The sequence below is a fragment of the Nothobranchius furzeri genome, chromosome 4 (assembly GCF_043380555.1).
Source record: "Nothobranchius furzeri strain GRZ-AD chromosome 4, NfurGRZ-RIMD1, whole genome shotgun sequence".
NCBI classification, from domain to species: Eukaryota; Metazoa; Chordata; class Actinopteri; order Cyprinodontiformes; family Nothobranchiidae; genus Nothobranchius; species Nothobranchius furzeri.
Window position 1 is genome coordinate 12,125,464 of NC_091744.1, and position 71,927 is coordinate 12,197,390.

Sequence of the window (71,927 nt, forward strand, 5' to 3'; positions counted from 1 at the left end):
ATGCAGACACACATCTCTTGTATTGTAAACAAGTCATTGTAGCTTTTTCATAACTGTTTTATGACACAAGTGGATTTAATGTGTCTTGTTTTGTCCTCACAGGCATCTTCATCGTGGAGCGTCCCGTGACTGCAGGGGTCCCTGAGGACGTCATCCGGATTCTCGATGAAGATGAAGGTAGGTACCCAGCCCTTCACATTCCTGATGATGACGTGGTGTTTGTGGATCTTAGACAGGCTCCTTCACAAGTGGTAGAGTTTGTTATTGAGGGTCTGAGTAGTGATGAGGAGTTGGAGGTAGAGTTTGCTTTTTTTGAGGGTCTGCGTAGAGATGAGGAGTTGGAGGAGACTGACAGTAGCTCAGATTGGTCAGCTTTAGAAGATTTTATGGCTTCTAGTGTGGACTCTGGTTATGGTAGCTCAGTTCTGGATAGCGATGAAGACCAGCAGTTTCCACCACCAGAAGACTTCTGGCTGGCGGTAGCTCCTCCGGCCCCGCCGGAAGAGCTTCCAGAAGATCCCAGGCCTGCCCACGGGAGCGCTGAAGAGGTCCAGGATGTAGAAGAACCCACTCCTTCTACCTCGGTCCTTGGATCCATCCAGAAGAGGACTGGAGAGCGCTTCCCGTACATCCCACCGAAGAGACCAAGATGGGACGACTCTGACTCGGACTAGAGATATTTTTTTGTTCCAGTGCAGCACCACTGAAGATCATTTATTTCTTTCTTTCTTTCTTGAACTGGTCGACTGGAAAGGTTTGTCTCAGGTAGCTTGTTGCACCAGGACTGTTTTTTACCAGGTCACCAGATGTTTGTTTTAGTCACCAAGTGTTTTATCAAGTCAGCTGAACTGGTGATGTCTTAGGTAGCGTCTGGCACCAGGACGTCTTCATTCGTTGGCTGAGTTTAGTGTTTTATTATTTAAGAAGTGTGTTTTTAGAGCTGGTAGAACTGGAGATGCTGATGTGGACGGTTTCACCTGGGCTTCTGTGTCTGGTTGCTAAATCTTCTATTTTATTTGGGTCCTGAGAGGATTTCCTTTTCATCTGATGGAGCAGGCAGTCTGGTTTAGCATCATACACACACACACACACACACACACACACACACACACACACATGCATATATATTAGTACATGATATTCTAACGTTCACTAAAAGATGTAAGCCTGGAACACAAGAGGCCATTGGAGCAAACAAGATCCCACCTGAGATGGATGGTGAGAGGTGGTAGAAGATAAACAAGAGACCAAGGAGGGCAGGAAGATGGAGGCAAAACTACAACTACAGTGATGCTCCTGATAATCTGGTAGAGCAGATAGAGCAGGTCTTAGTGAGAAATGGGACGTCTACTTGGTGACATGAGCATAAGCTGGGGTGATCTTTGATCCGTATGAAAGACAAGGACGATAACATCATCTTCATCAGGTCCTTTCTGTTTCACTAACTGTTCTGTCACAAGAAACTGTTCTAAATAATCTGTAGAAAAGTTTGATTCCAGGTTTAGGAGGAGCTCTCCATGTCTGTTTGTGTCCTCACGTCCTGCTGGACTGAGCTTCTCTGGGCTTTGTGGTCCTGCAGGAACCAGGAAGGAGCTGAACAGCAGAGCTCTGACACAGACGGAGCAAACAAAGGTTTTAGTGTTTAAATGTGCACGCGTTTAAAAATAGCTCTTTACAAAAGTTAAACAATAAATACTAAAATATTAAAGGCTAATAAAATATAGTCTAAACATGTAAATGATTAACTCATTCACTGCCAGCCGTTTCCTGATCACTAACGGCCTTCGCTGCCAGCGTTTCTCACCGTTTTTACTGTTTTTTTTAAGAGTCACAGAACGTTGCGCGCTAGCATGATGTCGACGCCAAAAACACCAAAACAAAGAGGAGACTCACCTCTTACATCAGGAAGAAGCTGCGTGTTTCGAGCGTTATCCGTTCTTTCATAATCCGTTGTCAAATTGTGATCGGCAGACGCTTTTGCGGTTCGCGCCTCACTTTTTTTACAGGAACGGCCCAAAACGATCTCCAAACACATGGATGTGTTGCTTCCTGATCATGTGATCTGTGACATATGCGGATGAAGATCGACTTCAGGGCTGAGATGTTTGTTCTCTCAGCGCGGCGACTCGTTCCGATGCTCAAACAGTAAAAAAAAAATGCAAATGACAACTTTAGTCGTCATTGGCAGTGAATGAATTAAAGCAATGAAGACTCAGATTATTTACATTCAACATAACTTTAAGATTCACCGCAGAACAATAATACGATGCTTTTGACCGTGGCTAAAAAACGGATAAACATCGTAAAAGAACGAGAAGTAAACGAAAAGCATAAAAGTCAAAGGAGGCTCTAAATCTGTAAAACGTTTATAAAATACTCAAATGAATTTAATTAGAAATAATTTTTTAGTCTGACGGTTTCTTTTTTCCTGCTTCAAGACAGAATTTATGTTCCAACATTAAATGCTTTGTTGATGCAGGTTTTGCTTTACCGTCTCCGGTCGCCCAAAGCAAAAGGCTCTGGTAACGGAACTCTCAGTAATGAGACGGGGTTCGATTCCCTGCAGGGCCCTGCTGCTTATGCCGACTGAGACTAACGCTGTTTCACTACACTTTACCATCTACATAAAGATAAACTAGGTTCAGTTATTCATTTTAAGGAATTTTGTCATAAATCATCATAAAAATCTAAATTCTTCTAAACAGTGAAGAGCTGTTTGTCATACATCACTAAAAAGATGTCTTACAGGGCAGCTCATGCCGCTAGTACGTCGTGATTAGCTGTATTTTAATCAACTTCATATTCAATAATTACAGAAAATTGTGTTTACAGTTGCAGCAAAACGTCTGAACCCTATGTCGGAGTCCTACACACATTTTAAAGCCATGATATGAAATTTTTATATTTTAAAATTTTCTTGAGCCAGTGTGTGCTAAAATGGCCGTTAACAGCAGTGGTATGAAGTTCCCAGCCTGGAGGGCCGGTATCAAGCACGTTTTAGTTTTAACTCCGTTTCGACACACCTGATTTCAACCAGCAGGCGATTAACTCCTTAGCATTCCAGCGTCCCGCCCGAGGGACAAAACCCCATTGCGCTGGAAATTTACGGGGTTAAGCTTCTGCAGAGCCTGAACTGCTGCACAGGTGATTAAACCACTGAATCAAGCATATTGGAGCAGAGAAACCACTAAAACCTGCTGGATACCGGCCCTCCAGGACCGGAATCAAATACTCCTGTTTTAGAGGGTTAATGAACAGCCACCCAGCACACATCGCACCCCTTTGGCCAGAATGTTCTACTTTCAACTCCAGACTGGCAGTTGGCTCTGTTGGGACTTAAACAAATATTGAGCTGACATACCTGGAGCTGCAGTCTGCTTCCAGCACATCTCCTGCATGTTTTAAATCATGAACGCAGCTGATTTATAATATGTTTATTGCCAGACTTAAAGTCCATTTTAAAAGAAACATACAGATAAAAGAAAAAGATACAAGAAAAACACAAGAAAAGAAAGGATACCAATTAACATTGATACCAATAAAAGCCTATATAAAATCACAGGATATAACTGCAGTGGAGGTAAGGGACAACAAAACTAACTAGTTGAGATAAATCCACCCAAACATTTTAACCAGTGCATTCTCAGCCTAGACATATAACGAGAGCAGCTCACAGTGGGATTTGAGAGTGCGACTATAATACTATTGGAAGACTCTTGCAGCCGTCTCATAAACTTGAACATTAAATTTCTTAGAAGTGCCTTAAATGTGCACACGCTCACAGAAACAAACGTTTGACTAGCACTGCCTCCCCGAAGAGTTTTGAGGAGGATTCTCGTTGCATCATTGTATGCCACTTGTAACCTGTGCAAGCTAGACTTTTTATAGAATGACCACAGATGTGCAGTATGCTTTAAATAATGCCACTTTAACAGGTGTGGAACAACAGCTGAATGTGCGTGCAATGGTGTTTGCTTGCACATATAGCTTGCAGCACTGCCTGTAAATATCATCATCGTCGCTCATATTGGCTGTGATAAAGTGTCCAAGATATTTTATCTGTTCACAGACTGCAAGACTGTTGCTGGACAACTTAAACACAGGAAAATTAAGCCTTTTATCCTGGGTGGTTCTGTAGGTTAGAACAACACTTTTGCTCGAGTTATATTTTAAATTATATTCCATTCCATACCCAGTAGTAACATCTAGGAGCTGCTGCTGCTGATTTGTTCAATTTAGTGATGAATCACTCATGTAGACACTGAGGGTGGTTTCCCAGGAGCACTACTCAGCCTAAAACAGCTCTGTACAGCGTGGTTTGAGTCAGCCCATCTGAAAGCAGTTTTGTTCCCACGCCAGCTCCATGAAGCCCCTAGCCAATCAGCGGCCAGAATCACGATACCGGCCCAACTCAGCCTTGCCAGGTACCTCAATGGAGCAGGGACTAAAAATAGGGGAGAAAATACCAAAGCGTGCCCTTGGAAACCGTGGTCGGGCTGAACTGCATCGGTCCGAGTTGCCCTGAGTAGTGTTCCTGGAAAAGCACCTTAAGGCTGCAGAACCAGGCATATCAGCTCTACTAACTCCAACAGACCTGACCGGCAATCTGAAGTTGCAAGTGTGGTATTCTGGCCACAGAGCGGTGAGGGTCTGAGTGACATTTCATTCACCATGTAAAGGGTCATTTTGGCACATGCTGGCTCAAGAAAATGAGTTCAAAATACGAAAAAGTTGTAAAGTATCACTTTAAGTTATCTTGGTGTCATGGTCTGGGGTGAGTCCTCCTCTCTTTGCTAAACCTTCTCTGAACTTCTCCTGCAGGTGGGCGTGTCAAGGAGTGGACCAGCTGCAGCCCATCTGCTCATCAGTTGGCCAGGGACATATAAGCTGCTGGGAGACATCTTTATTCGCTGGATGATTAACTCAACTTCGGTATCTATGACTCCCGAGCCTGATTACTGAGTAATCCGAATAGATATCGTCCAAGTCGTACTTCTAGCCAGATTGCTGGTTCCTGTGTGTTTTTCCAAGCTTGCCTGATTTTTGTAAGCTGCCTCTTCTCCAGATTTCTACCACCACCTTTCACACCGTCCTGCAACCTACCGGACCAGTCCCGCTGTCTCCCAGCCGCTCCCTGGCTGTCCGCTCCATACTGACCTTACCTTACCGGATCCTGCTCCCTATTCCGTGCTCAGCTCCTCCAGTCCTCCAGCAACCTGGAAACCCAGTCTCCTGTGATCCAGCATGTGTCTCTGTCTCCCACTCCTCACGGACTACCCCCCCAGAACAACTCTTCTCTGGTTTCCCCTGGATCACAAACTGTAAGTCTCGACCTGTACCTCATTTGTCCGGATCCTCAACATCCACTAACTCTTGGTTGTGATGTAGACATTTACAACTACATTCTTAATTTTTTTTTGTTAGATTCTTCCTGACACTGTATAAGTTACCAAAAAAAAAAATCTGTGTCTAAAATGTTCATCTTAAAACAAAGTTTTAGTATATGAAATGTTGAGGTTCTTCATGTGTTAGAGGAATACAAAACAATACGCTTAAAATTAAGATTTGTTAAGAAAGTCGTTGATCTGTGCGATGTTTGGAAAAATTTTTGACATTTGAAAAGAAATTTCAAATAAAGGTTGTTTATTACACCCTGTGCCTAATTTCTTTTATTATAAATTCTTTGTCTTGATTTAAAACAAAACCTATTAATGATTCTTGATTGCAGAAGATTAATCTTGTACAGTTGCTTGTTCCAAGATTGTTCATCTCAACATGAGAGGGATAAAAAACTGAAAAAAGCACCAACAGGCTAGTTTTGAGTTAATTTTATTTAATTTTGCACTTGAAATTAGTGTTTCACTACTTGTATTAAGAAATCTGTCACTTGTCTAAAGTGTAGATATTTTTTCTTATTTCAAGAAGTCTTACCAAGTGCAATTATCTTGCTGCACTGGCAGATTATTTCACTTAATTTAAGGTCATTTAGACTAAATTCAACTATTTTTTAGCTTATTTTAAGATGGCTAATTTTTGCAGTGAAACCTTCAACTTGCGTTTTGGAACCAATCCCAACCAAATTATTTAAAGAAGCATTTCCTTTGGTTACTGCCCCCATTCTACATATAATAAATCTATCCTTAGTAAATGGATATGTACCACAAGATTTTAAGGTTGCTGTAATCAAACCTTCACTTAAGAAGCCTTCTCTGGATCCAGATGACCCAATGAATTATAGATCAATATCTAACCTTCCATTTTTATCCATAGTCCTGGACAAAATAGTGGCCATCCAAGTAAGTGAGCATTTAAACACTAATGCTCTGTTTGAGGAATTTCAGTCTGGTTTTAGAGAGTATCACAGCACTGAAACTGCGTTAGTGAGAGTTACAAATGATATTCTCATGGCCTCGGATAAGAATCTTGTGTCTGTTCTAGTCTTGTTAGATCTCAGTGCTACCTTTGACACAGTTGATCACAATGTTCTTTTAGAAAGACTTGAACATGTTGTAGGGATCAAAGGAACAGCGCTAGGCTGGTTTAAATCCTACCTGTCTGACAGATTTCATTTTGTAAATGTACATGACAAATCGTCTTCATACTCCAGGGTTACTTGTGGAGTACCACAGGGTTCAGTGCATGGACCAATTCTTTTTACTATATATATGCTCCCAATTGGTAAAATCATTAGACAGCATGGGATAAACGTCCACTGTTATGCTGACGATACTCCGTTATATTTATCCATTAACCCTGATGAACCTAATCGGTTGGGTAGATTACAGGCTTGTCTTGAGGACATAAAAAATTGGATGACTCTAAACTTTTTGCTTTTAAATCAAGACAAGACGGAAGTTCTCATCTTTGGACCATAAATCCAGAAAAGGAAATTGCTTAGCCAATCACCTGACCTGAATGGCATTACATTAATCTCCGAGAACAAAGTAAGGAACCTTGGTGTTATCTTTGACCATGACATTCAAATCCCAGGTTAAACAGGTTTGTAGGATTTCCTTTTTCCATGCACCTTCGGAATATTGCTAAGATTAGAAGCATCCTTTCCAGGAGTGATGCTGAAAAACTAGTTCATGCATTTATTACATCAAGACTGGATTACTGTAATTCATTACTCTCAGGAAGTCCACAGAATGTAGTTAAAAGTCTTCAGCTTGTCCAAAATGCTGCAGCTAGAGTTCTGATGAGAATTAAAAAGAGAGATTATATCTCTCCTGTCTTAGCTTCCCTACATTGGCTACCTGTTAAATTCAGAATAGATTTTAAGATCCTTCTTCTCACATAAAAAGCTCTTAATAATCAAGCTCCATCATACATCAGTGATCTGATTGTTCCATACGTTCCTAACCGAGCATTTCGCTCTCAGACTGCAGGTCTACTGGTGGTTCCCAGAATATCTAAAATTAGGATGGGAGGCAGATCTTTTAGTTATCAGGCTCCTCTCCTGTGGAACCAGCTCCCAGCCTTAGTGCATGAGGCAGACACTTTGTCTACTTTTAAGAATAGGCTTAAAACATTTTTATTTGATAAGGCCTATGGTTAAAATCTGATGTTAGCCTAAATCTGGACAAGTGGGGGAGTAGAGGGAGGTGGAGTGTACAGTCGGTAAAGACGGCTCTCCCTTGTCCTGACTCCAACATGCCTCCATCTAAATAGGATAGATTATCATGAGTTATCTCTGTAGTTATGCTGCTATAGGCTTAAGCCTGATTTATGCTTCTCCGTCTGCGTCAGTGCGGAGACACGCAACGCCATTATCTGTCCTTGCGTAGGGCTTCGGCAGGCACGCAAGTACGTACGGAGTCGAGCCCACTTTTTTAAACATCCGTCGAACGAGACGGATTACGCAAGCTTGTGATTGGTCAGGACGCAGCTGTTGTTTACAGCGCCGCCATTGCAAAGAGAGCCGAGTTTAACTAGCAGCAGACATGGAGAAGCTTGAAGAATACCTCGCGAAAAAACTCTAAAAATATGAACGTTTAAATCCCGTGACTGGAGGAGTGAAAAGATGCGCAGCAAGCGTTTTATTTGTGGACGGAAATGACAGGAAACGTGGGTTTAGAGGTGGGGAGCGCATGAAGAGGTGGGAGAATGAGAGACAAATATGTCCGTGTTAAAAGTCTCTTATCTACCCAAAAACACAATATAAACACACGATCTTGGACCGATACATGACAGGATACCACAGAACAGCGCTGCACCCTCTGTTGTCCTGCCCGGCAATTGCTTTGCAACACTCTCCAGGAGACAGAGAAGCACAAGCGCAAAACGCTTCCGTCAATCCGTGCGTATCTGTCCCTTGCGGAGCTGACGGAGAAGCATAAACCAGGCTTTAGACTGCTGGAAGATACACTGACCACTTTTCACATTCTACTGCTTTCTTCCACAATCTGCTCTTTAACTGTATTATTTTCTGCAATTTCAGCTGTTAACTTTATTTTCTCTCTGTTTTTCTCCCCAGAAGAAGCTACAACAATGTTCTGCTGAGCTGTGGTGGCCTCATGGAGGGGGCTATTGTCTAGCACACTGCTGCTAACCACTTAAACTTTCTCCCTCTCCTGATAATAACTTTTTGCTTTCCTTGACAGTGGATGTGCTACTACTAGTTTATCTGTTTAATTATAGATCCACTAGGATAAATATAATAAAGTTTATCTCTCACCAAATAGAATATTTACTAAGAAATCACAATATAACTATAGACACATTACTTTGTCTTTGTGTGTGTGTGTGTGTGTGTGTGTGTGTGTGTGTGTGTGTGTGTGTGTGTGTGTGTGTGTGTGTGTGTGTGTTCTCGATCCCCAGTGAGTCGTGGAGGATGGCTGCTTATACTGAGCCAGGATTCTCTGGAGGTTTCTTCCTGTTAAAAGGGAGTTTTCCTCTCCACTGTCGCTTTATGCTTGCTTAGTATGAGGATTGCTGTAAAGTCATTGACACTAGTCAGTGACTTGATGCAATTTGCTGGGTTCCTTATATAGGAAACATTTTTTCTGATTGGCTCAATGAACTGACCTGAATTGGAATATTTATTACGTGAAATGCCTTGAGGCGACTCTTGTCGTGATTTGGCGCTATATAAATAAACTTGAATTGAATAGAAGAAAACTCCCCAGTCACCACTAACTATCCTGTTTATTTATTGCAGATGGCTGCACTGATTATTTTTACATGATTTGTTCTGTAAAAGTTGGCATTTTTGGTAGTCTACAGTTTTTTTTGTCAGTTTAAATTACAATTACAGAGGTAATTCTAAAATATTATGGATCATGATAAAGATCTATTGGAGAGGGGGGGGGGGGTTCAAAGGGGGCCTCGCCCTGGGAGTAATTCCATGTAGAACCGCCACTGGTTGTACCTCACGTGTGTTGGTCTCTTATTATTATTATCAAGCATAAAACCTTCATGTGTAGAGATGAACACCGGCGATCTGATTTATGTGCAAGTGTCTTAAGAATTCATAGCTGGTCTGATCCTTAGCGTAACTACGTACTGTACGAGCAGGAGGACACTGACATGAGCAAAAAGCAGGGACTATGCACACGCTCGAAACAACACCAACAATAACAGCAAGAGCACCAACAACAACGTGAGAAGAGACGACATGCGGGTCAGGAAGTCCAGCGAACCACTGGCCTCCACTCATACAGAGGAGAAACGGAGGCTACGACGCATCTGGAAAAATGAATCCTTTTGATATTTTAGAGGAGAGACGGACGCAAAGAGAGCGGTCTGTGTTTCAGTGTGCTTTTAAAAATCCTCATCAGAGCGTGTCGTGTTTGTTCATCTCTCCGTCTACTTGCCTTTGAGACAATTAGTGTGCTTAGTTTCTTCGTAAGACTGCACCCGAAAGTTTGTCTAAGCCAGCCTTTTTTGTGTTGAGATGAATTATTGTGCTTCTCGGTCCACGCAGCAGTCTGAGGCTGGGTGGAGGTAACGCGCTGGGCTGCAGAGGTCAGAGGTTGTGTGGGAGCAGCTTCCTCGCATCAGGAGAAGGAGCCAGAGCTACTGCACCAGATAAAGAGGACTCCCTCTTCAAGGCTACTCAGGAAGCACTTAACATGGGAGGGCCAGACGCTCAAACACGAGCTCCCCAAAGCGCCAGCATTTAGTCTTGGGAGCGCCGTCTTCTCACACACCTACATGTCATGAGGGATGGGTCAGGGGGAGGGGGGCTGGAGATCAGTCGAGCATTGCATCCAGTTGGTCTGCCAAGTCGTCAAACATGCTGCCGATGTCATCCAGGATAGAGACGGTTCCTTTTTGGCTGGAAAATTTTGAAAAAGAAAAATGGAATAATTAGCTTTTATTGAGACTTCGATAAACATGCTGACAGAATCAATGAGTCAAGTGTGGAGGTGAGTTCCTCCACTGATGGAAAGCAGCTTTAAGATTCAGTTTATGGGTGACATTCACTATTTTCACACACACACACACACCTGACAAACTCAGAAACATACAATAGAGTCGACTAATTGTAAAGATCAACAAAAAGTAATGATAAATCCCATAATAATAATATAAATCATGATTTTTGTTTATTGTTTATACTTAAAAAACTCATGTTTTACAATTGTTTTCATTTTATAGGAGAATGACGTTTTACAAAGACCAGTAAAGTACATGAGAAATCATGTTTTTATTAGGTGTCATGGCTGCCATGGAGCTTCATAAAGAAAGTAAAAATCGATTAGACTATCTGGACAATGACTGTTTTCTTCATTTGAGTTTTTTAGTTTTAGGTAATGTAAAGGGGGAAATCTGGAAGTAAAGATGATTTTCTAGATTTTTGCCCCTCATCCAGACCTAATTTCTGAAATTTCATATTAGACTTGTTTATTTCAGAAAACAAAAAGATAATGTGATGTGTTTTATTTACCCGGACATCCTATGTAGAGGATTCTATTTGATTCTACTCTCTAGCATGACTTCATACTCACTCATTTGGCTTGTCCTCCTCCTTTATTTTTTTGCTCTACAGCCTGCAGAGCTGCAGCCAAGGAGGCGCTGGTCTCCTCCAAATGATTCTGAGTCTCTCCCTCTTTCTCCCCTTCCTCCACGTGACCCACCATCTCCTCCTTCGCTCCATCCCTCCTTAAAGGCTTCCTCGGGTTCTGCCTCCTTCTCTCTCCTCCCCTCCTCCTCTTCCTCCTCCACCTCCCTTCCTCCCAGGAGGTCAATAGTGAGGCCAGCGATGGAGGAGCGAGGAGGTTTGACGGGGTGAGGCGACGGAGTGGAGGGACTCTGAGCTGGAGACGGGGAAGTAGGAGGGAGTCCCGGAGACAGACAGGGGCCGGAGGGGGTGTCAAGAGCTGGAAGAGGGGCTACAGAGGAAGGCTTAGGGGCCGAGGTGGGACTGGCTGCAGCCGGGCTCATGGTAACTGGAGACGCTACAGCTTTGCCAGGTTTGGGAGCTGTCGGAGGCCCGCGAGGCTTCGGTGATACTGGAGGAGGAACGCGCTTTGGCTCTAGACAGAGAAAATGGCAGAAAATATTTTGAATTGAATTAAAACAAAACCAACTGGGTTATAGGTAGGGCCAGATTAACACTTTGTTGTACCCTGGGCAACAATATTAAAGGGCCCCATCATCACGACCCAAGGATCACCATAATATGGTCACATACAGAATATTTTACTGTAATATACAGTAAATATACTCAATACTTGAATGCCTGACATCACGTAACCCGCTCAGGGTATGTTTATGTTTAAGCTTATTTACTTAGCAGATGCTTTTATCCAAAGCGACTTACAATTTATAACCTATAGGGCATGTTGTGATCTGTGGGACCGGAATACCCGGAGGAAACCCACGCATGCATGGGGAGAACACGCAACTCCACGCAGAAAGGCCACAGCCGAGTTTCGAACCTGCGACCTCCGTGCTGCAAGGCAACAGTGCTAACAACTGCGCCACCATGCAGCCCAACCTTTGACCCACCTCGTGTGGATTGACCAATGAGGAGAGGTTCTTAACTTGAGGCCCTCTCTTCATTGGTCAGTCTGCATGAGATTGACTCTCAACCGCTCTCAACTGACGTTCAAAGTCGTAGGCAGCGAAGCGTCTCTGTGCAGTGCAAAAGCTCGGGTGGACAGTTTGTTTATTATAGGGTGACCATATTTCCATTTCCAAAAAAGAGGACAGGGGATCTGTGCCTATGACGTCACACTATGGCAACGCCACACAAACCATGTTGGGACCCATTTTTTGTAAGAACTAAATTAATATCAGATTCTGCCAATAAAAGGGCTCTAAAACAATTCATGTGTAAATATTTAGCATATTTATTACAAAATGTCATTTTCTGCTTTAGTGCTGCAAAAAGGTTTTATTAATAAGAAATTATTATACCTTTTGTTTTACTACAGCATCGGTAAGCTTCCTGTGCACAGATTGTTAAGGATGCTTGTTTCAGCTGTGAGATTAGACGATAGGATCAATGAAGAAATAAGTTGTCACACACTCCATGGAAACTTTCAGAGAATCCACAAATAATGGCTTTCAAATGGTTTTGTTACTTTTTGCAAGTTTAGAAAAGCAGCAGATGAGACATCATGTCTGATAATTTAGTTCTATTTCGTCTAGTCTTAGCCCTTAAGCGAGCTGCTATTGGAAGGGTGATCTCAGCATCAGCCAATCATGAAGAGCTTAAATGTACGCCCACCACGTGGGCACCCCTTGTGGGTTTTATAAGTGGAACGACCCCACTGTTCGCCTCCGTTTTCTCTTCACGCCAAGCTTAAGAGCTTCCTTTAAGAGCAATTATACAAGAAAAATCTACTCACCGACCATGTCCAGCGACGCCAGGATCTGCCCGGCCTGCCAGACGGGCTCCATCTCCAGCTGCGACCTGCACGCCAAGTGTAAGGTCTGTCTCGGGGCTCACCACGTTGGCCTGGCCTTGACCCCCAGGCCTCGTGCCCGTTTTGTACCGCTCTGCCCGTGGCTGAAAAGGTCCGCCGGGTCGAGTACTTCACCCCCACCACCGACGAGGAAATTCCGGTGGCTGGCATGTACTCGCTGGACAAAGCGTTACAGTTCTTCAACGTCGGCCAGGAGCCGGCTGGCTCCTACCGACTGGACAATGTCCTCGACAGCAAGGAGTATGACGAAGCTGGCTGCCATAGCCCTTTTTCCCTCCGGTACAACACGGAGGTCGACCGCGAGGCTGGCTGCCATAGCCCTTCTTCCCTCCTGTACAACACGGAGGTCGACCACGAGGCTGGCTGCCATAGCCCTTCTTCCCTCCTGTACAACATGGAGGTCGACCACAAGGCTGGCTGCCATAGCCCTTCTTCCTTCCTGTACAACACGGAGGTCGACGAGCCTCGTGAGGAGTACGACGAGGCTGGCTGCCGCAGCCATTATTCCCTCCTGTACAACAAGGAGGTCGACGAGCCTCGTGAGGAGCACGACGAGCTTGGCTGCCGTAGCCCCTTTTCCCTCCTGTACAACACGGAGGTCGACAAGCCTTGCTCAGCGGGTCCTTCTGCCCCAGTGGCTTCTCGCTCCTCCCTGCCAGCAGTTAGAGCACTGCTCCAGGAGCTGCCCACCATCATCTCCGCGGCTGCGGCCCGCAAGGGGCTAGCCGTTCCAGAACCGGCTCCGCCTGAGGCAGATGAATTGACGGGAATTTTTGGGGCGACGCAGACGCGCTGTCCAGACCCCGTCTGGCCACGCTTCCCCGCTGCCATGAGCTGCTGGTCCGCCGCCTTCTCCGAGCCTGCCGGGTTCAAGGCGCCAATTTCCACATATGTGCCCATTACCAAGGTCGAGGGCTTCTCCGACCTGGGCTGGCCATCCGTTCCCTCACTGGAGCCGGACTTGGCTTCGCTGTGTGGCGTCGAGGCCAAGAACCACCTCGTTGGACCGCGAGCAGTTCCCTCTTCTAAGCATGACCAGCTGCTGAGGCAGCTCGCCGATTGCACACACCAGTGCGCCTTCCAGACCGGCGCTGCAGGAAATAACATCGCCTTCTCGCCTTTGGCGTTCCCAAAATGGTGGAGGAGGTTGACGCTCCTGTCGAGTCAGAAACCATCATTACTAAAACTGCTGATGCCATCCTCAATCTGTGAGTGGCTGTACTCACCGGTTCTGCTCGCATTGCTGCCTGGCAGACCCTTATCCAGCGGGCCTTGTGGCTCAAGGCCCTGCCCTCCATTCCTGAACACCTGCACAGGGAGATGCTGGAAGGCCCCATCACCTCTGACGTTCTGTTTGGTCCCCATCTTACGAGCGTCATCGAGAGGGCTCAGACGGCGGCTGATTTTTCAGCCACGGTGCGAGACCTGGTCCACTCTCGGTCAGCCTCGCACTCCGGCCGTTCCCCCAGAGGATGGGACGAACGGCGAGGAAACTCCAGGCGCCCAGCTGCATGGCCAGCCCCGCAGAGCCGGCCTCCCACTGAGGCGGGACCAGGGAGTTGGCGGCCAATGGTTCCGAATGAGCCAGCAGACACAGCCTTGGCAGTCTCAGTCACAGGAATCTCGCCGAAAACAACCACGAAAACGACTCGTTGGGGGAATGTGTGTGCTTATGACTAATGTTAACTCTGTGAATGATTTTGGTTTTGAAATAAAACCCAAAAAACGTCACATCGAGAGCACAGTCCTACAGTCCTCTGCAGAACCCTCTGCCGAATCCTCACACATGATGTTCCCCGCACCAAGCACTGCAGCACATCTGCATGTTCACACAGTCTGACTCGGTCATGTTACACGGCTTGCTGTAAGGGTGCGCTCCATTTGCGCAACGGCCCCAGCCTACGGCCAGGCCCGACTCATCCCGCTTCCCCCACAGCGTTGGGTGGGACGGGATGTCATGGTGCTGTCGCGACCACGCGCAAAGCGCGCACGTTGCGCCGGTCCATCCGCTGGCACTTTGTCGTTCCCATGCACGGGCCCGGCTCCCACTCGTCCTTCATCCTTGGACTCCACGCTCTGTGGTGCGGATCAGCCTCTTCCAGCTGTTTCACACTCGCCCTTTCGAGCACAGCCCTCCATGGGTCGCTCACAGTTCTCTGGTACAAGTGACGGCGGTAAGGGCGCGAACCCAATCCTCACGTGACCTCGAGCACACGTCCGCTGTCGAAACGCGCGCACGAATGCCTCCCTTTCGGCTACTCGCTAGCCCAGCGCACTTTCTCCAAATGTCTGGAGACCGCGCTGCAGCCACTGCGCACGGCGGGAATGAGGGTTTTATTTTACCGGGACGATCTGCTCCGATGCCCCTGGTCCGAGGACGAGGCGTCAGAGCAAACCAGGAAATTAACAGAGCATCTGTCAACCCTGAGGTTTTCTATAAACTGGGGGAAGAACTCCATCCTTCCATCCCAGTCGATTGTGTTTCTCGGGGTGGAGCTGAACGCCTCCCTAATGAGAGCACGTTTGTCGCCCGTGAGAGCGGCAGATCTCACCACGGTGATCTCCCGCGTGCAACCCCGCAAGATCGTGAGAGCCCTGTTAGTCATGAGACTTCTGGGCATGATGGCTGCAGCCCACTCGGCGGTGCTACTAGGGTTGTTGCGCTCGAGGCGCCTGCAACGCTCATCCGCCTCCGGGTACACCCGATACGTCAGAAGAGACGTATGTTGAGGGTTCCCCCCTCACTGGGCGGGGGCCTCGCTCACTGGGGGAACCCCTGCATCCTCTCACACGGGTTCCCATCGGAAGTCCTACGTCACACGTATCTGTGTTTACGGATGCGTCACTGTCTGGGGTGGGGGGCATGTGCTTGTCCCATACGGCGGCAGATCGCTGGCCCTCCCACACGCACGAGCACATAAATGTGTTGGAGCTTATGACAGTGAGGAATGCGCTCAGACACTTTGCTGCCCTTCTCGATGGCCGTCATGTCGAAGTTCACACAGACAGCCAGGTGGCGACAGCCTACATAAATCGCCAAAGGGGAGTTCGATCCCTCCCACTATTGCGCGTAGCCACAGGTTTACTGTGTTGGGCACATGTCCACCTGCTGTGCCACCTACATTCTGGGGATCCTGAATGTAGCGACAGACATCCTGTCGAGAGGGGTCCCCGCGACTCCGACTGGCGTCTGCATTCCGCACATCTGGATGAAGTTCGGGGAACTGTCTGTGGAGCTGTTCACGGCTCGCGAAAACGCTCAGTGTCGCCTGTGGTTTTCCCTGAGTCCCCGGGACCAACCCCCGTTTGGGGCGGACGCCTTCTCACACCAGCCCTGGCCTCGAACGCTCCTGTATGCGTTTCCACCAGTTCCTCTGATTCCCCGTCTCCTGGACCGAGTTTGGTCAGAACAGCTCTCGGTAATTCTGGTGGCTCCCAGACGCCTGTCCGCGTCATGGTTTCCGGACCTGCAAGCGCTACTGTCCGGCTCCCCGTGGAGACTCCCACGAAGGGAGGACGCCCCTCCCCAGGCGGATGGGATAATCAAACATCCTCCACAAATAGGCCAACGGCTGTAAGTCTGGCCGCTGAGCGGTCACGCTTAGGGGTTTGTTTCTGGGCTGCCGCATGATGTGGTCACCACGATTCAGAGTGCGCGAGTGCACCATCACATCTTATGCTGCTAAATGGGCAGCTTTCCAGAAATGGTGCACAGAGCGGAATTTTCAAGCGCTCTCCTACCAGCTGGCGGATGTCCTATCGTTTCTACAGATACTGATGGACAGGGGCCTCGCATTCAGCACTATTAAAACATGCTGCAGCTATCTCATCCTGTCACCAGGATTTTGGTGATGGGTCTGTTTTCAGTCATCCCCTCACAACATTTTCTAAAAGGTGTCAGAAGGAACAGGCCTGTGTCCCGCCCGCTAGTTCCCCAGTGGGATCTAACGGTGGTTCTGCGTGGCTTATTTGAAGCCCCATTTGAACCCTTGGACCAGGTCTCACTCAAGTTCCTGTCACAACTGCCTTGCTGCTGGCACTGGCATCAGTCAAGAGAGCAAGCGACCTAACTCGCCCTCTCAGTGGCTCCCGCATGCCTCAGGATCCGGGAAGATGGAGGGTCTGCTGTTTTATGCCCCAGCCTTTGTGCCCAAAAACATTAATACTTCCTTCAATTCCAGGTCAATTTTCATTGGCTGAACTTTTTCCTCCTCCCCATAATTCTGATGAGGAGGCAACTTCCCATCTTCTCTGCCCGGTGCGCGCGCTCGCACGATATGTGTCACGCACTTCAGGGATTCGCCGCTCACAAAGCATGTTTGTGCACTACAGGGAGTCTTCCCTTGGGCACGCGCTGTTGGCCCAGCGCCTTTGACTCTGGCTATGTGACGCCATTTCACGCTTACACATCAGCAGGGCGGGATCCCCCTGAGACACTCAGGGCTCACTCAGCCAGAGGGATTTCCTCTTCTATGGCGCCCCACAGTGGTGTGTCAATGGAAGTCATTTGTCAGGCTGCTTCATGGGCTTCACCCTGTTCCTTTACTCGTTATTATTTACGAGATGTGTCTTCAGGATCCATCACTCGTTCAGTGCTTGGACCTCAGCAGGCTGAGTGAATGCATTATGGCACCACATCAGCCTTACTTGAATGAATTTCATCCTCTTGTGGATGATATTATTTAGTGGGGGCCTCACTCTTATCTCTGGCTGCGTCAGCCTTTTAAGCCCTGGGCTGAGGCTGAGCGACCCTCACTAAAAGGAGACTTGTTGGGTGTGTCCATTGGTTGAGCTAACCAGTGTGGCGTAAACCCATCCAGCTGCGCATTATTCCAATAGCAGCTCGCTTAAGGGCTAAGACTAGACGAAATAGAACATTGGTTACGTATTGTAACCCCAGATTCTATGAGTCTAGTTGCAGCCCTTAAGCCACTGGCCCCACTGGTTCTGTTAGGACTAAGAGCCATCGGAGGCAAACAGTGGGGTCGTTCCACTTATATAACCCACAAGGGGTGCCCACGTGGTGGGCGTACATTTAAGCTCTTCATGATTGGCTGATGCTGAGATCACCCTTCCAATAGCAGCTCGCTTAAGGGCTGCGACTAGACTCATAGAATCTGGGGTTACAATACGTAACCAACGTTTTTCATCTGATGATATTAGAACATGTCAGTGATGTCTGAGGAGCTTTTACAAACACTGTATAACTAATACTCCTGGAGAGGGTATGAATTACAGAGGCTTCTGGGGAGCCCAGTTATTGGGGGGGGGGGGGGGGGGGGGTCATTTTGCCTTGGCCCCCAAAATGTCTTGAAACAGCCCTGGGTGTGTGACTGAGTTTTGAAGGTGATCTGAGCTGTATCAGATGTATAAATATGACATGTGTATAACTTATTGCTTTATACAGGTAAAAACGTGTAGTGGAGATAAATCTACCTACATTTTACTTTTTGTTTTGTTTTCTTGTTTTTATTGAACTATTTTCCTGTCCTGTCTGTCTCTCATCTTCCTGCATCTCCTCTAAACTCTCCAGAAAAACTGCTGCCTGGATTCTTACTTTTTCACCTTACTTTTGAGCAGATCAAAGGGATCTCCTGACCGCAAAGCAGAGTGCGCCTTTCGATGCTGCGTCAGTGAAGTGAAATAACTGCAGCACAGGTGATGAGCTCCGCAGTAGCAGAGCGCTTCAGGCTCAAATAAGACAGAAAGTAGAGAACATGTGCGGACATGAACGATGGCATGCTAATTATAGTTTTTTGGTTGCGCCACTTTGAGAATGGACCGTGCGCTGGAAGCAGCAGCCTGGAGCGCTGCGCAACAACGCGCTGTGCCGCTCTCTGTGCTCTCTGCTCAAAAGAGTCCATAAATGATGTAATATAGGTAGAAAACTTTTTTCTGGCTCCCATGGATGTGTAGGATATACAGCTCCCCCATAATTCGATCCCTGCTCCTGATGAAAAGCCGGACATTTTCATCAATACAAGAACCCCCAGTCCGGACGCCCCGGACAGAGAGTGAAAAGTGAACATGTCCGGGGAAAACAGGACGTACGGCCACCATAGTCCTCATAAAGCAGGAAATTACAGATACAGAATTTTGCTCGTGCCCTTGCTGCCCTGGGCCCTTTAGAGTTTGTGGGCCCTGGGCAATTGCCCAGTTGCCCATATCGTTAATCCGGCCTTGCTCTCTGTTGAGGGTAACTCTGAAGTGCCTTTTTATCCCCTCCCCCTGACTCTAGCCTCTTACGGTATTACGGTAGCGCGACTCGGGTTGCGAATGACCACAGTCACCAATTCTTGTCATGTGTCTACAGGGGTGGACCGTTAAAGCACCCGAGCGCCAATGGCGCTAAATTTTCTCGTTGGGCGGTAAATACTTGACGACTTACCGCCCGGGTGGCGCCCAAGCCTTGTTTGTCATTTACACACCGGCTTTCACCCACATCATGGCCCCGCCCTGTAGGAAGCCGCCGTTTTCGTTTTGCGCGCGTGAACCTGCGCGCCTCTAGCCACGTACTGCACTTGTACGATTCGTGCACGTACTGCACGATTCTAGTTATAGTCACGTGAACTATTAAAGACGAAGTGGAACCACGCTAGAAACACACAAGCACGCAGGAAGATCGCGCCGCCACAGGGTTTGGATTTCTTGATGAAATCTCCGGCAAAACGCTTTAAAACTGGTGAGGAGAAGCGAGACCGTTCGAAACGGTATGAAGCAGAGAAGCGTGTGCGTAGGTGGAATGATTCTTGGCGGTTTAAAGAAGACGGGAGGCGCAGAGAATGGCCGTGTTCGAGTTGAGCAGCGCCTCGCCTGGAAAACAGACGAGAGCAGATGGAAGCAGCAGGGGGAGTGGCTGAAAGTCAGCGTTTGAGTCGGACAGATTTCCCTGCATGTGTAGCTCGGGGGTGACGATGGCTGAAGATATCGCGTTAGCATTCACACTTGTTCAATTTTCAATTTTAATTCTGGTGCCTGTTAGGGCTGTAGCGAAGCCTGGACGACGTCGACGGCTCGATTCTAAAAATTTGTCGACGTCAGATCCGGAAGTCGACGCACCGCGCCCACTTGTTGCATCCCCAGGAGTTTGTAAATAGAAAAGGAATCTGCATGTTTTTCCTCTAGTTCGCCCTCTTCTCCGCCTTCACTAACATCTCCGCCAAATACCGAAGACCCGGAATAATGTCCGTCCGCTACTAGATTCCTTTCCTGTTTTGCCCGCCTTCGTCTCCCGGCAACGGACAACAACTTCCGGGGTCAGATGTGCTGCTTCGTCTCTACCGCAGATGTAGAACATCACCGGGAGCGTTTCTCCCTTCATAAAGGAGCTTCTTTCAGACATTAGGAGAGCTGATTTAGTGGTAGCAGTCTCTCCTCCGTGCTGGTCTGTTTGCTGCTGGGTGTTTTTGGTTTATTTAAACTTGGTAACTTGAACTTAACGTTGGTAAAGCTACTGTTAGCATCTTCGCTAACAGCTTCTTGCATTGGGATAAGCTGTTACGTTTTGGTTTAGAGTTCATCTTTTTTGTGGTGTAGATCTCCCTTTTATTACATTTAGAGTGTTGTGGGTTTTCGGTTTAGTGTATAATATCACCTTGAGTTTGGTTTAACCCGTAACACCACTCGCCTCACGCACATAAGTGACCAAAACAAAGCAGCATGGAGACACTCCATCTTCTACCACCTCTCAGGCAGCAGCCTGCACTCCCAAGATCTACACGTCACCAGAACATAACCAACCGCAACACAATAAAAGCAGTGTTATACAAAATGGAAGGCCTGTGGTGTTTATTCTCTTACAGTAAGAATTTATCAATTTTTTTGAGGAATTTATTTGAGATTTTCTGGTTTTTGTTAATTGTGCAATAGAAAAATAATCATTAGATTAATTTTCTAAATAGTCATTAGAATAGTCGACTATTCGATAAAATAATCGTCAGAATAATCGTTTTAAAAATAATTGTTTACCCCAGCCCTAGTGCCTGTTAGCAGTTGAAACACATCCTCACGTAATTGTGGATATCATATATTGTATATGGAGACATGACTGTAATAATAAGTAAAGGTTACCAGCTGTAGGTTTAGTGTGTTCATAGGAAACGTGACAAAAGAACACAAAACACATTTCTCTTTATGGCCTACATAGTTGTCATCATCAACATAACGTGATTTACAGAATACATGTGACCAACTAACATTTCATGTTCTACCACCCGATGTTTGGATCAAAATATGAACCAATCAGATCTTAGATCAGGTGAGAGCCAGGCGTTTCCCGTCATCCCCTAGGTTTTGCAGCCGGTAGAGAGCAACTGCAGCGCCTTGCTCCAAAATCTGCGGCCGCCTTGATCTCACGAGGTTATCGTTGCCTACGTATGCATGACGTCAGAGCAAGTCGTCGTCAAGTCGGACACAAATCTAACCGGCATGCACTGCTAGCCGATCACCGCTGGTCTACTCTGCGCAGAATTGGCTCATCTCGAACATAGCCAAAGGCTCGAGTACAGCAAAGCGGAGGAGGTGATGTACTGCGTTGTATGCCATAAGTATGTGACGACAAAATCGAGTTGTTGAGGGAACAAACAAATTCAAACTTGAATATGTTATTATGTTTGTGAATGTGTACAAAATAAAGGTTTATTACATTTAAAATGGTTGTTATTTTGACTCGTTTTGGCAGCTGACCAGCGGGGCCAGTAAATTTTCAGAGTTACCAGCCCGGCTGGCCGGTTGGTTTTGAAGTTAAAGTCCACCCTTGGTCTATGTCTGTATGTCTGATCTCAGAATTGTGTGTACTGAAACTCTAATTTCCCTCTGGGATTAATAAAGTATCTTTGAACTTGAAATTTGAATTTATATATATATAGCGCCTCTCAAGATAAAAATCACGAGGCGCTTCACAAAAACAAAAAAAATGTAAAAATATAAAAAAGCATTTAGAAAATGTTTAGAAATACATTTAAAATGTGCAAAAATAGACAATTATGATTAAAAAATAAATCTTAAGAAAGAGAGAGAGAATAGGAAAGAGGGAAATCAGTGGATCCTGAGGAAGGTGGAATAGGTGGGGAGAGCAGAATAAAGAGAGAGTAGTGAAGAAGGTCATACAAAAGCCAGCCTGAACAAGTGAGTCTTCAGCTGCTTTTTGAAGGAGACCACTGAGTCCACTGATCTCAGGCTCAGGGGGAGAGAGTTCCAGAGTCTGGGGGCCACAGCAGCAAATGATCTGTCACCTTTGACCTTTAGCCTGGTGCTGCACAACCAGTAGGCTTTGATCACTGGACCTCAGGGACCTGCTGGGGGTGTAGGGACTAAGAAGATCACCAATGTTAGATGGTGCTTGTCCATGTAAGGCCCTATAGACCGGAACCAGGATCTTGAAATGAACCCTGAAGTTGACTGGTTTAGTTGAATTGTGTGAAAGGTGTTAAAAACTGATGTGTCTCATTAGTCTGGCTTAGTAACATAATTGAGAAATGGTTTGGGGTTTTTTGACTGATTTATAGGAGCAATTGAAAAAAAAATCGCTTAATTTTGGAATAAAATTCTAATAAAAAAGATCAAATTGTATGAAAGTTGTTAAAACGGCTGTGTCTCATTGGTGTGGCTTAGTAACACAATTGAGAAATGATTTTGGTTATTTTGACTAATTTACCTATGCAATTGAAAAAAATCCCTTTATTTTTTTGTAAAAATTCTAATAAAATGATCAGATCGCATGAAAGGTAAAAACTGTTGTGTCTCATTGATCTAGCTTAGTAACACAACTGAGAAATGGTTTTGTGTATTTAGACCGATTTACCGAGGAGCTATTGAAAAAAATCCCTTAATTTTTGATAAAAATTCTAATAAAAAGATCAGATTGTGTGAAAGTTGTTATAAACGGCTGTATCTAATTGATCTAGCTTAGTAACAACATTGAGAAAAGGTTTTGGGTATTTTGACTAATTTAGCTAGGATCTATTGAAAAAAAATCCCTTAATTTTGGAATAAAATTCTAATAAAAAAGATCAAATTATATGAAAGTTGTTAAAAACGGCTGTGTCTCATTGGTCTGGCTTAGTAACACAATTGAGAAATGGTTTGGGTTTTTTTGACTGATTTATAGGAGCTATTGAAAAAAATCACTTAATTTTAGATAAAAATTCCAATAAAAAAAGATCAGATTGTATGAAAGGTGTTATAAACGGCTGTGTCTCATTGGTGTGGCTTAGTAACACAATTGAGAAATGGTTTTGGGTATTTTGAATAATTTAACTAGGATCTACTGAAAAAAATCCCTTAATTTTTGATAAAAATCCTAATAAAAAAGATCCGATCATATTAAAGTTGTTAAAAATTGCTGTGTCTCATTGGTCTGGCTTAGTAACAACATTGAGAAATGGTTTTGTGTATTTAGACTGATTTACCTAGGAGCTATTGAAAAAAATCCCTTAATTTTGGAATAAAATCCTAATAAAAGAAGACCAGATTGTGTAAAGCGTGTCAAAACTGTTGTGTCTTGTAAATGTAATTTTGAGTCATTTAGGAAATAATTCTGGAAGTTTTTTATTTTTATTTTTTGTACTCGTTTACAAAGGACTACAAATTCGTTGATAGTCCCTAAGCGAACCACCGTTCCCAAAGCGAGTCCTCGGAACTCCATGAACCTCCCAGAGTGCACCAGTTTACTTTTGGTTATTTTCCCACACAATGCAAAACAAATGTTCTCAAAAATTTGTAAAGCTGAAGATGATTTAAATAAAATACTGTCACGATCTGCCCCTGCCTTCCTGACTGTGTTCCTCTCCTGCCCTGATTAGCCCTTATTGTTCTCACCTGCCCCTTGTTAACCTGCCCATGTTTTCCTAATTAGCCTTGTGTATTTATACCACCTGTTTTGCACCTGTCCTTTGTCGGATCATTGTATGTGCATGTCTCGTTTTGTCCTGTCGCGCCCGTTGCTATTAAATCCATTTTATTTCATCCGTGCCTGCTCTTCTGCCTCCTGAACCCCCCACCACACATGGTCCGCCATCCCCACCCTCACATCATGACAAAGGCTGTGTCCGAATCCACGGATAGGATGCTTGTGAGTGCGCATTTTGAGGTCGATGACGTCAAAGCGCAGCGACGAGTACTGTCCGAATTCCAAGAATCCTCATTCTCGCATCCTCAAACGCGTCCTCGCTCTACCCACATTTCGAGGATGGGTCTGACGGATCCTCACAGGAGCAAGGGTATCCCAGCATGCTTTGCACGCCGGCCGCTGGACTCGACACTCGCAACAACGGCGGACGGAGCGGGACAGCAGTACAGCTTAAAATGTAAGTTAGTTAAAAAAAATAGCGGTCAAAAAAATAAAATACGTGTTTGGGCACTTTTGGTTTGTGTTTTATATAAGATCTAATACCGCAAATTGTTTTTTTTTTCATGTAATTTAAGGCTAAAACATGCCCCACCGAAAACCAGCTTGAATGTTTAATAGGAAAAAACCCACCGTAAACTAGCTTGATCCCAGCAGGCTTTTCAAAAGAAAATAGCGGTAGAAAACTAAGCTGAAAGCGGTTCTGTTTATAGACATTTGTCGTTTGTATAAGTACATTTTAAGCAGAAATCAGCGAGAACGAGCTTGTATGGTGGTCCCGTCATAATTCCCGTGTGTGTGTTTGTTTAGCGAATAAAGCTTCTCATCATTTGTTTTAAGGTTAACACCCCACCGTAAACTTGCTTGAAAGTCTAATAGGAAAAAACTCACCGTAAAAGAGCTTGCATCTTATGTATGTCATGATTCTAGGAGACTCTGGAGCGAACACACCCGGACACAGGAGAAAGTTTAACAGTTTTATTGAAAAGTTCAGCGGGTTCTCAAAATGGTGGAGGAACTCTGGACGGGTTTGCAGAGGCGGTTCTGAAGGGGAAACAGAAGGTGAGTCGAGGAGCAAGGAGACTGTTCCGATAAAAGAATTGAAGGGGGTGAGCTTACTGGTCTGCGTGGCGAGGAGTGTTTGGAGAGGAGGTGAGGTCCAGTGTGGGAGTGTGGCAGGCTGAGGTTGAGATTTTGCTGGAGGCTCGAGGGTGGACAGGCAGGTGGAGAAGAGGAGGATCCAACAGGGCGTGGATGAAAAGGCTGAAGCACCGCAGCCAGGAGGAGCACTGGGTGAAGCAGACACCACGGTTCAGGGAAGACGCTGGGAGATCCTGGGAACTCAGAAGGTCGGGACTACAAGCTGTGTGGCTTAATCATCTGGCATCTGCTTTCCTCCTCCGGCCAGCTTTAAGTGCTCCACCTTAATTGCCTCTGATCAATGGCACCTGGTGCGGCCTGCCTGTCACACCTGAGGAGAAGAGGTGAGGAACCACACACACACACACACACACACACACACACACACACACACACACACACAGAACCTCACAGTACCCCCCCCCTCAACGGACGCCACCCGGCGGCCGACCCCGAGAGGTCGAGGCAACAGACCGCTCAAAGCCACGGATGAGGTACGGATCCAGGATAGCAGAACGAGGAACCCAGGAGCGTTCCTCAGGACCATAACCCAGCCAGTCGACCAAGTATTGGCGACCACGTCCCCGAGGTCGGACGTCCAGGATCCGGGACACAGAGAAGGCGGGATGGCCATCAACAACCCGGGCGGGCGGAGGGGGATCGGCAGGAGGGAACAGGGGGCTCGAGGATACCGGTCTGATCTGGGAAACATGAAAAACTGGGTGAACAGGAAGGTGGCTAGGGAGTCTCAGACGGACAGCTGAAGGACTGATGATAGCAGCAATAGGGAAAGGGCCCAGAAACCGGGGAGACAATTTCCTGGGAGCGCCCTTGAGCGGGAAATGCTGGGATGACAGCCAGACCTCCTGACCAACGGAGTATGCGGGGGCTGAAATGCGACGCCGGTCAGCATACCTCTTGTTTTGGGCTGAGGTGCGCTGCAGGGCGGACCGAGTATGGTTCCAAACTCGTTTGCAGGCCATCATGTGAGAACGGACAGAGGGAGTGATGGAATCGGGGAAGGTGCCAGGAAGGAGAGGTGGTTGATACCCGAGTGAGGCCTCAAATGGAGACAGACCTGAGGCGGCAGAGACGTGAGTATTGTGAGAGTACTCAACCCAAGGAAGGTGGAGGCTCCATGATGTAGGGTTATCGGCACAGAGGCAACGGAGGGTGTCCTCGACTTCCTGGTTGAGCCTCTCACATTGGCCGTTTGTCTGGGGATGAAAGCCAGAAGACAAACAGGGTTCAGCCCCAATGGAGCGACAGAAGTCCTTCCACACTTTGGCGATGAATTGGGGTCCGCGGTCTGAAAGGATCTCAGATGGGATGCCATGTAGTCGGACCACGTGGAGAAACAAAAGTCGAGCGGTAGTAGCAGCTGAGGGTAGTTTGGACAGCGGGACCAGGTGACATGCCTTAGAAAAACGATCTACTATAGTGAGGACGACTGACTTGCCTTTGGAGATGGGGAGACCTGTTACAAAATCCAGCGCGATGTGGGACCATGGTCGGGCTGGAACTGGAAGAGGCTGCAGGAGCCCAGCAGGTGGACGGTGAGAGTTCTTACTACGAATGCAAGTAGTGCAGGCAGTAACATAGCTCGTGACATCCTTATTCAGGCCAGGCCACCAGAAGTAACGGCGAACAAAGGCTATGGTACGACTCACCCCTGGGTGGCAGGAGAACCTGGAGCAGTGCGACCACCGGATGACCTGGGACCGGACACTTGCGGGGACATAGAGTCGGTTAGGGGGACCCCCACCCGGGTCTGGTTCAGTCTCCTGGGCCTTGTGGATCTGTCTCTCAATGTCCCAGGTGAGACTGCCCACCAAACATGTGGCCGGTAAGATGGGTTCTGGGGCTTCAGAGGGATCGTCGGGTGAAAACTGGCGTGAAAGAGCGTCTGGCTTGACATTTCGGGTGCCTGGCCTGTAAGTGATAACAAAATTAAAACGGGAGAAGAACAGTGACCAACGAAACTGTCGGGGATTTAGACGCTTGGCCGATTGTAGATATGACAAATTTTTGTGGTCAGTCCAAACGATTACTGGTAACTCGGTACCTTCGAGCCAATGCCTCCACTCCTCAAAGGAAAGCTTGATGGCCAGAAGCTCTCGATCCCCTATGTCATACCGGCCTTCAGTGGGGGTGAAACGCTTGGAGTAGAAGGCACAGGGGTGGAGCTTCTGATCAGCAGATGAACGTTGAGACAAGACTGCCCCCACGCCAGTGTTGGAGGCATCTACTTCCAGAATGAACTGGGCCTTGCTGTCAGGTGTAACCAGAATGGGAGCATCAACAAATCTCTGCTTAAGGGACAGAAAAGCCTGGTCTGCGTCTTTGGTCCAACGGAAAATCTGCTTAGTGGAGGTGAGAGCAGTTAATGGGGCTGCCAGAATGCTGAAATTGCGAATGAACCGCCTATAAAAATTAGCAAAACCCAAAAATCGCTGCAGTTGTTTTCTCGACTCTGGAATGGGCCAATCCTTTACTGCCTTGATCTTTTTTGGATCTGTCTTCACCTGCCCACCCCCGAGGACGTAACCAAGGAAAGTGATGGAACGTGTGTGAAACTCACATTTCTCAGCTTTCACAAAGAGGTTGTTTTCCAGGAGGCGTTGTAGGACTCGGCGGACGTGGACCTGGTGGTCTGAGAATGATTTGGAGAAGATTAGAATGTCGTCCAGATAGACAAAAACAAAGACATTCAAAAAATCCCGGAGTAGATCATTTATCAGATTTTGGAATATTGCTGGGGCGTTGCAAAGGCCGAAGGGCATGACCAGGTACTCAAAATGTCCAATGTGTGTTTTAAACGCTGTTTTCCACTCATCCCCTTCCTTGATCCGGACCAAATGGTAAGCGTTCCTGAGATCAAGCTTGGTAAAAAATAGAGCTTCCTGGACAGGCTCGAAAGCAGAAGCAATTAAAGGGAGGGAGTACCTGTTCTTTATGGTGATGTTGTTCAGGGCACGATAGTCAATGCAGGGCCTCAGGGTTCCATCTTTTTTCCCCACGAAGAAAAAGCCTGCTCCCATGGGGGAAGTGGAGTGTCGGATGATACCTGCTTTTAATGAATCGTTAATGTATTCCTCCATAGTCTCACGTTCTTGTTTTGAGAGGCTAAACAGACGACCGGAGGGAAGAGGGGCCCCTGGGAGAAGGTCTATGGAACAGTCATAGGGCCGATGAGGCGGAAGGGAGAGGGCACGCTCTTTACTAAAAACCCTGTGAAGATCATGGTATTCTGTGGGGACGTTAGTGAGATCAGTGGGCTCAGAATGTTCTGGGACGGAGGAAACCTGAATGGGAACGGCAGAATGGAGGCATTCGCGAATGCAGGTAGGGCTCCAAGATTCCACACGGGCCTGGGACCAATTGATGGAGGGATTGTGCTGGGACAACCAGGGGTAACCTAAAACTACAGGTGAATCATTGACTGGGAAAACCAAAAATGTAATTTTTTCACAGTGGTTACCAGAAACCACTAGGTTAACCGTTTCAGTCTGATGGGTGATTGTAGTAAGAGAACAACCATCTAATGCAGAAACCTGCACTGGATGATCGAGCTCTAGGATGGGAATGCAATGTTGTTGAACAAAACCAGCACTAATTAAATTTTGCTCTGAACCAGAATCTATGAGGGCACTAGTTTGGACCTGAAGACAATTAATTTGGATGGTGGCGGAAAGCGTGAGGCGAAGATTACTTTTATTTAGGTTGCCCGTCAGTACCCCCACTTTTACTGACGAGCAAACTCTTTTGGGCGGAGCTGGCAGGCTGCAATGAAATGGTCAGGGGAACCGCAGTATAGGCAGCAATGAGCTTCCATACGACGCTGTCTCTCCGCCGGAGAAAGCCGAGCACGGCCGATCTGCATGGGCTCAGAGGGAGGCAAGTTTGGCAGTGCGCTGGACACAAGGGGAGGAGCCGAAACCCCGAGAGGAGACGGCGATGCAGTTAGTTCAGCCCGACGCGGAGCAGGGAATCGGGGACCCGGACCTCTAAGTTTTGCTCGCTCTCTAAGACGGTTGTCGATCCTTATAGCGAGATTGATTAATTCATCCAAGGTGTCGGGCTCGTCTCTGCTGGCCAACTCGTCTTTCAGATTCTCATTAAGCGCTTGTTGAAACGCCCCTTTCAGCGCGGGACCGTTCCAACCTGATTCCGCAGCCAAAATGCGGAAATCGACTGTCATCTCAGCTACTGATCTACTACCCTGTCTTAGATTCCATAATCTCTTGGTGGCTTGTTCCTCGCTAATTTTTGGGCAGAAAGTCTGCTTAAATTGTTCGAGAAAATAGTCAAATGAGTGATCTGAAAGACTGTCGGAGCCAAGAGTAGCCTGGGCCCAAAGCAGAGCCTTGTCATTAAGGAGGGAGATGACATATGAAATTTTACTCTCATCTGTCTGAAAAGAGTGGGGACTGCGGTCAAAAGCTAAGGAACATTGCAATAGAAAGCACTTTGCCTTACCTAACTCGCCAGAGAACGGATTAGGAGTCGGAGAAACCGCATCACGGAAACCGGACGATGCTGAAGGATCACGGCGGACCGGGACTGGTGCCGACGGTTGTGGATCAGATGAGGGGAGCCTAGAACTCAGATCATGAAAGAGTTTAGTGAGATGATTCATTCCTTGGAGTAACGTATCCTGTTGCTGAGACATGTTCTGGAGAGCCGTTTCGTGTCGGCCCAACAGGATGCCTTGTTCGGACAGAGCAGTGCGCAGGTGTGCCGCAGAGTCTGAATGGTGGCCAGATGATTCTGTCATGATTCTAGGAGACTCTGGAGCGAACACACCCGGACACAGGAGAAAGTTTAACAGTTTTATTGAAAAGTTCAGCGGGTTCTCAAAATGGTGGAGGAACTCTGGACGGGTTTGCAGAGGCGGTTCTGAAGGGGAAACAGAAGGTGAGTCGAGGAGCAAGGAGACTGTTCCGATAAAAGAATTGAAGGGGGTGAGCTTACTGGTCTGCGTGGCGAGGAGTGTTTGGAGAGGAGGTGAGGTCCAGTGTGGGAGTGTGGCAGGCTGAGGTTGAGATTTTGCTGGAGGCTCGAGGGTGGACAGGCAGGTGGAGAAGAGGAGGATCCAACAGGGCGTGGATGAAAAGGCTGAAGCACCGCAGCCAGGAGGAGCACTGGGTGAAGCAGACACCACGGTTCAGGGAAGACGCTGGGAGATCCTGGGAACTCAGAAGGTCGGGACTACAAGCTGTGTGGCTTAATCATCTGGCATCTGCTTTCCTCCTCCGGCCAGCTTTAAGTGCTCCACCTTAATTGCCTCTGATCAATGGCACCTGGTGCGGCCTGCCTGTCACACCTGAGGAGAAGAGGTGAGGAACCACACACACACACACACACACACACACACACACACACACACACACACACACACACACACACACACACACACACACACACACACAGAACCTCACAATGTAATCATGTAACGAACGCCAAAAATAACGAATACTAAGTTTAATGTTTATTTAAGTTAATTTTTAAGAAACCACATTACTGATTGAATGTTTTTAATTTGATTTTAGGCGGAAAAAAACACAGAACACAATTTTCATCTCCCATGTTGATAAATTAAAATATTGTTTATTGCATGTTTTATCAACTATGATTTATAATCTGACTTTGTTCTTCTATTCCTCTCTATTCTCATCCAGAACCAGTACCTTTAAGGAGCATCTGTAATTTCATTATGCCCACAGTGTTCTCTGTTGTTAAATGACAATAAAGCCTTGTAATTCTAATTCCCTTTGTCTGTAGGACTGCAAGTATACAGGGTCAGGAGAGGGAGTCAGCGGAAAGCCCACTGCTGAATCCTGGCCCTGGTTTGTCCCCATGGACGAGGTGTTGGGACAGAGGCCTTCCACTATGCCTCCTGTCCTTATTGCTTCCATTCCCGAGGACACTCCAGGGCCAAGTGCAGCAGTGGGTGAGACAGAGGACAGGGAGAGTGGTGGAAGGAAGCCGGACTCCTCATCAGGGAGAAAAAGGAGAAGGGCTGATGAGCTCCTTGACCTGATCAGGGAGGACATGAGACAACAGAGGGAAGCGGAGGAGAGGAGAGAAAGAAGGATGGACAGATTTTTAGCATTGATGGAAAGGATGGCAGAGAAATGGAGTTTTTTTCTTTTAGTTTCTTCTGGTTCAGGTTCTATATATGTGTTTGAATGTTTTTGTTATTTGTTTAAATGTAATACAATTTCTATTAATTGATAACTTGTTTTTGATCATTAACAGTTTTATTATTCAGTTTTTAACAAGTAACAACATAGTAAATAAATTGTAAGGGAACACTGTAAGGAATAAAAGTAAAGATAAAAGTAAAATATATACAGTAAACTTGGAAAGCAGGGAGTCTTTGGTGGTGTTGCTAAATCTACTAAACATGGATCATCGAGGTGGATGGAGTGCAGGAACCGAGATCCGTGGCTGAACGTTTCTGGTTGGCAAGTGGAACATCAGACAGAGTGGTCTGCAGAGGGTGCTTCTGGATGCGTCATCTCACTGTCCACTGCATCGTCCATCAAAAGGGTTTGCTGGGCTGGCTCAATTGACGGCTGTCACATCACTAACATTCAGATATATGCAAAAAAGGAGATCATGAGTATAATACTTGTAACTAGCAGATAACAGGACTAAATGATTTTTAAACTAGAGATTCCTACGTAAATTACTTGCCTGTTAACAGTAATTGTGATCTGGTGGTACTTCCTCCAGAGCAGACACCTCAGCAGAAAGTTGGTCCCGCCAGAGGGCACCACTGACTGCCTCCAAACCAGCCTCCCCCTCATCTTCTGGAGCATCATCCTCCAGTTCATTGTCCTGCACCACAATGTCACCAGCACTGAGGCAGATGTTGTGCAGGATGGTGCATGCTATGATGACCTGTAATAGAGATAAAATTTTAATTTATATTTCATTCCCAAACAAAGATTACACCCAAAGTTTATTTCCAATTTGTGTTAACTTACATGAGGTACAAAGGTGTGGTGGACCTCCATCGCTTTCAGGAAGATGGTCCTGAACCTGGTCTTCATCATTCCAAAACCATGCTCGATGATGCAGCGTGCCCTGGCTGTTGAAGCGCTGGGCTCCCACACCTTGAACCACCCGTTTGTAGGGGGTGATGAGGGGGAGTGGATGTTGGAGGCATGGGTACCCTCCATCCGCGAGGATGAAGTGCCCTGGAGGAGGATAGGCTGACTGCCTGTACAGTGGGCTGTGCCGGAGGACCCTGGAGTCGTGGACCGACCCAGGCCAGCCCACATAGGTGTCGATAAAGCGGCCCTGATGGTCACAAACTGCCTGCAGGATGATAGATGGGAACAGTTTCCTGTTTCTGTAGCACTGACCATCAGGACCGCTCGGAGCCTTGATCCGAATGTGACAGCCGTCGATCGCACCTGCTGCTTTCATGAAAGCTCTGTGTCGAGCCAGCCCAGCAAACCCACGAGACACAACCTCCATCTCCTCTGGGGTTTTGGGGAGGTGAATGACCTGGTGGAGGATTGCGACCACATCCTCCGTGACTCTATGGACGATGTCGTGGACAGTTGAGCGAGGCATCCCAAATACTCTTGAGACCACCCTGTAGGATGTTCCACTTGCCAACCAGAACAGAAACACCAGGGTCTCGATTGTGGCACCCCAACCATGTCGCCGATCTTGGTTCAGGAGATTTAGCAACACCACAAAAGACTCCCTGCTCAGACGAAAATCTGGCCTGGGATCTTCCTGGTTAAAAAAAACGGTCCAGGACTGGCACACTCATGTTTATCCTACAGTACAGGGGCCTGTTCTGTTAAAAGAAAAGTAGAGAACAATAAAACAATTTAAAAAAACCTGTATAAATGCTTGAGATTTTTAGAAGAGAGCTAGGCATTATTAGGCATAAGTTGAAAAGGACAATACACATTAAACACATTGTAATGCTACTTTTACTATGAAATTTATGCACAGAACCAAGCATTATGATCAAATACAAACTTCTAAAATGTCATTACATTAATTATTTTAGATGAATATAGGTTAAATTAACTATATGCATGTTAGTCTACTCTATACTAATGTGTATATTCAGCCACATGTCTTTCTGTTGCTTAAAATATAAATGAAACTATAGCACTAAAGTTAACATGTAATGCCTGAAAGCTGGTTCACTAAACAAAAAATAATTTTACCTGGATATGGCTGCTTCTCAGCCTTAAATACAAAGGCCGGTGACATTTACTAAGCAGTCGCAGCTCCTCAAAAACCAAAAATAAAAGGGAATACTGCTGTGGATCAATTTTCACCTCTGACTAGCTTGTTAGCTTGTTAGCCTGTTTGACACCGTCACGGTAGCTAAGCAACTGGACCTGGGGGCGGGAATAAAAACGAGGCTAGTACTGTCCGAATTCAGAGCCGCTGACTTCCGGTTTTAGCGGTCTAGCAAGGACCCGGTCTTGCTAGACTGGCGAGGACCCGTACTCACAAGCATCCTACCTCTGGATTCGGACACAGCCAAATACACGCTAAATGTCATGAAAACTATGGGGTGCCATTTGTAAAGTCAAACAGTCATAATCTAACAGCAATATTTTTGGTTATTTAGCATATCATTAATTCACTAACTAAATATTTAATTTACTAATTAAATATTTATTTTGGAACTAAATATTTAATTTGTAAATTAAATAATTATTTTCCGAAATAAATATTTAGATCCCAGCTAAATATTTATTTTGGAGCTAAACATTTAGTTTGCAAAATCAGTATTTGGGAAATAAATATTTAAGTCTGACCCAAAAATATAAACCATAGTGTGGAGCTAAATAACATCATGGAAAATAAATATTTAGCTGGGATCTAAATATTTCTTTGGAAAATATTTAATTTACAAATTAAATATTTAATTTAAATTTTAAATATTTATTTCCAAAATAAATATTTAATTAGTAAATTAAATATTTAGTTAGTGAATTAAATATTTATTTTACAAACTAAGTATTTAGATCAGACCTAAATATTTAGTTTGCAACATAAATATTTAACTATAAATTAAATATTTAGCGTGCTAACTAAATATTTATTTGGAAACTTTAACATTTATAAATGTATGAATAACATGGTGAAAATACTACTTTGAAAAAGTGAACTCTCAATTTTTTCTCTTATGATATGCTAAATAACCAAAAATATTGCTGTTAGATTATGACTGTTTGACTTTACAAATGGCACCCCATAGCAAAACACTATAGTTTGAAATGAAGTAAGAATGTAATTTAATTCAAGAAAAGATGCGTTTTTGTGAAAACATGACAGGGGAACTAAAGAAAACAGACGAGAAATTATTAAAGGTAGATGAAAAAATGGCTGAACTCAGGCACATCAGAAGGCTGCAGTAAAGTGAAGATGATTTGAAACAAGAAAGGGAAGAAGCTTTTGTGTTAAGATCTTTTAATCCAGAGACGAGAAGAATAATGAATTTATTTCCCAGGGAGGTACCGATCTCTCAACCAAAAGAGGCTGATGTAAAGAAAAAAGTTAGAGATCCAATGAGTTGGTTACGGGAATAAGAGGGTTAATCCCACAGTGGGGGTGTCATTTTTAAACACAGATGAGGGGAAAGTGTCGAAGGGGCATGCTAGCTCAGGCAAATAAACACGAGCTAAACTTTCTAGGGTCATGGGTCGGGTTGGGGTTGGGAGAGATAAGGCTGAAAGAGAGATGCTAGATCTTACCTTACTGACTTTGTCTCTGCGACACCAGGTTGGAGTAATAGACAACCCTCGCATCTCTGACTACAGAGTTAACGGATGTCAGAAGGTGGACGGGGAGACGTGTTTTCATACACAGGCTGCAAATGCTGTAATTGAGCCTGGGAGTTTACTGCAGGAACTGATCTGGTTCTGAAAGGACAGATGTTTTCCAGAGTGGAGAGGCAATACTCGTTAACCTGAGAGGTTAATGATGATAAAAGATAAATGACCCGCTCTTTCTAACACCAGCTGAAAGCTCATTCACGCAGAGTCTGCCTCTCAGGGGCCACGCCCACAGGGCCAGCCTTTCTGGATGTGGGTGGTGTGTCTCCCCATGAGCCTGGGACAACAGGTCCTTGCAAAGCGGCAGTTGCCATGGGGAACCTCACAGGAGTTGGGAGATTTCCACCAATCAAATTTTCCCCGGCCACTGTGGGATAGTGACATGGCTAGTTAGTTAGTTAGTTAGTTAGTTAGTCAGTTAGTCACTTAGTCAGTTAGTTAGTTAGTTAGTTAGTTAGTTAGTTAGTTAGTTAGTTAGTTAGTAATGTGGCTCAAAAAGCTGAGTGCACCCACACAAATGTCATCAAAATGACTGACTCAGACAATATCAGCCTCAACCCAAGATGTAGTTAGCTAGTATCTCAGTTAGTTAGGAAGCAGGTGTATGGAGTGAGGCTGGAGGAAGGCAGGTGACAACAATTATCTGGATGGGGAAGAGAACCAGAGGAGGGCAGATAAACCTAACACTATATAAAACACAAAACTAAACCTAAAGACTAAGGGAAGGACTCACACAAACACAAACACATACTGACACTCACAAACTCATACACATACAAGAGGCTGTGGCTACAACTTAAGACACACAACAGAGATGCAGACAAAGGACACATGAGGGCGCTAAGAGAACACAAAAGGAGAACCTGGAGTGGGAACTGGAGGAGCTGGGGAACAAAGGGACACAGAACATGACACTTCTATCTCTAATAACCTAGTGAATAACTTCCCTCAGTCCGTTTCTAATTATTCAATCAACTTGCAAAAGCAAAACTTCATGAAGTTATTTAATTTTTTATCTTATTGTTAAAAATCAAATGTTATTGTCCTAAAAATCTTGTCATCTTTCGACTGTAGCATTAAATATTCTTAATAACTAGAAATGTAACATCTATAAAGCATCAAATCAAATAAATCTGACAAATAAGGGAAAAATGTCTGTGTTTATGTCCCCATCTTCACAGATTTAACAATTAGTCTTAGATACATTCAATTGTGGTGAACTGTTTATTTGCGTTTTATACAAACAATTGTCTGACATGTAAAATAGTAACATTTAAAGTTTGGATGTAAGAGGTGAAAATAAAGATTTTAAAAGTTCCAAATCTCCCAGTTGCCCCTCCACCTTCTACAGGTAAAAATTACATCTAGTTATACATTTATAAGTTGGATTTGACTGAAGATTTGTGTTTTTTTATCTGAGATTATTGTTTTTATACTTTTATTAACTGATTCAATTATGTCCTCCCACTAAAACTGACACAACCATTTCTTCAGGTCAAACACCTCCAGATCTTTTTCTGAAGACAGTAGGATAAAGACCAGTGCTGACCACTGAGCAGGAGACAGTGTCTGTAGAGAGACGTCCTGAACTCAGAGACTGTTGGATCTCCTCCACCAGACAAAGATGATTCAGTTCATTCAGACAGTAGAGCAGGTTGATGCTTGTCTCCGCAGACAGACTCTCATTGAGCTTCTTGTTGATGTGATCAACTGTTTCCTGATTGGATCTGCTTCCTGTCTTCCCCAGCAGGTCTTTTAGGAGAGTCTGATTGGCCGGCCGGGACAGACCAAGGAGAAAGCGTCCAGGTGTCCATTTGGACTCTCAAAGGCCTTGTTCACAGCACTCTGATAGAGATCATTTAGATTTGGACCGCTGAAAAGTTTAGACCACAGAGAATGTTGCTGTTTGTCTTCCATTAGATTGACACCAGAACTGATGAAGGTCATATCGACATGCAGAGCAGCCAGAAACTCCTGAACACTCAGGTGGATGAAGCAGAAGACCTTTACCTGGTACAGTCCTGTCTCTTCTACAAAGATCTGTGTGAACACTCCTGAGTACACTGAGGCTGCTCTGATATCGATGCCACACTCTGTCAGGTCTGATTCATAGAAGATCGGGTTTCCTTTCTGCAGCTGATCAAAAGCCAGTTTTCCCAGAGACTCAATCATCTTCCTGCTCTCTGGACTCCAGTGTGGATCTGCCTCAGCTCCTCCATCATACTTGACCTTCACTTTGGCCTGAACAACCAGGAAGTGAATGTACATCTGAGTCAGGGTCTTGGGCAGCTTTCCCCCATCTTTGTTTTTAAACACCTCCTCCAGAACTGTAGCAGTGATCCAGCAGAAGACTGGGATGTGACACATGATGTGAAGGCTTCGTGATGTCTTGATGTGGAGGATAATCCTGATGGCCTGCTCCGCATCTCTGAATCTCTTCCTGAAGTACTCCTCCTTCTGTGGGTCAGTGAACCCTCTGACCTCTGTTACAATGCCAACACACTCAGAGGGGATCTGATTGGCTGCTGCGGGTCTTGTGGTTATCCAGAGGCGAGCAGAAGGAAGCAGGTTCCCCCTGATGAGGTCTGTCAGTAGAACTTCCAATGAGGAGGACTCTGTGACATCAGTCAGGATCTTACTGTGGTGGAAGTCCAGAGGAAGTCGACACTCATCCAGACCATCTGAGATGAACACGACCTGGAACTCTTCAAAGCTCCTGTTATTTTTGGTTTCAGTGAAGAAGTGATGAACAAGTTCCACCAAACTAAACTTCTTTTCTTTTAGCACTTTCAGTTCTCTGAAGGAGAACGGAAACATGAAGTGGATGTTCTGGTAGGCGTTGTCTTCAGCCCGGTCCAGAGTGAACTTCTGAGTTAAGACCGTTTTGCCAATACTAGCCACTCCCTTTGAGATCACTGTTCTAACAAGTTCGTCTCTCCCAGGTGGGAGTTTGAAGAGGTCTCGTCTGATTGACGTTTCTAGTTTTTTTAGTTTCCTGGACGCCACTTCAATCTCTCTGATCTCATGTTCATTGTTGACCTCTCCAGTCCCTCCCTCTGTGATGTAGAGCTCAGTGTAGATCTCATTCAGATGTGTTGGGTTTCCTGCTTTAGCAATCCCCTCAAACACACACTGGAACCTCTTCTTCAGGCCAGATTTAAGTTTACGTTGACTAAATGCAACACAACATAAAGTATGTCAGGGTGTATTTTGTGTAAGTACACGGGAAACTTGATACTTCTGCAAATAACTTGTTTGATTAATCTTTGTACCTGTTTGCAGATGGTCAGCCAGCTGGTCCTGCTTCATTCTTTTGAGGAAGTGTTATGGGAAACTTTATGTTAATTAATTCTTGATCATGGACTCAATCAACTGAATGAAAATGTATTGTTCTATGTCTCTTTGCATGACACACACACACACACACACACACACACACACACACACACACACACACACACACACACACACACACACACACACACACACACACACACACACACACACAAAGTAATGTGTCTATAGTTATATTGTGATTTCTTAGTAAATATTCTATTTGGTGAGAGATAAACTTTATTATATTTATCCTAGTGGATCTATAATTAAACAGATAAACTAGTAGTAGCACATCCACTGTCAAGGAAAGCAAAAAGTTATTATCAGGAGAGGGAGAAAGTTTAAGTGGTTAGCAGCAGTGTGCTAGACAATAGCCCCCTCCATGAGGCCACCACAGCTCAGCAGAACATTGTTGTAGCTTCTTCTGGGGAGAAAAACAGAGAGAAAATAAAGTTAACAGCTGAAATTGCAGAAAATAATACAGTTAAAGATTAAGCAGATAAAGATAAAGCAGATTGTGGAAGAAAGCAGTAGAATGTGAAAAGTGGTCAGTGTATCTTCCAGCAGTCTAAAGCCTGGTTTATGCTTCTCCGTCAGCTCCGCAAGGGACAGATACGCACGGATTGACGGAAGCGTTTTGCTCTCGTGCTTCTCTGTCTCCTGGAGAGTGTTGCAAAGCAATTGCCGGGCAGGACAACAGAGGGTGCAGCGCTGTTCTGTGGTATCCTGTCATGTATCGGTCCAAGATCGTGTGTTTATATTGTGTTTTTGGGTATATAAGAGACTTTTAACACGGAGATATTTGTCTCTCATTCTCCCACCTCTTCATGCGCTCCCCACCTCTAAACCCACGTTTCCTGTCATTTCCGTCCACAAATAAAACGCTTGCTGCGCATCTTTTCACTCCTCCAGTCACGGGATTTAAACGTTCATATTTTTAGAGTTTTTTCGCGAGGTATTCTTCAAGCTTCTCCATGTCTGCCGCTAGTTAAACTCGGCTCTCTTTGCAATGGCGGCGCTGTAAACAACAGCTGCGTCCTGACCAATCACAAGCTTGCGTAATCCGTCTCGTTCGACGGATGTTTAAAAAAGTGGGCTCGACTCCGTACGTACTTGCGTGCCTGCCGAAGCCCTACGCAAGGACAGATAATGGCGTTGCGTGTCTCCGCACTGATGCAGACGGAGAAGCATAAATCAGGCTTAAGCCTATAGCAGCATAACTACAGAGATAACTCATGATAATCTATCCTATTTAGATGGAGGCATGTTGGAGTCAGGACAAGGGAGAGCCGTCTTTACCGACTGTACACTCCACCTCCCTCTACTCCCCCACTTGTCCAGATTTAGGCTAACATCAGATTTTAACCATAGGCCCTATCAAATAAAAATGTTTTAAGCCTATTCTTAAAAGTAGACAAAGTGTCTGCCTCATGGACTAAGGCTGGGAGCTGGTTCCACAGGAGAGGAGCCTGATAACTAAAAGATCTGCCTCCCATCCTAATTTTAGATATTCTGGGAACCACCAGTAGACCTGCAGTCTGAGAGCGAAATGCTCGGTTAGGAACGTATGGAACAATCAGATCACTGATGTATGATGGAGCTTGATTATTAAGAGCTTTTTATGTGAGAAGAAGGATCTTAAAATCTATTCTGAATTTAACAGGTAGCCAATGTAGGGAAGCTAAGACAGGAGAGATATAATCTCTCTTTTTAATTCTCATCAGAACTCTAGCTGCAGCATTTTGGACAAGCTGAAGACTTTTAACTACATTCTGTGGACTTCCTGAGAGTAATGAATTACAGTAATCCAGTCTTGATGTAATAAATGCATGAACTGGTTTTTCAGCATCACTCCTGGAAAGGATGCTTCTAATCTTAGCAATATTCCGAAGGTGCATGGAAAAAGGAAATCCTACAAACCTGTTTAACCTGGGATTTGAATGTCATGGTCAAAGATGACACCAAGGTTCCTTACTTTGTTCTCTGAGATTAATGTAATGCCATTCAGGTCAGGTGATTGGCTAAGCAATTTCCTTTTCTGGATTTATGGTCCAAAGATGAGAACTTCCGTCTTGTCTTGATTTAAAAGCAAGAAGTTTAGAGTCATCCAATTTTTTAGGTCCTCAAGACAAGCCTGTAATCTACCCAACCGATTAGGTTCATCAGGGTTAATGGATAAATATAACTGAGTATCGTCAGCATAACAGTGGACGTTTATCCCATGCTGTCTAATGATTTTACCAATTGGGAGCATATATATGGTAAAAAGAATTGGTCCAAGCACTGAACCCTGTGGTACTCCACAAGTAACCCTGGAGTATGAAGACGATTTGTCATGTACATTTACAAAATGAAATCTGTCAGACAGGTAGGATTTAAACCAGCCTAGCGCTGTTCCTTTGATCCCTACAACATGTTCAAGTCTTTCTAAAAGAACATTGTGATCAACTGTGTCAAAGGTAGCACTGAGATCTAACAAGACTAGAACAGACACAAGATTCTTATCCGAGGCCATGAGAATATCATTTGTAACTCTCACTAACGCATTTCAGTGCTGTGATACTCTCTAAAACCAGACTGAAATTCCTCAAACAGAGCATTAGTGTTTAAATGCTCACATACTTGGATGGCCACTATTTTGTCCAGGACTATGGATAAAAATGGAAGGTTAGATATTGATCTATAATTCATTGGGTCATCTGGATCCAGAGAAGGCTTCTTAAGTGAAGGTTTGATTACAGCAACCTTAAAATCTTGTGGTACATATCCATTTACTAAGGATTGATTTATTATATGTAGAATGGGGGCAGTAACCAAAGGAAATGCTTCTTTAAATAATTTGGTTGGGATTGGATCCAAAACGCAAGTTGAAGGTTTATCACTGCAAAAATTAGCCATCTTAAAATAAGCTAAAAAATAGTTGAATTTAGTCTAAATGACCTTAAATTAAGTGAAATAATCTGCCAGTGCAGCAAGATAATTGCACTTGGTAAGACTTCTTGAAATAAGAAAAAATATCTACACTTTAGACAAGTGACAGATTTCTTAATACAAGTAGTGAAACACTAATTTCAAGTGCAAAATTAAATAAAATTAACTCAAAACTAGCCTGTTGGTGCTTTTTTCAGTTTTTTATCCCTCTCATGTTGAGATGAACAATCTTGGAACAAGCAACTGTACAAGATTAATCTTCTGCAATCAAGAATCATTAATAGGTTTTGTTTTAAATCAAGACAAAGAATTTATAATAAAAGAAATTAGGCACAGGGTGTAATAAACAACCTTTATTTGAAATTTCTTTTCAAATGTCAAAAATTTTTCCAAACATCGCACAGATCAACGACTTTCTTAAAAAATCTTAATTTTAAGCGTATTGTTTTGTATTCCTCTAACACATGAAGAACCTCAACATTTCATATACTAAAACTTTGTTTTAAGATGAACATTTTAGACACAGATTTTTTTTTGGTAACGTATACAGTGTCAGGAAGAATCTAACAAAAAAAAATTAAGAATGTAGTTGTAAATGTCTACATCACAACCTCTAAATGTTGGGTAAGAACTTTTCTGAACAAACATGACAGTCTAGCTTGGACAGTGCTACTTCAAACAAAAACTTTTCCACTCTGCCATGGCTTTTTTGTATGAGCCTGTGGTGTCTTGCTCATGGATATTGTCCTTTAAAACTTCAGTCTGAATGACAGACAGAAGGGTTGCCACACACTTTGGATAAGTGAGATGCAGGGTGTAGCAGTATGCCATTAGATACAGCAAACCTTGACCGACGACTTCTTTTGCAAATGTGGTGATGGGAGTGGTTTCCAGTGCCACAAGACAGGATGACCCATCAAACAGCAAAACCGGGCCCAAGAGGGATCTCTTCTGGAGGTACATGGCTGGATCTTCTGTTGGCTAAAGAAAAAGGACAAATTATTTCTTCATGGTAGAACAGAGAATCTGAAATGTTACTGGTGCAGTCCAACTACTTGAGACACAATTGCTGTCCCCACATGACTGACCATTTAATTTTAATTACTTAGAGACTCTGTCTAATACTAATTTTAATTACATTACATTATGAGAGAGAGAGAGAGAGAGAGAGAGAGAGAGAGAGAGAGAGAGAGAGAGAGAGAGAAAGATGAAAAGTCCCCAAGAGAGAGAGAGAGAGAGAGAGAGAAAGATGAAAAGTCCCCAAGAGAGAGAGAGAGAGAGAGAGAGAGAGAGAGAGAGAGAGAGAGAGAGAGAGAGAGAGAGAGAGAGAGAGAGAGAGAGAGAGATGAAAAGTCCCCACCATCCTGTTTATTCTGCATCCTGCAGCACTACGGATCAGAACCGCTGCAGATACAAGTCACATTACTGCTACAAGTCTGCTCCACACACAGGAGCAGGAAGTACAGCAAGCCGTTGTAGTGAACATAATTTAAACTGTATTATTGCCAACCCGTACATAATAGACATGCCATCATTGCATTGTTAGCAGCAGAAATTAAATGTTGTTACCATTTCCAATACAAATGCATGTTAATGAAATACATAATATTTTACTGCATATATTTATGTGTCATTTAGACTAAGATGAGTGTTATTAATACAAAGCTAAAACGTTACTGAAATGTGGGTCAAATATATAAAAATATTTTAACTATAAATATCAGATGGTAAAAAGGAAATAAACACTAATCTAATGCATATTATTAAGCCTTTCATAATAAGAGTCTGTTATTTCAGCCTGATCATTTTGATGTTTTATTTCATATTTTTTAGCAGCAAACCAGTTTTGTTTCACTTGAAACGTTGTCAAATGAAATATTCAATTAATCCACAGAAGCTTAGATTCAAACACTTAACGATAGCATATTTGGCTTTTGAAAAATTGAGGCAGTTGAATGCAGTATGTGGTGGGGCATGGTCAGGATGGTACCACCTCTGCCTCAATTTGAGTCAGGAAAAACCCTGCATGTACAAAATAAAACCACTTGCAGACATTCAATGAGAAAACTAACCTGAAGGACATGAATTAATGCCTCACTGGCATGTCCCAGCTTCTTGGGGGGTACAGCTGGTGATGGGAAGAGCATGGGGAGTGCCCTGAACAGGGCTATGTTGTGTTTCACTGGAACACAGTAAATCAACTTTTAGTTCAACATTACTCTGCCTAAATCTGATTGACAGCTTCATCTTGAGTTCACAAATAATCCCGTGCCACCATTAACAGTCCTGTATTTTTCTAAATACCAGAAAGCATTATTTTGTACACTCATTTGACAAAAATTGTTCATCTTATATTATAGGTCTAGACATTCAAGAGTCAATCACAAGAGCATCGACTCCGCAGCTGACTGGATCTCAAGCCAGTCGGCACTTGCTTACTGCCTGAATTAAATAAAAGATTGTTTCTATGTTATTATTAAGGATTTGAGCATGCTCTCGTGTCCTTGAATGCACTGGCAGGAGATCCATCTGGAGCTATGCTGTGATTTGGGATCCATTGTGGAGCGACAGATGAACCGCACAAATCCGAATCCAGTCCATATTCTATTTTACAACTAGAACCCTCCAGAACCTCCTCTGCTCCCCAATCACACGCTTCAAGGTAACCAGACTGAATGACAGCTCAGAAGAGGCTGCACTCTCAGACATTTCCAAATAAAACAAACACCAGGCAGATCGACTTCTTAAATGTAAATAACAACTCGTTACTCTACGATGTATTCAATTCTATTTTTAATTTATTCCCGACAGGAACCTCTCCTCTGTCCCGACTGTGTTTATAACCTCTGCAACTAGCTTGGTTCTTTTGCACTTTGGCAGCCAGTGTCTCGATCTCGCAAGTTTTCTTTTTTCTGGGTAGAACACAGGAATCCCTTAATGTGCTGAGGACGTAGCGTGACCAAATATGGTTAATTGAGGGTGTTTCTGTATATAAATGACTGAACAGACATGAGCACCTGGGTATGCATGTGTGATTTTTAATCAGACGAGTATAGAGGAACGTGCGTACGAGAGGCCACCGCATGTTTCATAAATCAGGATTTTGACTGTTTGTACGAACAATCTAAATTTCTTTCATAGGAACGAATTTAGGAATATTTCTACAAAGTTTTGGTGAATGAGGCCCCAGAATCCTAGCAGTCACAAAGAGCAATATAAATAAAATTATAAATAAATTTAAACACTGTAGACTATTTTTATGGTTTGTTGTGTTTAATTTTAAATGTAGTTGATGTAATGTACAGAAAGGTCAAGCTTCTTGTCCTTGTTGCCCCTCGAACTTATCAATGTTCAAGGACACACAGTGCACTGTCACATCCACTCTTGCCGGATCCACTCCCAGCAGAACCAACCGGACTCCACCTCCTATCAGGCCTCGTGCCTCCGGCACTCGCCAACGTTCCCTACGCCACTCATAAAAGCCGGAAGCATTCTTCCAGACGCCGTCAGTCATCGAGGGTTCTTCAAGCTCAAGACTAGAGCCTCTTTTACCGTAACAGACTCTAAACTCCTTGCTCCGATCCGGAGCCGAACCTCCTGCTCCTCTCTGGAGCACACTCCACCCACACCTGGAGCAGCCAGCTTCTTCCTGCCTCCCGCTCCATCAACTCCAGCCGTGGGGTAAGTCACCATCCGTGACAGGGCTCAGTCATGCTGTCACAGACGGTGAATTACCCCACGGCTGGAGTTGGAGCGGGAGGCAGGAAAAAGCCAGCTGCTCCAGGTGTGTGCTTCCGAGAGGAGCGGGAAATTTGGCTTCTGACGGGAGCAGTAGGTTCGACTCCTGGCCTGATGGGAGGTGGAGTCCGGTTGGTTCCGGCAGGAGTGGATGTGACAGTGCACCCCAGCTATCATCTTTTTCTCTGAGAAAGTTTGGTCTCCTCAGCTTAAGAAATATTTAACTATATACTTTATTAAAGAGGGGTCATCTGACATTCTAACCAATATGGTACAATTATTCCAGTTTCATCAGTGTTAACAATATACATAACGATAATCATACTTATATCTGTAGCAACAGTTACATGGTGTGTGGATGACAGCACAATGACTAACCTTCATCCAGGTTCATGGGTGGCTTCAACACCTTCTTCCAAACACCGTAAAACTGAACCGTGGAGCAGAAGTCATCCCATCGCTTCTTTAATTCTGTCAGGAATGTGCAGTTGCCTTTATCCAGGATGCGCCTCAGCTCGTCCATCACCTATAGTGAAAGAAACAAAAAAGTATATGCTTGCTTTATGGGGAAGAAACAATAAAAAATAAGCCACTTACATTGTGAAGCTCCTTGAAACATGGGTATGCCTCGAGAATCTTTCCGGCTCTTTCCTCTTCTTTCAGAACATCACTGTCAATGAAGGCTCGTCTTGATTGAAACTCAAGGTCAAGGATTTGCCAGACAGCGTCTTGGTTGGGCTTTGGCTTCTTATACATTGCCTGCAGAGTCTTGTAATGCCTGGCCTGCGTTACTCGACTATCCTTGTCAGCTAAAAAAACATAACAAACATTTAAAAAACATAGGAGAATCTCCAATCTCAGAATCTATGTGAATAAGGATTACAGAACATAGTTAAATTAAACAACTGTGAGCATAAACAATCCAGTTACTCAGCAGTTTACACAGATGAAATTATTTTGAAACACAAGGTTGACATACCATTAAGAATCGATACTGTAAAATCATCCAATCCATCCATGATTTCCTTGTGTTCCTTTCAACTGTGCCTTTACCTGGAGGACAGAAACAACCATCATGCTGTGCCATGCAGATAAAAACGGAAACTGCTCTAGACTGGTTTTAAAAGTCTAGTGACCACCTGTCATGGATCCAAAGTTTAGCACCAAAAGCATCAAACATCTCTTATGTTTTTTATTGGGGTTGAACTGTATTTTGATCATGTGTTTCAAATAATATTAGTAATATCAATTTCACAAGAATGACTGAAAAAAAACTATTGTTTTTATTCTTAAAAACAATTATGAACTGTTGATTTTCCAAATTCTTTCATTCATGATTTTTTTTTTCACCAACTGAAAATAGTTCACTGAAAGCTCCATACACCTTACACTCGTGTGTAATCTTTCCAGCAGGATGAGTGACTTTCTTTATCCAGGGTTTCTGCAGAAATCAGCAAAACAAATTTAATGCTTTTTAATGCCATTTTAATGCCATTTTTAACCTTTTTAATGCCATAAACAAACACACATGAGAATCCACGGATATATATGTACATAAAAAAATCCTCTGAGAATTCAATGTATTATAATGTACCCTGAGATAAACAACAAAAAAATGTATGCCTGGAACATAGCAAATACATAGTTGCATGGAAAGTTACATGTTATTGAACATGCTACAGCATTTTTTTCACACACAACAGGATTAATGCATGTGCCTTAGCTCACTAGTTTTTGATTCCAGCTCTGACTCAACATCTGTCAGTTCACTGCATTTGTCCCTGTATCTCTTCCTTAGAGTATTATTTTGTTATCATTTGAGCCATGAGCGTGCTCGGTTTATTTTCTGCCTGTTCAGCTAGTTGATCAGCATCTTTCTGAAGGCTGACACACACCACCCATAATATCTCTTGTGAAGGCCTGGGCAAAGACGCCTGATGTCTGAGAACCTCAACATATGTACGGCAACCACACTGTATATTTACACACTTTCATAAAGAAGCTGCATATCAAGCTTTCATTCAGATGACCTTCAACAGTGCTGCACCCTGCTGAGGGACATCCGAGTAAAACCTTGAGATGGCCATTTTCTGTTCACTAACTTGCTTTAGTAAATCCTTACTTTGGTTAAATAAATCAGTTGTTGAACCCCCCACTCCTCTGTTTGGTCTCCTTTCTTATTACAGCCCACCACTTCCAGTCTGGGTTGTAAAAATCTGCAGACAGATTTCTGAGTATCTCCTCCTTTGGTATACAGATCCTCACTGAGCCAAGTACTGTGAACAAATAGTTTCTCCATGATATTATCCAGCAAGGTCCCGTTTTTGTCAAAACAAGGGTGAGGTAATGAAAAAATAGAAATATTTCATTAAATTAACATTTAAATTATTTATATGAATCATTAAAATAAATAAAAAAACATGTTTTGAAATATATAAAGTGCACCAAACTTGACTCAGTCCATTCAACAATTCTAAATGGACAATTATGTAACTCATCAATTAATTATTTGAAAGGATAATTTGTCAATTAAATGCTGAAAAAAATAAACAATACATTAATGAGGCAAGAACATTTTAAACTTGAACATACCTACACCCACAAGTCTATTTTTACCTGGAGTCTCCTCTCAAGAGTGGCTGAAGTAATATTACTACTTTGACAGAATACAAATTCTCTCTCTTTCTCTCTGGAAGCCCCACTCTAAGGGCCTTTGCAGTGTATTAGTGAGTCATATATTATACAACCACAGTCATAAAGTTTTCAATCAGTAGTTTTATTTCAGTATGTAATTTTCCAGTATCACAAAAAATATTAATTTTATATGGTTAAAATCATCTAGCTCATGTGCACTTTTTAAAACACTGCCCAGCAAACATTCGGACGTTTAATGACAGTTGAACGGTCACAACTGTAAAATAATATCACAGGAATTAGGAAAAAATTACACAACATCTACTCTATTTGCCTTGCCCATACTCGAACCTGGATCCTCCGGGGGGAGAGTCACCAGCTCTACCAGCTGAGCTATGACAACAACTACTGAATATCAGATTTCTTTATATAGATAGGTAGAGGGTAAAGTGCGGGGTAAACTAACCAATCAGAGGACAGAGAAGATCTGTCACAGGCCACGCCTCCAGAGTGCCAAAACCCCTTACAGCCGAGCGAGCAGAGTCAGAAACCGAGCGCGCAGAGAGGCTGCCGCGCACGCACGTTTTCCTCTGCCGTGTGCTCGTTGGCAACGCGCGCATGCAGGTTTGTCACTTGTGCACATCCTTGTGCGCTCACAGACACAGTTTGCTCCCTCTCAGTGCACAAATGACCTCTCGCTATGTATATTTTCACTCGCGAGTCCCGTTGACACGCGCGATGTGGACCCAATCTGCGTGCATGTGTTGTGGCACGCCTCTGACGCCATACCTGTCTGTTTTGTGTCCTGTGTGGAGTCATTGTTTCATTGTCAGCGTGCGTCCTAATAAACCTGTGAAGTTAATTCTACCTGTCTGCCTGCTTCCTCCCCGGTCTGGATCCTCGCCTTATCTCCGCTCCACTCCGCAGCACGTCGTGACAGAATGACTCCACCCGAACCCGTTGATGGATCCAGCCGGGAGATTCTGCCTTGGGAGAATCTGCTCCAGTGGCTTACCCCGACCCACCAGCCGGCTTCTCCGTCTCCAGCCCCATCTCCGCCTCGCCGCCGCCGCCGGCATCGCCGACCTTCGGCCGCGGCTTTCCTCCCTGTCCTCCCGGAGCCGGAGGCATGTTTGGACTGGGAGCCGCTGCCAGATCGCTCCAGCTATGGGGGCACGAGGCTGGCGATCTGTTCCCCCGGAGTCGGTCCACGGCGTGGGGAGAGACACCGGAAGCCACCGCAGCCCTGCGCTTCTGGACGGAGCTTCGAGCCCGCCGTTGGCCGTGCCCGGCGTGGCAGTTCGGACACGCCCCCGGCCAGACCACCAGTCCCGTCTCCTGCCGAACCAGAGCCTCCGTCGGTTGCAGAGGAAGGAGCAGCAATCGCAGCCCGGCTGATAGAGCAACGGGCGGAGCTCGACCGGTTCCGCGAGCTCCTCAGCCGCCAGGAGTCTCACCTGGATGCTCTATCCTCCTCGTCTCTGGGCCAGAGGAGCGAGTGCGGGATTCACCCAGCGGAGCTCGCTGGTCAACGGACTGAGCTGGCCCAGCTCCGTTGGGCGCTCAGCCTCAGGGAGCTAGAGTTGGACAAGCTGACCTCCTGCCTCTCCTCATCGCTCCAAGCTCTCCTAGCAGCGGCCCTGCTACCGACCCAAAAGCAGACGGTACCGGATCCGGACCAAAACTCGGCGGTTCAGAAGTCGAGGGACCAGAAGCTGACTCCTCCGGGCCCGAAGCAGACAGTTCCGGTTCCGGTCCAGAGGTCGACCGTCCGAAAACCGAAGGACCAGAAGTTGACGCCCCCGGACCCGAAGCCGACGCCCTCAGACAAGAAGTCAAGGGAAGTCGACGCCCGTTCCTGTTCTGAAGTCGACGCCCGTTCCTGTTCTGAAGTCGACGTGTCCAAAGGCGCCTGTTCTGAAGTCGGCGTGTCCGAAGGCGCCTCCTCTGAAGTCGACGTGTCCAAAGGCGTGTCCTCCGAAGTCGGCCTGTCTGATGACGTGGCCTCCTCCTCTGATGACGTGGCCTCCTCCTCTGAAGTCGGCTCGTCTGATGACGTGGCCTCCTCCTCTGATGACGTGGCCTCCTCCTCTGAAGTCGGCTCGTCTGATGACGTGGCCTCCTCCTCTGAAGTCGGCTCCTCTGATGACGTCGCCTCCTCCTCTGAAGTCGGCTCATCTGATGACGTCGCCTCCTCCTCTGAAGTCGGCTCGTCTGATGACGTCGCCTCTGAAGTCAGCTCGTCTGATGACGTCGCCTCTGAAGTCGGCTCGTCTGATGTGGCCTCCTCCTCCGAAGTCGGCCCGTCTGATGACGTGGCCTCCTCCTCTGATGACGTTGCCTCCTCTTCTGAAGTCGGCTCGTCTGATGACGTTGCCTCCTCTTCTGAAGTCGGCTCGTCTGATGACGTCGCCGCCTCTTCTGAAGTCGGCCCGTCTGACGACGTCGCCTCGTCTGAAGTCGGCTCGTCTGACGACGTCGCCTCGTCTGAAGTCGGCTCGTCTGACGACGTCGCCTCGTCTGAAGTCGGCTCGTCTGACGACGTTGCCTCGTCTGAAGTCGGCTCGTCTGACGATGTCGCCTCGTCTGAAGTCGCCTAGTCTGACGATGTCGCCTCGTCTGAAGTCGCCTCATCTGGGGATGCTCTCTGCACTCAAGAGGTCGACACTCCGTCCAGCCGGGCGTCTCCACGGTTTCCGGTTCCGATGGTGGTTTTGAGGGCCGCTCCGGCCCAGCCTGCAGAGACTTTGTCACCGGCTCAGCCTGCAGAGACTTTGTCACCGGCCCAGCCTGCAGAGCTCCTCTATCATGGACGCAGACCCTCAAGGGTCCGTCCTCGTCTCCTCCTCTGCCGCTGGCGCCGGCCTCCAAGGGCCCGTCGCCTCCTCTTCTGCCGCAGGCGCCGGCCTCCAGGGGCCCATCGCCTCCTCATCTGCCGCAGGCGCCGGCCTCCAGGGGCCCGTCGCCTCCTCATCTGCCGCAGGCGCCAGCCTCCAGGGGCCCGTCGCCTCCTCATCTGCCGCAGGCACCGGCCTTCATGGGCCCGTCGCCTCCTCTTCTGCCGCAGGCGCCGGCCTCCATGGGCCCGTCGCCTCTTCTTCTGCCGCAGGCGCCGGCCTCCATGGGCCCGTCGCCTCATCTGCCGCAGGCCCCCGGACTCTGCTGTTCCCTGCACAAATTTACATGAAATACACATTTACGTGATTAAATATGTATAATAAGTATGTGTGTTAAAATTAGTTTTTACAGTTATTGCACATTAAACATGTTATTAAACAAATGTCCCGGTTTGTGGGACAACCAAGGATTTCTGATTCTGATTATCTTGTTCACAGAAATGTAATGTACAGCTTACCTCTGCACCCAGCTGCTGTTGTTCCCTGCATGGCAACGTTAGCTCTGCTGCCTAGCATGGCTAGCTTCACCGTGTTGTTGTCCATGTGTGCCCGGGATGACTCGTGTTTCTTCACCTTCTCACAAAAATGTTTCATGTCTGTAACTCCTGACTCATCCATGCCTTATCTGTCCCAGCCGTTTTGAATAACAAACACGGAAAGCAAAATAACGCATTAGCGTGATTGCATCCAGCTAGCCACTGCTTCCTGGTGTACCAATTTCGAGAGAAGCGTCGTGTGTACAGTTTACCTCTCTCCTTCTCCTGCTGGCTTATCTTTACGTCGGGCTGATCTGGTCCAAGCTCTTTGACATTAAGTTTTTCCACCATAGTTCTCCTCTCGAACGGATACTGGAGGAGACCGAACTGAATTCAGTGGCTGCTGAGATCCGGTATCCATGCTGGTTGTAGTCACCGGCGGCGTCCATGTTACATCTGCGTCACGACCAAAAACGACTCTGCCGAGTTCTACCGAACACCAACGAATCCTTTGGCGGTAGCTCCATCGCCCATCATGCTTCTGAAACAACGTCGACGCTGATTGGATACATTCCCATTCCTACCCTTTGATATTCTTGTCAGCAATTGGACAGCTAGTCTCGTCCTGTTTGGGCGATTGAAAAACAGCACACAGCCTCCACCGCTCGGCAGAGCTCGGCAGAGACCAATATATATATATATATATATATATATATATATATATATATATATATATATATATATATATATATATATATATATGATTTTTTTTGTTACAAAACACACAATTAACTTAGAATATGTGATTATTGTTCATTTTATTTATTTATTTTTTTAAATAAAAATTAAAAACACGGAAAAACTGGGAGGGCGGCGCCCTATCGCCCTCTACTGGCCAGCCGCCACTGGCTATGAATGTTGTAAACCAGTACCTCATCGGCCGACCGCTTGCCAATGTAAATTCCCGGTTGTTCACCCCTCAGTCCTGCTCACATTTCATAAAGAGAAACCGATTAAGGAAAAAACCTTTAAACTAAAGCAAAGCCAGATCACTCATCACTTAGCTACACCCACGTCTGCACCCAAAGCGAGGCTTTTGGCTTTTGCGGCTAGACCCCAGCTGCCCTAATTATAGCAGCCCTCTAACTACACACCTGGCCTCTCCTGTGTCAGCGGCATGACACGAACAACCAGAATTACTTCCGGGAACTAAGGTGACCCGGTTACACTGGGCAAACAACACTAAGATTAATAAACAAAGAGGTCATCCAACACGTGGGTAAATAACAATAAACAACTAAACACAAAGCGCTGGGACTAAACCGGGTAAAAGGAAGGAATTTGGAGGAACACCAAAAACTCCACCAAAAGGGTGAGCTGAACTCTTTTACGAGTATGCTAGTGAAACACAACCAAGCTTGATATTTCGAGGAAGGATAATCTAACCACATAGGTATCAAACGAGACTTTTCTAGGAAGGAAAAAGAGGAACACTCGCTCTAACACCAGGCCTCTTCTAAGCTTCCCTCCTCGAATGTCAGAAGGAGCTGCCTTTTAACAGGGAGCGCACTGATTGAAATGAGCTCCGTTAGAGCCAGGAGAGCAAGATGTAGCGATGAGGTCACCTTGTGGCCACCAAAATAGACAGCGTCTGTTACACCCCACTACAATGACCTTATCAGTATGTAGCACCAAATCAGATAAAAAATCAGAGATTTGATCCAAAAACTCAGAGTAAGGGCCTGGTGGACGATATAAAACTACAAACAAGAGTGGTTTTACAGTTTTGCAATCTGGATTAGGAAAACTAAGGATAAGATGTTCGAACGAACTGTAGCTATTAATTGGTAAGGGACTGATTAATAAGTCCGAATGAAAAATGGTTGCTACCCCTCCTCCTCGCCCTGTACTTTGAGCAATATGATGATTTAAATAATTTGAAGAAGTCAACTCGTTTAAGCTAACATAGTCCTCTTGCTGCAGCCAGGATTCTGTGAGAGAGAGCAAAGAGATCTGATTATCACAAATCAAGTCATTAACTAACAAAGTCTTAGAAAAAATGGATCTAATGTTCAACAACCCACATTTAATTTTTCTAGTTTTCTGCTCGGTTGAATTTGTTCTAATATTTATGAGATTTCCATGATTTGCTTTATTAAGCCTGATATTCAATCTGTGTGATTTTGGTCGTGGGCAGGACACTGTCTCTATGGGGTAGTGGGTGGGTAACAGTACAGAAGCTGCAGAGGGGTGGGTTAAACTACGACTCTGCTTCCTGGTCTGGACCCTGGGTAGTCATGGAGGACTAATAAAACTGGCCATGTTCCTAGAAAGAAGAGCTGCACCATCCAAAGAGGGATGGATGCCGTCTCCCCGCATCAGACCAGGTTTTCCCCAAAAAGTTTTCCAATTATCAATGTAGCCCACGTTGTTTTCAGGACACCACCTAGACAGCCAGCGGTTGAAGGACAGCGTGCGGCTAAACATGACGTCACTGGTCCGATCAGGCAGGGGGCCAGAGAAAATTACGAAGTCCGACATTGTTTTGGCAAACTTGCACACCGAAGCAACATTAATTTTACTGACCTCCGATTGGCGTAACCGGGTGTCGTTACCGCCAGCGTGGATAACAATCTTACTGTATTTACGCTTATCCTTAGCCAGCAGTTTCAGATAAGATTTAATGTCGCCCGCTCTGGCCCCAGGTAAACATTTAACTATGGTTGCTGGAGTCTCTAATGCCACGTTTCTGACTATGGAGCTGCCAATGATCAGAGTCGGCTTGTCAGTGGGTGCATCACTGAGCGGGGAAAATCTATTAGAAACGTGGACGGGTTGGTGGTGGCCCACGGGCTGAGTTCTATGCTTCCAGCGTACCGTCACCCAGCCGGCCTGAGGTCCCGGCTGCTTGGGTTCTGCTGGAGGGTCGCTACGGGATGGTTCTGAGCTAGTTAGCCCCGCGCTAGCTAAGTAGCTACGGCTGTTTACGGGCTTTTCAACAGCGCAGAGCCGGGACTCCAATTCCGACACCCTCGCCTCCAAAGCTACAAAAATGCTACATTTATTACACGTACCATTATCGCTAAAGGAGGCAGAGGAGTAACTAAAAATCTGACACAGAGAGGAAGAGATAGGAGACGGAGAAGCAGAGACAGAAGTAGCTTTGTTTGCTTGTAGAGTTGTTTTATTTATTATTATGTGAACATGATCAACATGTGTTTGTTGTTGTTCAGGCAGGCCACAGGCCACAGCAAGCATTTAACAAATCCTAGTTTGAATCAGTAAAAAACGATTCAAGGAATTTTTTCAAACCATTTGAATATTCGTTTCAATATTTCAGCCCTATTAGCTCTGTTAGCAAATAGTTGACCGAATTTAACCGTTAAAACCCCAGTTAACTGGTTCAAAAAAATTGAAAACATGCATCATGAGAGTGTACATACCTTTATCTTTCTCCTCTTTTTTCTTTTCTTTTCCTGAATCGGGCACCTGGTGGTTTTAGCCTTTTTATATTCATCTCTTCTGTTTGGCTCTTGACTCAATAAGTTTCCTTTAGTCAGGACTAAACAATTTGTCCTTGATGGGGGGTGGGGGGGGGGGGGGGGTGACCACAAAATCATTTTGTTTTTCCTTTTTTATTTGGTCATTTCACACAATTCAGAAAAACCTGAAAGAATGATAGGCCTGTGTTTATGATATTATGAATGAAATGTGCGTTAAATAGAAGAACATCAAGATGTGATTGACTATAGCCATGTTACAATTGATTCAGCCTCTACCTGCTCATTTCATTTGGGAAAGACCCAGAGGTGAATTCCCCCACCGCACCCCTCCCCTTCCTCTTCTTCATACACGCACGGTACACGTGAACATTCTCAGTCAGCAGGAGCGCCTGCAGCTGCAGGGGGCGCCAACTTGCCGTTTCCAATCCAGACACTGTGATATGACAGATAATAGAACACCTCGGTGCGGCGCAGATTTCTTTTTTTATTTTTTACTCAGCGCTTGTGCGCCCCTTTTGTGTCATGAAAAAATGCCGCCCCGGGCAACTGCCCTGTCTGCCCATGCCTAAAACCGCTACTGGGCACAACAGTGATTTCAAAAATATATTTCTTCACATTTCAAGGCTTTATATAGCCCATCCAATCAACATTAAAACAGGCGCTCCTAAAGCGCCCTCTAGTGTTTGGTTAGTAAAATTGCCTTTAATCAACTTAACCTCCTTCTCGTCTTCCTCTTTTATCACCATTATTTCTAAATTTGGTGTTTATTCTGCAAATCTCCGTGCCTTCGTATTTATCTATTCCTGTTGTTTAACATCTTCATGATTTCTTTGTCAACGCCCCTTTGTGTCAGTGATGTCCGAGTGATTTAACCCTAAAAGTTAACCCCCAAATGTCTGCAACCTTCTGTAACTACTGCAAAGCCTTGTATGAGCTAATATAAATACATAAAATAACAGAAAAATCTGATAAGCTGTAATAAGTTGGCTTCACTCCTCCCGACGCCCCCAGTTTTCAGTGTTTTCCCTTCAAATAAGCCAAGACGGTGGATCAGCCACCGTCTTTGTTTTATGCTCTTTAAAACAAAGATATTTGAAAGACAGATAGTTCTATGTGAATAATAATAACTATGATGATAATCAAGAGGAATCTAAATGTTGAGTTGAAATGATCTGAGCCTGTACATTTCTGTTGGAGTTCTGGATGTGTTGTGACGGCTGTTGTTCCACGGTCAGGTTTAGGTTGCGTTTCTGCTGTGACGATACATTCCTGTACAGTTGTGATTAGAATAAATGTATAAATTAAACCTCGCTTTGCCTTTTTAATGCTTCATGTACGGCAATGTGCATTTTGTCTTGGGGCTGATTGGAGAACTGTAAAGGACTTCCTGCTACAAAAGCACGTGTTAAAGGGGACGTGTTGCGACTATATTTTTAAAGTTAGAACAATTTTGTGGTCTATACAAAACAGGAAAATGCAATCTCACCAGATCTTTGACATTTTCAGTACCTTTCAGAATGAGTCGTTTCATTGGGGGCTCGTTAAAGTTGCTGCTGGACACGCCCACCCATCCCCTGATTGGCTCAGCTTTTATCACAGTAAAAACTGAGAATTACTGATCACATTTCTGCTTTGTCTGCCAACAGCGTTATAGTTAAATCAGTGTATCACATCCAAATGATTCAAATCCAGAAAAGACTTTGGGTGTGTCCTATATGCACCCATTTATTTATTCACTTACAGAATAAAGCTTGTTGAGATAAAACATCCTCCTACTAAAGCTAAGTAGTTGAGAGAATTGAGAACAAAATTAAAACAATGTATAAATATAAACAAAAACTTGTCCAACCAAGTGTCATGTTAGGGGGGAAAGGTGTCTGACCCACCACATGCAGAATCATTCACAGAGTCGGAGTATGGTATAAAAAAGAAAGTTTATAAAACGTGAACTAAAAGCGCAGCAGGAAAATCCAGCTGGGGCTCCGGGGGGTTATCTAGAGACGGGGGAAGAGTTAGTGGATGTTGAGGATCCGGACAAATGAGGTACAGGTCGAGACTTACAGTTTGTGATCCAGGGGAAACCAGAGAAGAGTTGTTCTGGGGGGGTAGTCCGTGAGGAGTGGGAGACAGAGACACACGCTGGATCACAGGAGACTGGGTTTCCAGGTTGCTGGAGGACTGGAGGAGCTGAGCACGGAATAGGGAGCAGGATCCGGTAAGGTAAGGTCAATATGGAGCGGACAGCCAGGGAGCGGCTGGGAGACAGCGGGACTGGTCCGGTAGGTTGCAGGACGGTGTGAAAGGTGGTGGTGGAAATCTGGAGAAGAGGCAGCTTACAAAAATCAGGCAAGCTTGGAAAAACACACAGGAACCAGCAATCTGGCTAGAAGTACGACTTGGACGATATCTATTCGGATTACTCAGTAATCAGGCTCGGGAGTCGTAGATACCGAAGTTGAGTTAATCATCCAGCGAATAAAGATGTCTCCCAGCAGCTTATATGTCCCTGGCCAACTGATGAGCAGATGGGCTGCAGCTGGTCCACTCCTTGACACGCCCACCTGCAGGAGAAGCTCAGAGAAGGTTTAGCAGAGAGAGGAGGACTTACCCCAGACCATGACACCAAGATAACTTAAAGTGATACTTTACAACTTTTTCGTATTTTGAACTCATTTTCTTGAGCCAGTATGTGCCAAAATGACCCTTTACATGGTGAATGAAATGTCACTCAGACCCTCACCGCTCTGTGGCCAGAATACCACACTTGCAACTTCAGATTGCCGGTCAGGTATGGCGTTTAAAGCGTGCCACAACCCGTGCACGCGCATTGGGTCCACAGCGCGCGTGTGAACGGGACTCGCGAGCGGAAATATACATGGCGAGAGGTCATTTGTGCACTGAGAGGGAGCAAACTGTGTCTGTGAGCGCACAAGGATGTGCACAAGTGACAAACCTGCGTGCGCGCGTTGTCAACGAGCACACGGCAGAGGAAAACGTGCGCGCGCGGCTGCCTCTGTGCGCGCTCGGCAGCCTCTCTGCGCGCTCGGTTTCTGACTCCTGCTCGCTCGGCTGTAAGGGTTTTGGCACTCTGGAGGCGTGGCCTGTGGCAGATCTTCTCTGTCCTCTGATTGGTTAGTGTACCCCGCACTTTACCCTCTACCTATCTATACAAAAAAGTCTGCTATTCAAGCAGTTGCTGGCAGAGCTCAGTTGGGAGAGCGGGTGACTCTCGCCCCGGAGGATCCGGGTTCGAGGCCGGGCAAGGAAAATGCAGTAGATGTCATGTTAATTTTTCTTAATTTCAGGTATTTTACAGTTGTGACCGTTCAACTGTCATTAAACGTCCGAATGTTTGCTGGGCAGTGTTTTAAAAAGTGCACATAAGCTAGATGGTTTTAACCATAGAAAATTACATTTTTTGTGATACTGGAAAAATACATACTGAAATAAAACTACTGATTGAAAACTTTATGACTGTGGTTGTACAATATATGACTCACTAATACACTGCAAACTCCCTTAGAGTGGGGCTTCCAGAGAGAGAGAGAGAGAGAGAGAGACAGAGAGAGAAAAGTTCTTGCCTCATTAATGAATTGTTTATTTTTTTCAGTATTTAATTGACAAATTATCCTTTCAAATAATTAATTGATGAGTTACATAATTGTCCATTTAGAATTGTTGAATGGACTGAGTCAAGTTTGGTGCACTTTATATATTTCAAAACATGTTTTTTTTTAATGATGCATATAAATAATTTAAATGTTAATTTAATGAAATATTTCTATTTTTTCATTACCTCACCCTTGTTTTGACAAAAACGGGACCTTGCTGGATAATATCATGGAGAAACTATTTGTTCACAGTACATGGCTCAGTGAGGATCTGTGTACCAAAGGAGGAGATACTCAGAAATCTGTCTGCAGATTGTTACAACCCAGACTGGAAGTGGTGGGCTGTAATAAGAAAGGAGACCAAACAGAGGAGTGGGGGTTCAACAACTGATTTATTTAACAAAAGTAAGGATTTACTAAAGCAAGTTAGTGAACAGAAAATGGCCAGTGAGGACTCTCCACCACACAGGAGAGACCCAGTGAAAGCAGAAAAACAGTAGGCTTTGTAGGCAGCACCACACCCTGAGCCCAGGTGCCTCCAAGGCTGCTTAACCAGCTGCCTACAACAGAAGAAAAACACAATTAAACACAAATGAAAACCCAATGAGACGGTGGGGGCATCACAACACGTTCAGGACTACCCAAACACCAGTAATTCTTGACTGCACTGATCTGAGGTGTCAATCGCCATATTCCCCTCTCTTCCAGAGTCATATATTTTCCTCAAGTTCAACTGCACTCTGAAGAGGCTCATTTGGATTGTGCCACATAGGCCAGTGACCTTTGTCTCAGCACTGTATGCTGGAACTATCAGCGACCAACCTGGGAATCTGGTGTGATGAAAATGCTACAACTAGAGATGGTCATCTTGGTAGACAGGGGTTTCTTCATTGATGACATTGTGCCCTGCAAAGTGTACAGGCCAGCTTTCCTTTCTGGCAAACCTCAAATGTCTGCATGTAAAGTTATAGAAACAGAAGCCATAACATCTCTGAGTGCATGTGGAGCGCTCCATTCATCTGGTCGGAGAACACAAGCATTTTGATTGTTATTCCCCTCCTTGCATTTGTAAACAATCAGCTATATGCTGTGGTTTTTCTCCTTACCAACTTTTAAAATAGCCCACTAGTGAAGGCCTGGGCAAAGAAGCCTGATGTCTGAGAACCTCAACATATGTACGGCAACCACACTGTATATTTACACACTTTCATAAAGAAACTGCATATCAAGCTTTCATTCAGATGACCTTCAACAGTGCTGCACCCTGCTGAGGGACATCCGAGTAAAACCTTGAGATGGCCATTTTCTGTTCACTAACTTGCTTTAGTAAATCCTTACTTTTGTTAAATAAATCAGTTGTTGAACCCCCACTGCTCTGTTTGGTCTCCTTTCTTATTACAGCCCGCCACTTCCAGTCTGGGTTGTAACAATCTGCAGACAGATTTCTGAGTATCTCCTCCTTTGGTACACAGATCCTTACGGAGCCATGTACTGTGAACAAATAGTTTCTCCATGATATTATCCAGCAAGGTCCCGTTTTTGTCAAAACAAGGGTGAGGTAATGAAAAAATAGAAATATTTCATTAAATTAACATTTAAATTATTTATATGCATCATTAAAATAAAAAAAAAACATGTTTTGAAATATATAAAGTGCACCAAACTTGACTCAGTCCATTCAACAATTCTAAATGGACAATTATGTAACTCATCAATTAATTATTTGAAAGGATAATTTGTCAATTAAATACTGAAAAAAATAAACAATTCATTAATGAGGCAAGAACTTTTCTCTCTCTGTCTCTCTCTCTCTCTCTCTCTCTCTGGAAGCCCCACTCTAAGGGAGTTTGCAGTGTATTAGTGAGTCATATATTGTACAACCACAGTCATAAAGTTTTCAATCAGTAGTTTTATTTCAGTATGTATTTTTCCAGTATCACAAAAAATGTAATTTTCTATGGTTAAAACCATCTAGCTTATGTGCACTTTTTAAAACACTGCCCAGCAAACATTCGGACGTTTAATGACAGTTGAACGGTCACAACTGTAAAATACCTGAAACTAAGAAAAATTAACATTACATCTACTGCATTTTCCTTGCCCGGCCTCGAACCCGGATCCTCCGGGGCGAGAGTCACCCGCTCTTCCAAATGAGCTATGCCAGCAACTACTTTACCAGCAGACTTTTTTGTATAGATAGGTAGAGGGTAAAGTGCGGGGTACACTAACCAATCAGAGGACAGAGAAGATCTGCCACAGGCCACGCCTCCAGAGTGCCAAAACCCTTACAGCCGAGCGAGCAGGAGTCAGAAACCGAGCGCGCAGAGACGCTGCCGAGCGCGCACAGAGGCTGCCGCGCGCGCACGTTTTCCTCTGCCGTGTTCTCGTTGACAACGCGCGCACGCAGGTTTGTCACTTGTGCACATCCTTGTGCGCTCACAGACACAGTTTGCTCCCTCTCAGTGCACAAATGACCTCTCGCCATGTATATTTCCGCTCGCGAGTCCCGTTCACACGCGCGCTGCCATGTATATTTTCGCTCGCGAGACCCGTTCACACGCGCGCTGTGGACCCAATGCGCGTGCACGGGTTTTGACACGGGTATGACGCGATAGTCAGGTCTGTTGGAGTTAGTAGAGCTGATATGCCTGGTTCTGCAGCCTTAAGGTGCTTTTCCAGGAACACTACTCAGGGCAACTCGGACCGATGCAGTTCAGCCCGACCACGGTTTCCAAGGGCACGCTTTGGTATTTTCTCCCCTATTTTTAGTCCCTGCTCCATTGAGGTACCTGGCAAGGCTGAGTTGGGCCGGTATCGTGATTCTGGCCGCTGATTGGCTAGGGGCTTCATGGAGCTGGCGTGGGAACAAAACTGCTTTCAGATGGGCTGACTCAAACCACGCTGTACAGAGCTGTTTTAGGCTGAGTAGTGCTCCTGGGAAACCACCCTCAGTGTCTACATGAGTGATTCATCACTAAATTGAACAAATCAGCAGCAGCAGCTCCTAGATGTTACTACTGGGTATGGAATGGAATATGATTTAAAATATAACTCGAGCAAAAGTGTTGTTCTAATCTACAGAACCACCCAGGATAAAATGCTTAATTTTCCTGTGTTTAAGTTGTCCAGCAACAGTCTTGCAGTCTGTGAACAGATAAAATATCTTGGACACTTTATCACAGCCAATATGAGCGACGATGATGATATTTACAGGCAGTGCTGCAAGCTATATGTGCAAGCAAACACCATTGCACGCACATTCAGCTGTTGTTCCACACCTGTTGAAGTGGCATTATTTAAAGCATACTGCACACCACTCTATACTGCACATCTGTGGTCATTCTATAAAAAGTCTAGCTTGCACAGGTTACAAGTGGCATACAATGATGCAACGAGAATCCTCCTCAAAACTCCCAGGGGAGGCAGTGCTAGTCAAATGTTTTTTTCTGTGAGCGTGTGCACATTTAAGGCACTTCTAAAAAATTTAATGTTCAAGTTTATGAGACGGCTGCAAGAGTCTTCCAATAGTATTATAGTCGCACTCTCAAATCCCACTGTGAGCTGATCTCGTTATATGTCTAGGCTGAGAATGCACTGGTTAAAATGTTTGGGTGGATTTATCTCAACTAGTTAGTTTTGTTGTCCCTTACCTCCACTGCAGTTATATCCTGTGATTTTATATAGGCTTTTATTGGTATCAATGTTAATTGGTATCCTTTCTTTTCTTGTGTTTTTCTTGTATCTTTTTCTTTTATCTGTATGTTTCTTTTAAAATGGACTTTAAGTCTGGCAATAAACATATTATAAATCAGCTGCGTTCATGATTTAAAACATGCAGGAGATGTGCTGGAAGCAGACTGCAGCTCCAGGTATGTCAGCTCAATATTTGTTTAAGTCCCAACAGAGCCAACTGCCAGTCTGGAGTTGAAAGTAGAACATTCTGGCCAAAGGGGTGCGATGTGTGCTGGGTGGCTGTTCATTAACCCTCTAAAACAGGAGTATTCGATTCCGGTCCTGGAGGGCCGGTATCCAGCAGGTTTTAGTGGTTTCTCTGCTCCAATATGTTTGATTCAGTGGTTTAATCACCTGTGCAGCAGTTCAGGCTCTGCAGAAGCTTAACCCCGTAAATTTCCAGCGCAATGGGGTTTTGTCCCTCCGGCGGGACGCTGGAATGCTAAGGAGTTAATCGCCTGCTGGTTGAAATCAGGTGTGTCGAAACGGAGTTAAAACTAAAACGTGCTTGATACCGGCCCTCCAGGCTGGGAACTTCATACCACTGCTGTTAACGGCCATTTTAGCACACACTGGCTCAAGAAAATTTTAAAATATAAAAATTTCATATCATGGCTTTAAAATGTGTGTAGGACTCCGACATAGGGTTCAGACGTTTTGCTGCAACTGTAAACACAATTTTCTGTAATTATTGAATATGAAGTTGATTAAAATACAGCTAATCAAGACGTACTAGCGGCATGAGCTGCCCTGTAAGACATCTTTTTAGTGACGTATGACAAACAGCTCTTCACTGTTTAGAAGAATTTAGATTTTTATGATGATTTATGACAAAATTCCTTAAAATGAATAACTGAACCTAGTTTATCTTTATGTAGATGGTAAAGTGTAGTGAAACAGCGTTAGTCTCAGTCGGCATAAGCAGCAGGGCCCTGCAGGGAATCGAACCCCGTCTCATTACTGAGAGTTCCGTTACCAGAGCCTTTTGCTTTGGGCGACCGGAGACGGTAAAGCAAAACCTGCATCAACAAAGCATTTAATGTTGGAACATAAATTCTGTCTTGAAGCAGGAAAAAAGAAACCGTCAGACTAAAAAATGTTTTCTAATTAAATTCATTTTAGTATTTTATAAACGTTTTACAGATTTAGAGCCTCCTTTGACTTTTATGCTTTTCGTTTACTTCTCGTTCTTTTACGATGTTTATCCGTTTTTTAGCCGCGGTCAAAAGCATCGTATTTTTGTTCTGCGGTGAATCTTAAAGTTATGTTGAATGTAAATAATCTGAGTCTTCATTGCTTTAATTCATTCACTGCCAGTGACGACTAAAGTTGTCATTTGCATTTTTTTTTTACTGTTTGAGCATCGGAACGAGTCGCCGCGCTGAGAGAACAAACATCTCAGCCCTGAAGTCGATCTTCATCCGCATATGTCACAGATCACATGATCAGGAAGCAACACATCCATGTGTTTGGAGATCGTTTTGGGCCGTTCCTGTAAAAAAAAAGTGAGGCGCGAACCGGAAAAGCGTCTGCCGATCACAATTCGACAACGGATTATGAAAGAACGGATAACGCTCGAAACACGCAGCTTCTTCCTGATGTAAGAGGTGAGTCTCCTCTTTGTTTTGGTGTTTTTGGCGTCGACATCATGCTAGCGCGCAACGTTCTGTGACTCTTAAAAAAAAACAGTAAAAACGGTGAGAAACGCTGGCAGCGAAGGCCGTTAGTGATCAGGAAACGGCTGGCAGTGAATGAGTTAATCATTTACATGATAAGACTATATTTTATTAGCCTTTAATATTTTAGTATTTATTGTTTAACTTTTGTAAAGAGCTAATTTTAAACGCGTGCACATTTAAACACTAAAACCTTTGTTTGCTCCGTCTGTGTCAGAGCTCTGCTGTTCAGCTCCTTCCTGGTTCCTGCAGGACCACAAAGCCCAGAGAAGCTCAGTCCAGCAGGACGTGAGGACACAAACAGACATGGAGAGCTCCTCCTAAACCTGGAATCAAACTTTTCTACAGATTATTTAGAACAGTTTCTTGTGACAGAACAGTTAGTGAAACAGAAAGGACCTGATGAAGATGATGTTATCGTCCTTGTCTTTCATACGGATCAAAGATCACCCCAGCTTATGCTCATGTCACCAAGTAGACGTCCCATTTCTCACTAAGACCTGCTCTATCTGCTCTACCAGATTATCAGGAGCATCACTGTAGTTGTAGTTTTGCCTCCATCTTCCTGCCCTCCTTGGTCTCTTGTTTATCTTCTACCACCTCTCACCATCCATCTCAGGTGGGATCTTGTTTGCTCCGATGGCCTCTTGTGTTCCAGGCTTACATTTTTAGTGAACGTTAGAATATCATGTACTAATATATATGCGTGTGTGTGTGTGTGTGTGTATGATGCTAAACCAGACTGCCTGCTCCATCAGATGAAAAGGAAATCCCCTCAGGACCCAAATAAAATAGAAGATTTAGCAACCAGACACAGAAGCCCAGGTGAAACCGTCCACATCAGCATCTCCAGTTCTACCAGCTCTAAAAACACACTTCTTAAATAATAAAACACTAAACTCAGCCAACGGATGAAGACGTCCTGGTGCCAGATGCTACCTAAGACATCACCAGTTCAGCTGACTTGATAAAACACTTGGTGACTAAAACAAACATCTGGTGACCTGGTAAAAAACAGTCCTGGTGCAACAAGCTACCTGAGACAAACCTTTCCAGTCGACCAGCTCAAGAAAGAAAGAAAGAAATAAATGATCTTCAGTGGTGCTGCACTGGAACAAAAAAATATCTCTAGTCCGAGTCGGAGTCGTCCCATCTTGGTCTCTTCGGTGGGATGTACGGGAAGCGCTCTCCAGTCCTCTTCTGGATGGATCCAAGGACCGAGGTAGAAGGAGTGGGTTCTTCTACATCCTGGACCTCTTCAGCGCTCCCGTGGGCAGGCCTGGGATCTTCTGGAAGCTCTTCCGGCGGGGCCGGAGGAGCTACCGCCAGCCAGAAGTCTTCTGGTGGTGGAAACTGCTGGTCTTCATCGCTATCCAGAACTGAGCTACCATAACCAGAGTCCACACTAGAAGCCATAAAATCTTCTAAAGCTGACCAATCTGAGCTACTGTCAGTCTCCTCCAACTCCTCATCTCTACGCAGACCCTCAAAAAAAGCAAACTCTACCTCCAACTCCTCATCACTACTCAGACCCTCAATAACAAACTCTACCACTTGTGGAGGAGCCTGTCTAAGATCCACAAACACCACATCATCATCAGGAATGTGAAGGGCTGGGTACCTACCTTCATCTTCATCGAGAATCCGGATGACGTCCTCAGGGACCCCTGCAGTCACGGGACGCTCCACGATGAAGATGCCTGTGAGGACAAAACAAGACACATTAAATCCACTTGTGTCGTAAAACAGTTATGAAAAAGCTACAATGACTTGTTTACAATACAAGAGATGTGTGTCTGCATCTGCATGTGTGCACAAGACACACTTTACTAATCTGGTTGTTTTTGGGGTTTAACAGGTTAAAACCGAGTTCTGCTTTTACTCAAAAAGTTTCCATTTTTAATTTATGTGATTGTTTATTATTTATGTTTCATGTTTATAGCTGATGTATTTCTAAAAAGATGTAATGTTTTACAGCTTGTAGACACAACACTGCTCAAATAAAGTTGTTTTAAAATGGGCTCTATAAAAATAAACAGAAGACTCATTAAACTGGTGAAAACTGTTTAAAATAGATTCAAACGGACAGAAATGCATTTATAAACCTGAGAACCAACTCAGAGAACACATCAAACTTTCTACTTGGATAAAACAGATGAAGTCCTTAAAGATCAAAGGTCTCTAGTTCACTCAGATTAATGGAAACAACTCATGTTCACCGATGCTAACAGGCCGAAGCTAAAGCTAGCTGTATGTTCTAGCATGTTCTACGTCATGACGTTTCATACCTGGTTCATCGTTGCTATGGTCACGAAAAAAATTTTCAATGTAAAATTGAACTAAATGGATTTGCTGAAACCAAATTGGTGGTTTTCTTTTAACGGTCCTCTCTAGTATGATATAGTCATCCCACCGACCTGCTGGGACTCTCAAGATGCTGAGGCTGTGTGATGAGGTTGAGTCACAGGTCGGTGCTAATGTGAGAAACCTTTTGTCTCTATCCTGCTAAAAGAACCACATATTCAGCTTTTATTTTGCTTGCCCAGCTGACAAAAACCAACAAGCGCTCCTCGCGCTCACTCACCTCGCGGCTGTCCATCCTCTTTTATATCAATAATACAAAAGAAACCGACATGCCAGAACAAAACTAGTAAAAATATTTGATGTGTTCAAACTGTTCCAGGGGAATTTGAGCGTCACTTGTCCACAGAAAACATGTTTCACCTCCATAAAACACCAAATCTCGTCTCGTCTTCTTCCGCTATCCGTGTCCGGGTCGCGAGGGCAGCATCCCAACTAGGGAGCTCCACACCGTCCTCTCTCCGGCCACCTCCACCAGCTCCTCCGGCAGGACCCCAAGGCGTTCCTGGGCCAGTTCGGATATGTACTTTCTCCATCGTGTCCTGGGCCGTCCAGGGGGCCTCCTGCCAGCAGGACATGCCCAAAACACCTCACCAGGGAGGCGTTCAGGAGGCCTTCTAACAAGATGCCCAAACCACCTCAACTGACTCCTCGATATGGAGGAGCAGCGGCTCTATTCCGAGTCTCTACCGAATGTCCGAGCTCCGCACCCTATCCCTAAGGCTGACCCAGCCACCCCGCGGAGAAAACTCATTTCAGACGCTTGTATCCGCGATCGTGTCCTTTCGGTCATTACACAAAGCTCATGACCACAGGGGAGGACTGGGCGGTAGATTGACTGGTAAACCGAGAGCCTTGCTTTCCGGCTCAGCTCCTTCTTCCCCACAACTGACCGGTTCAGCGGCCGCATCACTGCAGACGCTGCCCCAATCCGCCTGTCGATCTCGCACCCTCATCTCTGCTTTATGCGGACGATGTGGTCCTCCCAGCTTCATCAGGCTCCGACCTACAGCTCTTGCTGGGGAGGTTGCAGCCGAGTGTGAAGAGGCTGGGATGAGGATCAGCACCTCCAAGTCTGAGATCACGGTTCTCAATCGGAAAAGAGCGTTTGTCAACTCCAGGTCGGTGGAGAGGTCCTGCCTCAAGTGGAGGAGATCTCGGGGTCTTGTTCACGAGTAAAACACCAAATGTGATTTTAAAACACACATTCGGTCTCTCAAATACACAAATTTAACATTATAATAATGTTTCAGTAGTTTGTCCTTTAGGAAACATGAAATAAGTCAGATGGAGAATTTAACGGATGTTAGCTTACCGTGCTCCTCCCTGAAGACCAACATCGCTCTGGTAGGTTGGTTCTCGGGTCTTCTTCAGCTAGCCACAAACTTCTTCAGCGATTTCTGCTCTGCAGAGGTTCTCCAAGCTCGTCCAAGGGCTACTTTTGAAGCAAATCTCCAGAGACTCTCTCGACCAAGTGCTGCCTGCTCTAGCGCAAGTTCGAAAGAAAGACTTTTAAAAATTCGATGAGCTTTTATAGTCAAGCAACGTTCTAATTCTATGACGTATACACGCACATGCGTGCAACAGATTCCTAACCCGTCTCTTTGCAGCAGGTGCACCCGAGAGGTCTCTCAGCCCTCTGGTGGACAGAAGCTATTACTGCAGCTGTTTTCGAACTGTCACTTAGCTAATTATGTAATAGCAGTGAGGACTTTTAGTGCCGTTATGCTTTTGTAATCTCCAGTTTGAATACATCAGATGTTTTGTATTCAAACAAAAACATGTTGTTTTCGTGACCATAGCAACGGACGAACCAGGTATGAAACATCATGACGTAGAACATGCTAGAACGTACAGCTAGCTTTAGCTTCAGCCTGTTAGCATCGGTGAACATGAGTTGTTTCCATTAATCTGAGTGAACTAGAGACCTTTGATCTTTAAGGACTTCATCTGTTTTATCCAAGTAGAAAGTTTGATGTGTTCTCTGAGTTGGTTCTCAGGTTTATAAATGCATTTCTGTCCGTTTGAATCTATTTTAAACACTTTTCACCAGTTTAATGAGTCTTCTGTTTATTTTTCTAGAGCCCATTTTAAAACAACTTTATTTGAGCAGTGTTGTGTCTACAAGCTGTAAAACATTACATCTTTTTAGAAATACATCAGCTATAAACATGAAACATAAATAATAAACAATCACATAAATTAAAAATGGAAACTTTTTGAGTAAAAGCAGAACTCGGTTTTAACCTGTTAAACCCCAAAAACAACCAGATTAGTAAAGTGTGTCTTGTGCACACATGCAGATGCAGACACACATCTCTTGTATTGTAAACAAGTCATTGTAGCTTTTTCATAACTGTTTTATGACACAAGTGGATTTAATGTGTCTTGTTTTGTCCTCACAGGCATCTTCATCGTGGAGCATCCCGTGACTGCAGCGGCCCCTGAGGTCATCCGGATTCTCGATGAAGATGAAGGTAGGTACCCAGCCCTTCACATTCCTGATGATGATGTTGTGTTTGTGGGTCATGGTCAGGCTCCTCCAGTAGAGGCAGAGTTTGCTATTGAGGGTCTGAGTAGTGATGAGGAGTTGGAGGAGACTAACAGTAGCTCAGATTGGTCAGCTTTAGAAGGTTTTATGGCTTCTAGTGTGGACTCTGGTTATGGTAGCTCAGTTCTGGATAGCGATGAAGACCAGCAGCTTCCACCACCAGAAGACTTCTGGCTGGCGGTAGCTCCTCCGGCCCCACCGGAAGAGCTTCCAGAAGATCCCAGGCCTGCCCACGGGAGCGCTGAAGAGGTCCAGGATGTAGAAGAACCCAGTCCTTCTAACTCAGTCCTTGGATCCAGCCAGAAGAGGACTGGAGAGCGCTTCCCGTACATCCCACCGAAGAGACCAAGATGGGACGACTCGGAGGACTCTGACTCGGACTAGACATATCTTTTTCTTCCAGTGCAGCGCCACTGAAGATCATTTCTTTCTTTCTTGAGCTGGTCGACTGGAAAGGTTTGTCTCAGGTAGCTTGTTGCACTAGGACTGTTTTTTACCAGGTCACCAGATGTTTGTTTTAGTCACCAAGTGTTTTATCAAGTCAGCTGAACTGGTGATGTCTTAGGTAGCGTCTGGCACCAGGACGTCTTCATCCGTTGGCTGAGTTTAGTGTTTTATTATTTAAGAAGTGTGTTTTTAGAGCTGGTAGAACTGGAGATGCTGATGTGGACGGTTTCACCTGGGCTTCTGTGTCTGGTTGCTAAATCTTCTATTTTATTTGGGTTCTGAGAGGATTTCCTTTTCATCTGATGGAGCAGGCAGTCTGGTTTAGCATCATACACACACACACACACACACACACACACATGCATATATATTAGTACATGATATTCTAACGTTCACTAAAAGATGTAAGCCTGGAACACAAGAGGCCATCGGAGCAAACAAGATCCCACCTGAGATGGATGGTGAGAGGGGGTAGAAGATAAACAAGAGACCAAGGAGGGCAGGAAGATGGAGGCAAAACTACAACTACAGTGATGCTCCTGATAATCTGGTAGAGCAGACAGAGCAGGTCTTAGTGAGAAATGGGACGTTTACTTGGTGACATGAGCATAAGCTGGGGTGATCTTTGATCCGTATGAAAGACAAGGACGATAACATCATCTTCATCAGGTCCTTTCTGTTTCACTAACTGTTCTGTCACAAGAAACTGTTCTAAATAATCTGTAGAAAAGTTTGATTCCAGGTTTAGGAGGAGCTCTCCGTGTCTGTTTGTGTCCTCACGTCCTGCTGGACTTAGCTTCTCTGGGCTTTGTGGTCCTGCAGGAACCAGGAAGGAGCTGAACAGCAGAGCTCTGACACAGACGGAGCAAACAAAGGTTTTAGTGTTTAAATGTGCACGCGTTTAAAAATAGCTCTTTACAAAAGTTAAACAATAAATACTAAAATATTAAAGGCTAATAAAATATAGTCTAAACATGTAAATGATTAAAGCAATAAAGACTCAGATTATTTACATTCAACATAACTTTAAGATTCACCGCAGAACAAAATTACGATGCGTTTGACCGCGACTAAAGAACGGATAAACATCGTAAAAGAACGAGAAGTTAACTAAAAGCATAAAACTCAAAGGAGGCTCTAAATCTGTAAAACGTTTATAAAATACTAAAATGAATTTAATTAGAAAAAATTTTTTAGTTTGACGGTTTCTTTTTTCCTGCTTCAAGACAGAATTTATGTTCCAACATTAAATGCTTTGTTGATGCAGGTTTTGCTTTACCGTCTCCGGTCGCCCAAAGCAAAAGGCTCTGGTAACGGAACTCTCAGTAATGAGACGGGGTTCGATTCCCTGCAGGGCCCTGCTGCTTATGCTGAGTGAGACTAACGCTGTTTCACTACACTTTACCATCTACATAAAGATAAACTAGGTTCAGTTATTCATTTTAAGGAATTTTGTCATAAATCATCATAAAAATCTAAATTCCTCTAAATGGTGAAGAGCTGTTTGTCATACGTCACTAAAAAGATGTCTTACAGGGCAGCTCATGCCGCTAGTACGTCGTGATTAGCTGTATTTTAATCAACTTCAAATTCAATAATTACAGAAAATTGTGTTTACAGTTGCAGCAAAACGTCTGAACCCTATGTCGGAGTCCTACACACATTTTAAAGCCATGATATGAAATTTTTATATTTTAAAATTTTCTTGAGCCAGTGTGTGCTAAAATGGCCGTTAACAGCAGTGGTATGAAGTTCCCAGCCTGGAGGGCCGGTATCAAGCACGTTTTAGTTTTAACTCCGTTTCGACACACCTGATTTCAACCAGCAGGCGATTAACTCCTTAGCATTCCAGCGTCCCGCCGGAGGGACAAAACCCCATTGCGCTGGAAATTTACGGGGTTAAGCTTCTGCAGAGCCTGAACTGCTGCACAGGTGATTAAACCACTGAATCAAACATATTGGAGCAGAGAAACCACTAAAACCTGCTGGATACCGGCCCTCCAGGACCGGAATCGAATACTCCTGTTTTAGAGGGTTAATGAACAGCCACCCAGCACACATCGCACCCCTTTGGCCAGAATGTTCTACTTTCAACTCCAGACTGGCAGTTGGCTCTGTTGGGACTTAAACAAATATTGAGCTGACATACCTGGAGCTGCAGTCTGCTTCCAGCACATCTCCTGCATGTTTTAAATCATGAACGCAGCTGATTTATAATATGTTTATTGCCAGACTTAAAGTCCATTTTAAAAGAAACATACGGATAAAAGAAAAAGATACAAGAAAAACACAAGAAAAGAAAGGATACCAATTAACATTAATACCAATAAAAGCCTATATAAAATCACAGGATATAACTGCAGTGGAGGTAAGGGACAACAAAACTAACTAGTTGAGATAAATCCACCCAAACATTTTAACCAGTGCATTCTCAGCCTAGTCATATAACGAGATCAGCTCACAGTGGGATTTGAGAGTGCGACTATAATACTATTGGAAGACTCTTGCAGCCGTCTCATAAACTTGAACATTAAATTTTTTAGAAGTGCCTTAAATGTGCACACGCTCACAGAAACACACGTTTGACTAGCACTGCCTCCCCTGGGAGTTTTGAGGAGGATTCTCGTTGCATCATTGTATGCCACTTGTAACCTGTGCAAGCTAGACTTTTTATAGAATGACCACAGATGTGCAGTATAGAGTGGTGTGCAGTATGCTTTAAATAATGCCACTTCAACAGGTGTGGAACAACAGCTGAATGTGCGTGCAATGGTGTTTGCTTGCACATATAGCTTGCAGCACTGCCTGTAAATATCATCATCGTCGCTCATATTGGCTGTGATAAAGTGTCCAAGATATTTTATCTGTTCACAGACTGCAAGACTGTTGCTGGACAACTTAAACACAGGAAAATTAAGCCTTTTATCCTGGGTGGTTCTGTAGGTTAGAACAACACTTTTGCTCGAGTTATATTTTAAATCATATTCCATTCCATACCCAGTACTAACATCTAGGAGCTGCTGCTGCTGATTTGTTCAATTTAGTGATGAATCACTCATGTAGACACTGAGGGTGGTTTCCCAGGAGCACTACTCAGCCTAAAACAGCTCTGTACAGCGTGGTTTGAGTCAGCTCATCTGAAAGCAGTTTTGTTCCCACGCCAGCTCCATGAAGCCCCTAGCCAATCAGCGGCCAGAATCACGATACCGGCCCAACTCAGCCTTGCCAGGTACCTCAATGGAGCAGGGACTAAAAATAGGGGAGAAAATACCAAAGCGTGCCCTTGGAAACCGTGGTCGGGCTGAACTGCATCGGTCCGAGTTGCCCTGAGTAGTGTTCCTGG

At 44.8% G+C, this 71,927-nt stretch overlaps 2 protein-coding genes and 1 pseudogene across 2 annotated transcripts; all 3 read right to left on the reverse strand.

Annotated features, from left to right (window-relative positions):
* Positions 1-31,620: 31,620 nt before the first annotated feature.
* On the reverse strand, positions 31,621-34,556 carry LOC129161921 (uncharacterized). Its single transcript, XM_054738447.2, has 3 exons — positions 34,461-34,556; positions 31,860-32,646; positions 31,621-31,773 (listed from the first exon to the last, which is right to left on the reverse strand). Exons 1-3 carry the CDS (start codon positions 34,554-34,556, stop codon positions 31,724-31,726), a joined length of 933 nt encoding a protein of 310 aa, XP_054594422.2. The 3' UTR covers positions 31,621-31,723.
* A 1,374-nt stretch (positions 34,557-35,930) lies between these two features.
* LOC139069719 (protein NLRC3-like) lies at positions 35,931-38,000 on the reverse strand (annotated as a pseudogene).
* Positions 38,001-41,531: 3,531 nt separating this feature from the next.
* On the reverse strand, positions 41,532-45,570 carry LOC129161928 (uncharacterized). Its single transcript, XM_054738448.2, has 4 exons — positions 45,294-45,570; positions 45,075-45,222; positions 43,031-43,140; positions 41,532-41,939 (listed from the first exon to the last, which is right to left on the reverse strand). Exons 1-4 carry the CDS (start codon positions 45,450-45,452, stop codon positions 41,628-41,630), a joined length of 729 nt encoding a protein of 242 aa, XP_054594423.1. The 5' UTR covers positions 45,453-45,570; the 3' UTR covers positions 41,532-41,627.
* Between the last annotated feature and the right edge of the window lie 26,357 nt (positions 45,571-71,927).

What these genes read in the sequence shown, in the direction of transcription:
- LOC129161928 (XM_054738448.2), bottom strand. Translation starts at nt 45,452, where the DNA reads ATGTATAAGAAGCCAAAGCCCAACCAAGACGCTGTCTGGCAAATCCTT. An exon ending in GTTTCAAGGAGCTTCACAAT is followed by an intron (nt 45,223 to 45,293) that starts GTAAGTGGCTTA and finishes CTTTCACTATAG; the next exon opens with GTGATGGACGAGCTGAGGCG. An exon ending in CATTAATTCATGTCCTTCAG is followed by an intron (nt 41,940 to 43,030) that starts GTTAGTTTTCTC and finishes CTTTTTCTTTAG; the next exon opens with CCAACAGAAGATCCAGCCAT.
- LOC129161921 (XM_054738447.2), bottom strand. Translation starts at nt 34,556, where the DNA reads ATGACCCTAGAAAGTTTAGCTCGTGTTTATTTGCCTGAGCTAGCATGC. An exon ending in TTAAAAATGACACCCCCACT is followed by an intron (nt 32,647 to 34,460) that starts GTGGGATTAACC and finishes TGAGTGTGCCAG; the next exon opens with TCCTGGACCGTTTTTTTTAA. An exon ending in ACCACACCTTTGTACCTCAT is followed by an intron (nt 31,774 to 31,859) that starts GTAAGTTAACAC and finishes TCTCTATTACAG; the next exon opens with GTCATCATAGCATGCACCAT.